The sequence below is a fragment of the Halichoerus grypus genome, chromosome 7 (genome assembly GCF_964656455.1).
Source record: "Halichoerus grypus chromosome 7, mHalGry1.hap1.1, whole genome shotgun sequence".
Classification (NCBI taxonomy): domain Eukaryota; kingdom Metazoa; phylum Chordata; class Mammalia; order Carnivora; family Phocidae; genus Halichoerus; species Halichoerus grypus.
This window is the reverse complement of record NC_135718.1, coordinates 20,775,912-20,836,859: the sequence shown is the minus strand read 5'-3', so window position 1 is coordinate 20,836,859 and position 60,948 is coordinate 20,775,912. Positions and strand designations below refer to the sequence as shown.

At 36.1% G+C, this 60,948-nt stretch overlaps 1 pseudogene; it reads left to right on the top strand.

Annotated features, from left to right (window-relative positions):
- Window positions 1-11,569: 11,569 nt before the first annotated feature.
- LOC118540193 (calmodulin-1 pseudogene) lies at window positions 11,570-12,864 on the top strand (annotated as a pseudogene).
- Window positions 12,865-60,948: the final 48,084 nt, after the last annotated feature.

The window sequence follows — 60,948 nt, the reverse complement described above, 5'->3', positions numbered from 1 at the left end:
ATGACAAGGAGATTCTGGTATATGATTACAAATTGTCCACTCTCTTCTACATACTGTCACTAAACAACTATTCTCTGCCCTTTTGCTTGTACCCACTTTAAATGACCAGAAAGATCTTTCTCTCCTATTCTCTAGTTCTTCCATTGTCGTCTCCTTGGCCCCTTTAACAAGAGTCACCCCTCTGGCTTTATTTCATCATTTGATTATTCCTCTCTCCTAATTGCTTCCCTCCCCAACAGCTGTCAATTTCTAGCTATAGCAATGCAGGAGAGAAAGCCTTGTTTTAGTGAAAGATTCACTGGCATCTTCATTTAGATTCAAGAAGAAAGAACTTGATTTCTAAATTCATAACACACAATGCCCCCAAATCTGAAACAAAGTTTTGAAAAATTATGAGGTTACAACGGCCAAAGCAGTGATCACAGATAATGAAATACAAAGGTAGTAAAATATGCAGCCTATGGCATATTTTAGAATGCAAACAACAGGATAGATTAAAGTGCAGTAGAAACATAGAAATACTGTACTACTTATCTTCAGAAATATTTGAATAAAAGTTGCTTAGTGAAAAAAAAAATTCTTCATAACAGAAACATTGAGAATGCTACCCAAGTAAGCTGTCTCAACTCTACTGAATTTTCAAAAGTAAATACCAAATAAGCAATAAAATAGAGGAGCAGCCCTGGTATACAGTGTAACATCATGCTCTTTTCAAAAGGTATTTCTTATACTTTCAAGTTACAAATGGCACAGAAATGATCAGCACTATTCTGGGTAGACTGAGCATGAATAAAAACCTAAACCATGGGAAATAAGAGGAGGGGGCCACAGAGTTACAGCCCAATCTGGAGAGCTATTCTTCAGTGTATGATTTATTAAGCTCTTATTAGGTATCAGACACTGGTTGCACATACATATCTCATTGAATCCTCACAACATTGTAAGACATGACATTTTAAACACATTGTGCAGATGAAGAAAATGAGGTGCAGACTTAAATAACAAATCCAAGATCGGTATTCATCCAGGGAATTCTATTCATAACCACAGTGTAATACAATTTCATACCCACTGTAGTGGCTAAAACTTAAAGAAGGACAATTGCAAATATTATTGAGGATGTGGGACAATTAGACTTTTTAAGTTGGGTGGTTTCTTATAAGGTAAAATTATATTTCTACCCTAAACCTTTTATTAGCACTCTTAAATATTTACCTAACAGAAGTGAAACTGTATGTTCACAAAAAATAAATGTGGAAAAATGCTATGATAGCTTTATTTATAGTGTCCAAACCCTGTAAAGAAATTTATATCAATAACATAATTGTTATATAAACTGTAGTACATTTATATCATGAAATATATAGCAGCAAAAAAGAACAAGCAAGCAACAAATTCTATAGTAAGGGTGAGCCTGGGAAAACATTATTCTTGATGAAATATTATGAGCATTGTTATTCCATTTATATGAACTAAGAGAAAGTAATATAAAGTGATAGTAATCAGAACAGTTTGCTTGTGGCGTAGGGAATCACTAGAAGGGCTTGAGGGAATTTTCAGGGTGATGGATATTTTCTGTATCTTGATTGAGTAGAGGTTATATGTAAAAACATTTATCAAAACTCAGTGAATTGTAAAATTCTTTACTGTGCCTTTCACTGCTTGCAATTTTTTTTCTTTATTGAAAAAGTGATATTAAGTTCTGGGGGTGCAATGTACAACATGGTGAGCATAGTTAACAATACTCTATCATGTATTTGAAAGTTGTTAAGACAGTAGATGTTAAAAGTTCTCAAAAAAGAGTTCTAACTATGTGAGGCAATGGGTGTGTTAAATTTATTGTGATAATCATTTCACAGTATATACATATGTACAATCATTATATTGTACACATTAACCTTACAGAAGGTTATATGTCAATTATATCAATAAAGCTGGGGGAAAAGAAGAGAAAAAAAAAGTGTTAATGCATTTGAGCAAATTAAGCATCTTGCCTGGCACCTTATGCTCAACAATAGTCAGTTGTTACTATTCTCATCTAACACTTGGTATGTGGGTAGGGTGTGAGTATATGTTAAAGATGTTTAGGTAATTCCTCAAGTGAGCCAAGGATAAAACCAGAAAGGGAAACCAATTTTCCACCAAAATTTCTTGCACCCATTAAGTAATAGGTGGACCATACCCATATACATTTATTCTCCTAAGTCCATTAAAACAAATATTTTATTATTCTTTTCATTGGCAGATGAGGTGTTTCTTTAAATCTGACACTTTTATTCAACAAAAATAAACAAAGTATTTTGAAAATTAATACAAATATTTATATCTTATTTTACTTATTAAGCAATTCTTGTTTCCTGAGAAGCATGATTACGCTCATACCATTCCTATATTAAAAATATGATAAATACCACTAAATCAGAGAACATTATCAGTCAAGGATATCAATATAAAATTCATTTATAAAAGAAGTTTTGAGCTCTATTATTCTCTACATAGTATGTTTGCTACAACTTTAGAAATTGTCACACAACCCCTATGTTTAATAACTGTAAGACATAAATGTTAAAAAAGGAGGGAAGAAAGGAAAGAAGGAAATGAAAACTTTGTGGTTCTACTTAACCTATGCAAAATTACAAGTTAAAAATTAAGAAACCAATAAATGAGGGGAAAGATATCCTGACCAGAAAAAGACCAGATGGAGTATTCAATCAAACACTTTAAAAAGTTGAGGAAGCACATCACATATAAATTTCTATATTGTTTTATACCACTTTACTATGTGTACAAATAATTATTTATTGTAAATATTTCAAGGAATATAAAAAATTTAAAGACAAATGTAAACATATCTATATCTATATCTATCTATCTATCTATCTATCTATCTATCTATCTCATCTCTATTCTTGAGGATGAGATCCCCGTGGGGCACAAGAAAGGTGTTAGATGGAAAAAGTCATCAAGGAAACTAACATTTTGAGGGCTATAATACATATTGGGATCAAGCTAAGACCTGGAGTTTAGTGATCCAATTTAAGTATGTGTGAAAAAGTCCAGCCAAGAATTCCCATATACTGAAAATTCTTCTTGATCATTTAAAAGCCAGAGATGATATATGACCACACATAATGCATGCCACATACCCTAATATAGTTCATATTATTGAAATGTTTGTTAACAGTGTACAATTTCCTTATGAATCGGGCCCCAAGGCTTGACTCAGTTGTAATGGGCAAGGTGGAAAGGACAGGCATCTCACAGAGTCAGCCAGCACCAGCACATGGCCAAGAAGCCAGCCAGCCAAGGTTCAAAGCCATCAGCTCTGACTATGATACAGTCATGCATTAAGCGTCAGCACACAGAGAGACCTCATACTTAAGAATCTGCTCTTGAGGAAAGCTCTATGGATTCCCCAGTAAAGTTTATGTCTTTGGATTTGCCCAAATTGACCAAAGTGACATGACAACGTTCAAACTCACACTTTATTATTTAGCATTTCAGGCACTGGATGTGCAGAAAAATCATCAGAAGGGTTTAGCATTATGACTACCTTCCTGACACACTAAACTTACAACCATGATGTTGTGTGGCTACCTTCCTTTTGACCCTAATATCACAGTCAGACAATCTCAAGGAACATGTGAAGAATGATCATAAGAAGCACTACTAAGTTTCAAGAAGAGGCATGGAGTCAGATCTCAGGGATGGGCAAGATGTTGTGAGAAAACTTCCAGGGTCAAGCCAAAGGAAGGCCTGCTATCAAGGGAATAGGGACCAGACTGGGCATACATCAACTGAGTCTCTGGACAATAAGCTGCTCTGTGCCCAACTGATGATGGAATAGGCTACAGTTGTGAAAATCCAGCAGGCTCATGTGGAATAGTTGCTTCAGAATCAGTCAGCCTCAAACCCTGGCACTCTGTGAACAATCCTCTAATAAAGAGGAAGTTAAGTTCCCTATGCCAAAGGACAGTGTTTCAATCCACAATTGTGAGAATGGAGTCAAGGATTCAAGTTTTGCCATGGAAAAATCTCTGAAATGTGATGTTCATTTTATTCTCCCACTGACTGGGGGAAAAAAAATGGTGAGAAGTTGATTGATGTCACAAAGGAGCTTTGGAAGTGTAATGAGAATGCAAATTTTTAAAAGATACTCCATGAAGCTTCAGCTGGAATGGTGAGAATTGATGCATAAAATAGATTGACTGAAACTGGCAGAAATTGTGGAGCAAGTGATAGAAAAGCAAACCATGTGCCTTGAATTTCAAATATGTTAGCTTGAAGCAACAGAGATTTTTCAATTTGAATTATCACTCTTTAGTCGTATAAAATAATTATACTTTTTTTAAATTTTATTTTATTATGTTATGTTAGTCACCATACATTACATCATTAGTTTTTGATGTAGTGTTCCACGATTCATCGTTTGCGTATAACACCCAGTGCTCCATTCAATACACGCCCTCTTTAATACCCATCACCAGGCTAACCCATGCCCCCAACCCCTTCCCCTCTAAAACCCTGTTTGTTTCTTAGAGTCCATAGTCCCTCATGGTTCATCTTAATACACTGTAATTCCATTTTTATACAGTTTAACTATGCTGTATAGATATAAATACAGAAATCACTGGTAGCACAGTATTTTTACAGAAAACCTCAGTTCCTAGAAATTTTCCATTACTTTAAGACGGTTTCTTCTAATGTTTGTAAGACAAGAGATGGTATTGGCGAGGAAGATGTTTTCATTTGTAAATAATATAAATAAACCATCCCTCAGCAGTAGGCGAATAACCAAGTATAGTTGACCCTTGAACGGCATGGAGTTTAGAGGAACCAACCCCTGTGCAGTCAAAAATCTGTATATAACTTTTGAGTCTCCCAAAACGTAACTACTAAGGCCTACTGTTGACTGGAAGCCTTATCACTAACAAAATAACACATATTTTGTATATGTATTATAGATTGTATTCTTATATTAAACTAAGCTAAAGAAAAAAGTTATTAAGAAAATCATAGAGAAGAGACAATACATTTACAGTACTATAGTGTATTTATAAAATAAAATCCAACACCATTTACTGAAGAAAACATCCTTTCCCAATGTATATTCTTGGCTCCTTTTCATGAATTAATAGACAAATATATGCATTGGTTTATTTCTGGGTTCTCTATTCTATTGATCTATGTGTCCATTTTTGTGCCAACATCATACTGTTTTGATTACTATAGCTTTGTGATACAGTTTGAAATCAGGAAGTATAATGCTTCCATCTTTGTTCTTCTTTCTCAAGATTGCTTTGGCTATTTGGGGCCATTTGTAGGCCCATTTAAATTTTAGTAATATTTTTATTATGTCTGTGAAAATGCCATTGGAATTTTGATAGTATTTGTATTGAATCTGTAGATATCTTTGGGTAGTATGGACATTTTAACAATAATAATTCTTCCAATTCACAAACATGGCATGCTTTTTCATTTATTTGTGCCTTCAATTTTTTGAAATTTTTTTTGATGTAGTGTTCCACGATTCATTGTTTGCATATAACACCCAGTGCTCCATTTGATACGTGCCCTCTTTAATACCCATCACCAGGCTAACTCAGCCCCCCACCCACCTCCCCTCTAGAACCCTCAGTTTGTTTCTCAGAGTCCATAGTTTGAGTATAGTTGACAATGTCAATGTTACATTAGTTTCAGATGTATAACAATGACTCAACAAGTTTATATATTATGCTATGCTTACCATCAAGGGTAGCTATCATCTGTCACTATACATTATTACAATATCATGGACTATATTCCCCATGCTGTACTTTTTATTCCCATGACTTGTTCATTCTGTAACTGGCAGCCTGTATCTCCCATTCCCCTTCACCCATTTTGCCCATCCCTCCACCCCTGGCAACCACCAGTTTATTCTCTGTATTTATAGGTTTGGTCTGCTTTTTATTTGTTTATTCATTTGTTTTATTTTTTTAAGGTTTCACATATAAGTGAAATCATATAGTATCTGTCTTTCTCTGTCTGACTTATTCCTATTAGCCTAATACCCATTAGGTCTATCCATCTTGTTGCAAATGATAAGATCTCATGTTACTTCATGGCTGAATAATATCTTCAAACTATTACAAAATAAAAATAGAGGATGAAAAGCTTCCAAATGCATTCTATAAGGCCAGCAGTACCCTGATACCAAAACCAGATAGACACCACACATGTATGCATACACACACACACAAACACACACACACACACACACACACACAAAACTATAGCCCAATATCCCTGATGAAGGTAGATGCTAAATTCTTTATAAAATATTACAAATCACAGTCAACAATACATGAAAAGGATAACTAATCATGATCAAATGGGATTTATGCCAGGGTTGCAAGGATGATTTGACATTTATAAATCAATCAATGTGATACACCACATCAACAAAAGATAAAAATCATATAATCATCTCAATAGGTGGAGAAAAACCATTTGATAAAATTCCATATTCATTCATGATAAAAACTCTCAACAAAGTGGGTTTAGAGGAAACAACTTCAACATTATAAAGTCCATATATGAAAAACCCACAGCTCACATATTCAGTGGTGAACAACAGAGCTTTTCTTTTAATATCAGGAACTAGATAAGTATGTCTAGTACTGCCACTTTTATTCAACCCAGTACTGGAAGTTCTAGCCACAGCAATCAGACAAGAAAAAGAAACAAAATCGTCCGTGTTAGTAAGGAAGAAATTAAGCTGTCAATATTTGCCAATGACACGATACTATAGGTGGGTGGGGGGATGGGGTAACTGGGTGATGAGCATTAAGGAGGGTACTTGATGTAATAAGCCCTGGGTGTTATATGCAACTGATGAATCACTAAACTCTACCTCTGAATAATACATACATATAATAATACACTATATGTTAATTGATTTGAAATTTAAAAAAAGGAAACCCTAAAGACCCCACCAAAAATCTATTAGAATAATGAATTCAGTAAAGTTGCAGGGTATAAAATTAATACCCATATATTGGTTGTGTTTCCATATACTAATAACAAAAGAGCAGAAAGAGAAATTAGGAAAACAATTCCATTTACAATTGTGCTAAAAAGAATAAAATGTCTAGAAATAAATTTAACCAAGGAGATAAAAAAATGTGTACTCTAAAAACTATAAGACATTGATGAAAGAAATCAAAGATGACACAATTGGAAAAATATACCATGCTCATGGATTAGAATAATTAATATTGTTAAAATGTCCATACTACCCAAAGCAATCTATAGATTCAATGTAATCCCTATTCAAATACCAACATTTTTCACAAAAATAAAATTTGTGTGGAATCACAAAAGACCCTGAATAGCCAAAGCAATCTGAAGAAGAACAAAACTAGAGGTATCACAATCCCAGATTTCAAGATATACTACAAAGCTCTAGTAACCTAAACAGTATGGAACTGTCACAAAAATAGACAGATAGATCAATAGAAAGATAGGAGAGCCCAGAAATAAACCCACACTTACATGGTCAATTAATCTATGACAAAGGAGACAAGACAGTTTCTTAAATAAATGGTTCTGGGAAAACTAGACAGCTACATGCAAAAGAACAAAACTAGACCACTTTTCTTACACACAAAATAAACTCAAAATTGATTAAAGACCTAAATGTGAGACCCAAAACCATAAAACTCCAAGAAAAGAACATGGGTAGTAATTTCTTTGACATTGGAGATAGCAACATTTTTCTAGGTAATTCTTTCATCAATTTTCTAGTGTTCAGTGTATATATCTTTCACTTCTTAGATTAAATATGTCCCTAAGTATTTCATAAGGTATTATAAGAGGGATTATTTTCTTAATTTTTTGTAGATAGTTCATTGTTAGTGTATGGAAACTCAGTATCCTACTATGTTGCCAACTTGGTGTCATCCTTAAAATTATTTCTTCAGAAGTCAACTTTCTTTAACAAATCTCCTACTTAGGACAAATTACATTATTTTTGTTATTTTCTGGTAGTGTGAACTACAAATGAGTGAAATATTCATCTGCATTCCCTTGGAATAAAAATTAATCAGCTTTTGGGCGCCTGGGTGGCTCAGTTGGTTAAGCAACTGCCTTCGGCTCAGGTCATGATCCTGGAGTCCCAGGATCGAGTCCGCACTGGGCTCCCTGCTCAGCAGGGAGTCTGCTTCTCCCTCTGACCCTCCCCCCTCTCATGTGCTCTCTCTCTCTCTCTCTCTCATTCTCTCTCTCAAATAAATAAATAAAATCTTTAAAAAAAAATGAATCAGCTTTTGTCAAGGAGCAAAATCTTGTGCTTGAAATTCACTGGACTATGTATCAGTAACTTAAAGACTAGAACTAGCTTTGGTTTCCTTCACTGCCTTTTTTGTCTCAGTATGCATGTTAGAAAATAAAAGAATGAGAGAGGTGTCCCTGGACCCTTCAAAGCTTTAAAGTTCAACTAAACAAATGAAAGCATTCTAATGCAGTGATGATAAATTAAAAACCAGTCATATTTGGTTTCATTATGTATTTTGAAGGTAATTATAATTTTGTTTTTTATCCATTGCTTTACTCAACAATTTATATTTTGTTTAGGCTACTATCAATTCTGCTTGCATTATTAGATACATATAAAATTAATAGGAGGATCCAGACAAATGCTGGAGGTTAACCTGGAATTAACAATGAATGTGGGCATCTCAGAGGTGATAGCACATTGCATTAAAAATTAGGGCTTTCTTCCAAGACTTTCAAAGCAAATATTACATACCTTTAAAGTCAAAAATCTATACCTCTGAGCCAAAACATGACTATCTACTGAATGTATGACCTAGCATAAATTAGACTCTCATAGCCTAAGTATGGTCATTTAAATCATGGGGAAATTTATAAGTTATATTTTGTAAGTTAATTACAAGCAAAAATTTTAGCATATACCTCTAAATCATAAACTACTTCTAAATGTAGGTATTTGTCAGGTTCTCAGTAACATGATAGTTTTTTTTAAATAATAAAAACATGAACCTTCTATTTTTATCATAAATAATGCAGTAAGGGCATTAAACCTCCTATAGACCTTTTACAGGTAGATAAAATCTGAAAAGGGATTTGGATGATGACCTCATTTATTCTCATAGCATCCTGATGAAATACAATTGGTGGGGATTATTCTTTCCTCCGTTTTCCAGATGAGAAAACTAAGGGACATTGGGGAGGATATGTATTATAATAAGCACTGGGTATTATATAAGATTGATGAATCACAGACCTGTACCCCTGGAAACAAATAATACATTATATGTTAATTAACTGAATTTAAATTTTAAAAAAGTAAAAGAATAAGGTTTTCATGTTAAAAAAAAAAATAAAAGAAAGAAAGAAAACCAAGGAATAAGTGTAAGGAAACTTGGCCAAGATGTATAACAAGTGAATGTCAAAGCCTTCAGTTGAAACCAACTTTCCAGTCCCTGCTCCAGGACATTATCTGCCAGTATCACGCATCAGAGGAATTTTAATATCAGTGATATTTAGTTGCTCTAGTAAAGGGACAGATTATTATAGCCTCAAATATCATTTTATCTTACAAAATTTCCAAACTGTTTATTTTTTAATATTAGCATCTAGTCTTGGCTATGAGGCATGAGAATAGGCCTTTGGTAATATATATCAAAAGCCTAAAAACTTATGCCATTTATCCTAATATTTTGACAAATAGGAATTTATCCTGAAAAAACATTACAAATATAATATTTATGAACATGAAATGCTTATAACAGAGAAAAAAAAAACCTAAGATGCTACTGGAAAAATAAATTACAGTACATGGGACTGATGACTACAGCCCTTAAAAATCAAGATCTAGAGTAATATTAAATAACACAAAAAATTGTGTTAAGTGGGAGTGTTAAGTGGGAAACCAGTTTATGAAAGAGTAGACAGTATGGAACACCAATTTTATAAAATATGGCTCTAGATAAAAAACATACACATATACATAGAAAAAAACAATGGAAACGTCTACAGAAAAAAGAAACATTATTGGGGATTTGTTCAGTTACATATATATGTATCATATTTTCTACATTTTTCTTCTGTATTTTCCATATTTTCATAATATATCCTCTATCCTTCTTATAATCAGAAAAATTGTTGAGAATATATTCCAAATCTTCCTTTCATGAGTGGGGATAATTATTGGTGTCCTAAATCTATTTTTTGAACTAAATTACAGCACAGTTAGATGCTGTATATCAGCATCTAAATTCAAAGATTTTTTTTAAACACAAAGTAGCCCTAAAAATAGTCAGTCACCTGTATTGGTCCCTTTTCTAGCCACAGATCCTCCCATTAAAACAGTTGCTCCCTCATGAATTTCCTTCCATGCAGCAATGGCATCAGGCTGAAATACTGTTTTATGCACTAAAGTTGGCAGGGGTTTCAACAGATCTTCAACACTCTAGAAGGTCCCTAGCCCATGTGCTCAGTACAGCTCTTTTCTTCATAATCCAAAATTTTCCCCTTCTGATTTCATCTTCACATACTGATTAAACATACCCACTTTCCTCCCTGAACTTTAACCAAAAGTGAAGCTAGCTGGTCTTCAGGTTGTGAAGCTAGATGGTCTTCAGGTTGTGTAATTACGGTTTGTCATTTCTTATAATTTTATTTTATTTTTAAAGATTTTATTTATCTGACAGAGAGAGACACAGTGAGAGAGGGAACACAAGCAGGAGGAGTGGGAGAGGGAGAAGCCCACTTCCCGCGGAGCAGAGAGCCCGATGTGGGGCTCGATCCCAGGACCCTGGGACCATGACCTGAGCCGAAGGTAGACGCTTAATGACTGAGCCACCCAGGCGCCCCAATTTTAATCTTTATATCATCATCAGGGACAGGAGGCCACTTAGAGAGGTAGAAGGGGGCACAGACAGTTCAATGTGAGCTTGTTTCTCAGTTATATGTGGTTGGACTCCTGCTCAGCTCTTGTGGCCCTAAGAAAGCAATTATCCTACAATATTATTGCATCTGGTTCCCCATAAAAGTTTAATGAACTATATAATTTTTCCTAAATACAATATCTCAATTTATTGTTATTAACTAACCATGAAATTTGTCCCTTCTCATTACAATAAATGCCGTTACTGATTAAAATCTTGTATTTAATAATTTTATTTGAGAAAGAACAGTTTCCACTCTCCCTACACTCATTCTATATCTGTCACAATTTTACCATTTCCTTCTATTGTACAAAACAGAACTAAGAACATGCTGAAATATGAATCCCTTAACAATCATTCCCCCAAGTGGTTCCCCTAAATAAGTTTTATCCCTCCCCACCATAAATACCACAACTACTTCTTGGCTATTAGAACATTTGATAATAGTTATGGTTTGAGGCATCTTGAAGAATTTTAAGTTTAGTGAAAACTGAAAATGACCAGCCTGATGAGAAATCTGGACACTTTTCATGTGGTAATGGATTACAGGATCAATGTAATTTTTTAGTTAAAAATAAATCTAGCAGAGGGCAGTGGTGGTGGGAGCCTCGCGGGCAGCGGGACAGCGCCGAGCGCACGTGGCGCCTTAGCAGTAGCAGCGGCAGCAGCAGCGGAGGCGCCCCGCCGTCACGGCCCCTGCGCTGGTGCAGCCACCCTCGCTCCCTCTGCTCTTCTTCCCTTCGCTCGCACCATGGCTGATCAGCTGACCGAAGAACAGATTGCTGAGTTCAGGGAAGCTTTCTCCCTATTTGACAAAGATGGCGATGGAACCATCACAACAAAGGAACTTGGAAGTGTCATGAGGTCACTGGGTCAGAACCCAACAGAAGCCGAGTTGCAGGATATGATCAACGAGGTGGATGCTGACGGAAATGGCACCACCGACTTCCCAGAATTTTTGACTATGATGGCTAGAAAAATGAAAGATACAGACAGTGAAGAAGAAATTCGCGAGGCATTCCGAGTCTTTGACAAGGATGGCAACGGTTACATCAGCGCGGCGGAGCTACGTCATGTCATGACCAACTTAGGAGAAGAACTAACAGATGAAGAAGTAGATGAAATGATCAGAGAAGCAGATATTGATGGAGATGGGCAAGTCAACCATGAGGAATTCGTACAGATGATGACTGCAAAATGAAGGCCTATTTTCAACTCCTTTCCCCCCTTCTAGAAGAATCAAATTGAATCTTTTACTTAGCTCTTGCAAAAAAAAAAAAAAGTTCATTTACTCATTCTGTTTCTATATAGCAAAACTGAATGTCAAAAGTACCTTCTGTCCACACACACAAAATCTGCATGTATTGGTTGGTGGTCCTGTCCCCTAAAGATCAAGCTACACATCAGTTTTACGATATAAATACTTGTACTACCTTAATGATAAGGAAGCACCTAATGGACTCCTTGCAGTTCCATTTGCTCATGATTAATACACTGTTTGGGCTGGCCAGTTTTTCATGCATGCAGCTTGACAATTGAGCACAGTCAGGCATTTGTATTAAAAACAAAAAAATGAAAAAAAAAAAACGAATTTAAAACTTCTTCAAATGGGTTCTAGTTCAATTTGTTAGTATAAATTGTCATAGCTGGTTTACTGAAAACAAAACATTTAAAATTGGTTTACCTCAGGATGCTGTGCAGAAAAATGGGTGAAGGATAAACTGTCTAGACGCAGCCCCACTTAGCAGGACGGCCCTCTCGTACTTCCGGGCGCCCCCACCCATGGTGACCATGACACTCATCCTGGTGGCATGCCGTGTGTGTTGGTTTAGCGTTGTCCCGTGTTGTCTTAGAGCGAAATGGGTGTCAGGCTATCACCATTCACACACATTTTTTTTTTTTTTTAAAACCTTTACCAAGGGAGCATCTTGGGACTCTCTGTTTTTAAAACCTCCTGAACCATGACTTGGAGCCAGCAGAGTAGGTTGTGGCTGTGGACTTCAGCACAAGCATCAACATTACTGATCAAATTACAATTTACGTCCATTCCAAGTTGTAAATGCTAGTCTTTTTTTTTTTATTCCAATAAAAAAAGACCATTAACTTAAAAAAAAAATAAATCTAGCAGAGATAAGATGGCAGTATCAATAGCTGAAGTTTCACTGAGTCAACGTGAAATATTAGACCAATTAAATAAACTATTCTGCAACAGACAAACAGATCTGCTCATGCACATGACAAACTTGAGACTCATTACAAGTGGAGGGAAACAGATACTGACTCCGTTTAACACAATGTCTTAAACTCAGAAATTGCAAAAATGAAAATATATCACCTCATTTTTTAGAAACTTTGTGTCAAAATCAGAAAATGCATTTTCCAGGAAGGGTGGAGAGAATATTTTTAGCTGGGATGGGTTGTTGAATTTCATGGCCTTTATGGTCCCTCTCAAATTCTAAAATTAAGAATTTTCCAGTGAAAACTATCCTTGCTTCCTTTCATGAAAACAAAGTGTGTTGGAGCCAAATACAAAAAGAATTTAAAAAATTAAAAAAAAATCATATGAGACCAATCTTTTGAATTCTTACAGGCTTGGGTGTTGGAAATGATACTCTAAAGAAGTGGAACATTTTTAATCTGCAACTATATCAGAGATCCTGTGTCCAGAATACTCTGTGGTACCAGAATAATATATAGAAGATCAGATTGGGAGTCAGAAGGCTGAATTCATTGTCCATTGAAGAGCTGAATGACATTATAATAAATCATTTTACTTTTCCAAACTTCATCTTCCTTAACATGATTCTCAGGGTAATGGTACCTGTCAGACTTTCTTCCCAGAATGATAGTCAATTTCAAAACCATGAGATAGTATAAAAATGCAAGAGAATTTAATTATATGAATCTTCTGAAAATGAAATTAAAAGAACATTTGATCTGTGGCTATTACTAAATTTATTTCCAAAGACCTTCCTCACCTCTCAAAAAGCAAAATGATCCAGTTTTATCCCAAAAAATTGACATGCAGTTTATACATGCACAATATGCTTGACTCTAGTCGCCATACCTGTAGTTGATACAGATTTGTTTTTATATATTGAATACTCAATGAAAAAGCCACTTTTATTACCTTCTTTGGTGTTTTGTTGGCTTGCATCCTGAAGTTTTCTTTACAACACCTGTAAAAATAATATACCAATTATGAAGCTATCTGGAAGAGAGTGAAGAGAATATACTGTTTTTTTTAAAACCTCTCTCCTGAATAACTGACACTCTAATAAATGGCATGTTAGCACAATAATATTAACAAAACCATTTTTGATAAGAAAAGACAGATTTTCCTAGAAATTATTATTAAAATAATAAATCATTAACATAATAAAAATTATTATTATCAGACACACTGGGTCAAATATTGATCCACAGCTGAAACAGGCTGAGCATCCATTTCCATACATATTTGAGACATAAGGTGGGGCCCAGTTAAGCCTACAGAACACCATGCTCTTCAATAAAAATATGGATTTTCAACTACTGACCCATGCCACAGAACCATAGATTTGTTGGAGAAATTCAAGAAAATATTGGTCTCATGGATTTTACCCAATCATCCACTTATTTTGTGAAAATGAGTAAAAATTGAAACCCACCACCCAGAATCTGTTACTGATAATCCCAGAGTATACTATAGTTATTTACCTTATTTTGTATGAATAGGAAGACAAGAAATAATGGTGGTTAAGGATAAAAGCACCCTATTTTGAATGTCAAATGTGAAAATTACTGTATGATATTGATCTTTCTAGCTCCTTGACTTTTCTAAAACTCAGTTATTCACTTGAAAATTATTATAGTAAATTATTTCAAGATTATATAAGAATTAAATTAATTCACACTACTGTTGTGCCTATTTTAAGCTGAAGTACTCAATGCATACTAGCCACATTATTATTTGCCTATTCTTCAATTATTCATTCATTTCATGAATTTCATGGATTATTTCATTATTTCATTATTTCATTATGGATAATACTTCATATTTTGGGTTATAATCCATACAACTTTGTTTTATTGTTCAAATTCTTCCAACTTTGGACTCTAGAAGCTTGTTCACATTTGGCTCTGTGTTCTTTTGACATATTCCCATCCATTGTTTTTCTTTTTGAATAATATATTTTCTTCTGGCACTGTAAGATGTGCCAGCCTTATCTTGGATATATCCTGACACAATCCTAGACTCAGACATTTCTGTAAAGAAACCTGGTTCTTTCTTCATGAAATTGTCTTTGCCTTTTTGTCAAAGATCAGTGGACTCTATCTGTGGCTCTATTTTGGAGTTTTCTTTTCTGTCCCATTGATTGTGTGTCTATTTTGCACCTAATACGCTTTTTTTTTTTTCATTTCTATCACTTTAAAATTAATCATGAAATTGGGTAGTGTCCTCAAACTTTTTATTTTCTAGTATTGTGTTGGCTATTATAAGTCTTTTGTCTTTCCTATAAACATTAGAATCAGTTTGCTTTTATCTACAAAATAGAATGCTGGAATTTTTATTGCCATTATGTAAACTCTGTAGATTAAATTTGGAATAATTACCATCTTAACAATATTGAACATAGATATCTTTCCATTTATTTAGATCAACTTTATCAGAATTTTATAGTTTCTGCATGAAGATTCTGTTAGATATAAATCTAATAAAATTCTATATATAAGTACTACTTTATTTTTAGTATTGTTTTAAATGTTATTTCAAATTCCAAATGTTCATTACTCTTATGTAGGGAAGTAGTTGCCTTTTTGTATTAATATAGTGTCCTGTGATTTTGATATACTAAATTGTCCACCATAAGAATGAATTAAAGTAATCAGAAATAGTTATATTTGACAAAATATAAAGACATTTTATACAAGTGATCCAAAGTTCCATTCTAGCTCATCATTTCTCTCATTATATTTCTCTCATTGTACAAAGAAAGGGAAGCAAGTCATCCAAACATCAATGAATGAGAACCTCCCACATACAGGATGTTGTCCTGAAAGTTTTTAAAAAATAAAAACAAAAAAAGTGTATCACCTTTATCAATAATTTTATAGTTATCTTTTTAGCTAACATCAACTGCATGCCTACCATGTGTCAGGCATTATGGATAGCACTTTACATGGTACTTCATTCAATTTCCACCACAACTTCACAACATAATGCTTTAGTCAGGATCCTTCAAGTGAAAACAAAAACTGAATTCAACTAAATTATGTGAAATAAAATCATAACAAATTAAGAGATTTTATCATTTCAAGGCACTGGAAAGAGTGGGTGAAAATGGATCAGGCATTATATACATAACACCTACTCTTTTTCTTTAACCACTTCTCTATGTTTTGACCAGTTCTCTCATGCTAAGAATGGATTCCTCCATATGGCAGAGAAAGTGGATATTTATAATTATCAAGGAGAATCACCCTTGCATTTTCAAGCAAGTTTCAAGATAGTGTCTTGATTGACATTGATTGGATCATGTATCTATCTATTAACCAATTACCATAGCCAAGAGAATAAAGCTCCCTTATTGGCCAGTCCAAGTCATATATTTAACCTTAAGGCCATAAAGTGGAGTCCCATGATTGGCAGCCTCACCAGAAATGAGTAATGGATGGGGAATTTTAAAAATCAAATGCCAGTTATAGGTAGGTATTATTTTATAGGAACATGAAGTTTAGTGTTTATGTAAGTTATTGAAAGTCATCCATGTAAAGTGTCAGAATGCGATTTGATTCTAAATCTGATTGAATTATGTGTCCAAGCTCTAAATACGTAAGTTACATTGCCTCCCTCATTCCTGCTTTAGTAGTGCTCACAACCTACAGGAAAGAAAGAAGGAAGAAGAAAGAACAGGAAAAGACAAAACTAGATAATCAATACAGGAAAATAAGGTGACCCAGAATCTCCTCATCATTTACGGGAGATGTAATGACAAAATAAGGAAATTTATAAAGAACTTCTTGGAGAAATGAGATTTCAATTTTAAGAAGGATAAAGGATGATGAATGAAAAAAATATGATGCTGTTTTTCTAGCTTCATCTAGAGCTTTATTTCTTGTAAAATAGCATAAAGATTAGAAATTAAAAAAAAAAAAGTCATTCTAGTCCAGGGTTAGCTGCGGATTCACCATGGACAATCTATTCATTCTGTGAAGCTGTTTTTACTCATCTACTATATGGACACTTGTATCTGCCTATTTCATGAAGTTGTCATGAAATTCAAATTGGGTGACAAATATCAAAGCATATTGAAAATAAAAACTAGTCAAGAAAGAGCATTATTTTCATATTATATGCTTCCTCTTGTGCATAACATTGTAATTTTCTATCAACATTCTTTATAAAATCCTAGAGAAATGAAATCCTTATTACAAAAGCAGTTTTTTAACAGGTAGCTGAAGGGACAGATTTACACCAGCTAATTTATCCCTTAATTAATATATCTTAAATTATTCTTTTAATCTGATGGAGCTGTTTTTGCTAACCATTCCTCTTGTGAATTAAATTCTGTGCCTCAGTATTTTTTTTTTTTTTACTTCACCCAGGTGAAATATTTATTTATTTATTTATTTTGTAATCTTCAGTAAACAGGGATATCTTACTTTCTCCACACTGATCATTAAATTCCCCTGAATCTTTTCTTGCATAACTTAAGCCATGCTTTCATTTCTCCTTGTGAGAAATGTCTTTTTTCCCCAAAAAAATAATTCTAATCCTCTTGAGGGACCCTCTTCCTATGCAATTCCAGGTGAGAATGAGGCATTGATTTATGCTATCTTTATCCACAGCCCTACAGCAAAAAGTGAAATGCCTCATTTTGTGAATAATTGGTTTGTAAAACAAACCCAGAGGCAACAGGAAAGATAATGAAATTTGTGTTTCATTTCATTTATTATGACAGTTGCAAAAGTTCAAGTCCAATTATGCATGTTAATATTGTTAAGTAAAGGTACATAAAGGAAAAAAAATTAAGTCAAAGAAGACTCAAACTCACTAGAGCTCAAAAACCATTAAACTGTGACTAAATAGGGCAGCACGTTTCTCATAATTTGGGGATATATTTTGTCAAAATGTTCTGTGGTTTTTTTTTTCCTTTTTTTCCCTGACAATAGGATAAACAACCAAATGAAAGCATTCTCTCAGGGACCCAAAGTTACTGAGAGCAGCAGGCTGCCCTTTGGCCTCAGAGCAGTGCTGTTCCTGGACAGGATACCTGGAAATTAGAAATGAAAGAAAATATCTATTTCTTCAGACTCAGTTTCTTTATGTTTGATATAGAGAGAAAAGGGACATTTTGAAAAAGGGATATGGGGAAAATTATAGAATATAATTAGAATGAATGAATAAAGTGAATTAATCAAGACAGATTTAGAAAAATATTACTGAAACACCATGAAATAAACATACAAAAATAAAAGAAAATTATTAAAATTGGTTATATCCGGGGTAAGAGATTAATGAGATTATATCTGGGGTTCAGTGGAGTGGGAACTTTTCATTGTGGAGCTTTTGGTAATATTGGATTTGTTTTTAACATACACATATTACTTTAGTGATGATATTAACAATGATACCAATAATAAAAAAGCTACAGAGAAGAATTAAAGTTAAGAAGGAATGGCACTCAAATCTACAAAATAATGAAATCATCTTTCACAATTATTAGTCTAGTGAAACATAATAATAACTTTGAATTATTTGAATAAACATCAGGTTTATTATCTCATTATTCAGATAAAGAACTTGAGGTTCAAAAACATATGGATCTCTCCCAAAGTTATATGGCAAGATGGGAATAAAGAAACAGAGATCTTGTCTCCTGAGTTACACTCTAGTGCTCTTTCCTGCTTACCAGATTGAAAAAGATACTCTCAAGATGCCAGTCACAAGACCAAGAGAGATTTAGTACAGAGGGAAGGAGTGAAAATACAACTTCAGCTAGAGAAATATCAATCTGAGAGGTGACAGAGTCAAAATTGTTAGCTGATTCAATCAAGTTTTAAATACTAAATGTGAGGGGCACTTGGGTGGCTCAGTAAGTTAAACATCTAACTCTTGGTTTTAGCTCAAGTCATGAACTCAGGGTCATGAGACCGAGCCCCACATCAGTCTCCACGCTGTGTAAAGATTCTCTCAAGAGAATGCCTAAGATTCTCTCTTTCCCTCTCCCTCTGCCCTTCCCTCCCCAATAAATAAATTGATAAATAGATAAATAATAGAGAGCAATTGTTCCATACAGATTATGAGAAATTACACATAACTGGGCAGAGCCCTGATATTTTAAAAATGTTTTCTCATAAATCAACCCTGACCAAACAAAAACACAAGAACACACAAACACAGAAATGAGTGAAACATAGTCTGACATAACAGGGCAGTGCTTTGATTCTAGATTTAGAGACCATCAAAAACAAATACTACATTTCTTCCACTAAAGTAAGATCAGTATAAATGTGTAACCAATTACTGACTAGAACATAACATCTACAAATAGCTGTAGTAGACCCTTAGCAACTCACATCATCCCCCTCCCCCAACCCATTGCTCTTCCAGCCTGCCATGCAGAAGAAGAGTCCTACTTCCATCTTTTCTATTGTTCTAATTGTGGTAAATATTTGAAAGCATGTCCAGCAATAGGAAAATATTGCAACCTAAAGAATTTGGGTGGGGGATATTCAAGCAGAAGAAAGTGGGATGAACATGAATGAAAACCCTGAAATAGGAAGCACAGAGCTCATTGCAGAACAAGAGATGTTCAAGCTGAGTTGGAGCTTGAGGAGACAGAGGAAGGGTGTGGGACTTCAGAGGGTGCCAGGGCCAGCTCCTATAGGACACTCTATGCCATGTTGATAAATTTCACTCTCTATATGTCCCCATGGTTTACTCCCTTACTTCATTCATATTCAACAAGTCAGGTGCACAGAAAGGCTTTCCTTGACCACTCTACACCCTCTCTTTATCCTGTTACTCTTTCCACAGCCCTTTATTATATTTATCTTGTTTTATTGAAACGCTATTTTTCTTCCCCACAAGGGTATAGACTCTGAGAAGACAGAGACTGTTTCTGTTTTGTCCACTACTATATCCCCAGTACCTAAAATAATAGCATATAATAAGTGCTCTATAAATGTCTGGGAAATGAATTAATGAATGAACTTACTTTTGCTATTCTAGCTGGGGGAACTGATTAATTCATTCAGCATGTCCATATTCACATATGCATGCCCCACTGGGCTGTTGGGCAATAAAAGGACATGTATGTTAAGTATTTACTCCAGGGCCTGATGCATATTAACTTCTCTAAAAACAATAGATTACAGAATCAGAGAGACATTTAAAAAAAAAAAAAAAAGGGCGAAGAGTCAACCAACCTATGCATCCAATCTATTTTTCAGAAACAGCAACTCCATTGCTTTAAATCTGTATCCAAATGGCACAAAAAAATCTCTATCTTCATCAAGAAAAAAAAATAACACAAAGAAATAAAAGAAAAAAAAAGACAAAGCAAAGAAAGAAAAGCAAAAGTTTAGTGAGGAATATCATCAGACATTATTTTACAGAACCAAGCATGATAGTTCTGCCACAATTTTTGCTTTCCCACAATAGTACATCAGATTCTACATAGGAAGAGTGTGTTTTTTATATGATGCTGTGTATGTAAACACATAGCAACAAAAAACACATAGTCAATGTGAAAATGGAGACTTTTCCCTCAGCTTCAGTATAATACTAGCTAGAATCATCATCAAAAAAAAAAAAAAAAAGAGCAACTCTCACTTTTTGGTTTGCAAAAGGATTTTACTCCTGACTCTGAAGGGTTCGAGTTGAATTTATGGACACTTTTGCTGTATGTTTCTTATCCAAAGCAAAAAAAAAAAAAAAAAAGTCAATAATGTAGCACTGATTAACAATGTTCAAGCAGGATGCCCACAGATCAGAGAATCAGAAGCCTGAGGCTTCTAAAATATATTTGGTTTTGAGGTTTATCTATTTTGTTTATAAGAAATGGCCTATTTGCCAAAAAGATTCAAAGTGGTTTTAGGAATACTTGCTTTTGTATCAAGGCTGAGTTTTCTACTATCCCAGGTCTTGCGGGAGAAGCCAGAGCTAACCCTGTTCATCTTATCCAAGTGCACTTGTGGAAGTGAGGGGGGCTGGGAATGGAGATTATCTAATTACTATTTCTAAAGTAAAAATTCATGACAGGTAGCAGCTGAAATATCACATATTTGTATTATCTTCAAATGTACCACAGTGATAGATAAATCTTAGGCCATTGATTCTCAAATTTCTATGTTCTACAGGATCACTCTCAGAGCTTATCAAAAAAATAAAATAAAAGTTGGTTTTCAAGTCTAGCCACCCTCAGCCCACCCCAGGTTCTGATTCAGGGTGCCTTGAGTGAGAACAAGGAATCTCAATGTTTAACAATCACCCGAGGTGTGCATCTTATGGTCTGGGGGCCATACTTTCAGTAGTACTAACATAATGATTACTCTCCCCATTGGTTGCTATCTTGTATAGGACTTGTTCATTGACATGATTTTTTTTTTCATTAATCCCCTGTCCCACACTCCAACTCCCTAAATTTGCTCTTAGCCTCTTGTGTGAGGCTGTACTCGTCCCACCGTAAAGGTCACTTCACAAGACTACAAACACCTATAGCTGGCCCTCCCTGGAAATAAGTAATAGTGTCAAGAAAAGCAGCAGATATGGCAGAGATACAGGAAGACCATCATGCCATTTAATGACTACAGGATTTTTGTGAACATTGGCATTATAGCCATTTTTTTAGTGGTTGAAGAAACTGATCTTCAGAAAAGTCAAGTTATTGGTCAAGTTCACAAGAATAGGGTAGGAAAAGCAGGAAAAGCAAAAATGAGGATGCCAGATTATTATGAACTGGAGGTTGGAGTTTAATTCTCAGTTTGAGGGGGGCACATTATGGATATTAATTATTCCCTGAGGGATTAATGTAGCCCAATAAACTGGCTGTGCTAAATAATATGATAAACTTCCACTTGACTTGAAAAACTTAAAATCAACCTTCTCCTTACGATCATGAAAATAAATGAAAGAAAAATGTAATGCCAGTTTGTAATTTAATCCTGTGAGGTCTGCATGAAGATAGGAATCATGTGTTCTCAGATGAAGAAACGTAGGCCCCTTTGTCCAGGGATCTCATCCATAAAACATGATTGGAATTTAGCCCATTAGCATGAACAGAAAATAGCCTTTCATAAATTTCAGCTTTCATTGCTATGTAAATTTAATGCACTTAAATAATAATTTATGAATATTTATGTTTATATTTATCTATTTTTTTATTTTAAATTATTTAGAAGCACATTATTGCATTTTATAATTTTTTTTTAAGATTTTATTTATTTATTTGTCAGAGAGAGACAGAGCACAAGCAGGGAGAGAGGCAGGCAGAGGAAGAAGCAGGCTCCCCGCTGAGCAAGGAGCCTGATGTGGGACTCGATCCCAGCACCCTGGGATCATGACCTGAGCCGAAGGCAGACGCTTAACCGACTGAGCCACCCAGGCGTCCCCGCATTTTATTAAACCCAGTAATTGACTGTATGTGGAGCTACAAAATAGAGATCCATCTCTTTTTCAAAGAAGAACTACACTAACAACAAAGTCTCAGAAGGAGAAATTAAAAAAAAAAAAAAAAAACAAAAACCTATGAATAAACTTAAAGAGGTGAAAGACCTGTACTCTGAAAACTATACAACACTGATGAAAGAAATTGAAGACAAATAGAAAGCTATTCCATGCTCATGGATTGGAAGAATTAATATTGTCAAAATGTCCGTACTCCCCAAAGCAATCTACATATTCAATGTAATCCCTATCAAAATACCAACGTTATTTTTCACAAAACTAGAACAAATAAGCTTAAAATCTGTATGGAACACAGAAGACCCTGAATAACCAAAGCAATCCTGAGAAAGAAGAATGAAGCTGGAGGTATCACAATTCCAGATTTCAAGATATATTACAAAGTTGTAGTAATCAAAACAGTATGGTACTGGTGCAAAAATGGCACCAAAATAAACCCACAATTATATGGTCAATTAATCTATGACAAAGGAAGCAAGAATATACAATGGGGAAAAGACAGTTTTTTCAGTAAATGTTGCTAGGAAAACTGGACAACTACATGTAAAAGAATGAAACTGGACCACTTCTTTACACCCTACACACAAATAAACTTAACATGGATTAAAGAACTTAATGTGAGATGTGAAACCATAAAAATCCTAGAAGAAAACACAGGTAATAATTTCTATGACATTGGCTATACCAACATTTTTCTAGATATACCTCCTGAGGCAAGCTAAACAAAAGCTTTTGTACAGCAAAGGAAACAATCAAAAAAACAAAAAGATGACCTACTGAATGGGAGAAGATATTTGGGCATGATATATCCAATAAGGAGTTAATATCTAAAATATAAAGAACTTATACAGCTCAACATCTCCCCAAAAAAATACTCCAATTTAGAAAAATTGGCAGAGGATCTGAATAGATGTTTATCCAAAGGAGATATACATATGGGCAACAGACACATGAAAAGATGCGCATCATCACTCACTGTATGTTAACTATACTAGAATTAAAATAAAAATCTAATTTAAAAAAAAAAAAACAGAAAAAAGATACTCAACATCACTAATTATCAAGGAAATACAAATTAAAACTATAATGATGTATGACCTCATACCTGTTGGAATGACTAAAAATCAAAAAGACAAGAAACAACAAGTGTTGGTGAAAATGTGGAGAAAAAGGAACCCTCATGCACTGTTAGTAGGAAAGTAAATTGGTACAGCCACTGTGGAAAACAGTATAGAATTTCCTCAAAAAATTAAAAATACAAATACCCATATGATCCAATAATTCCACTATTGGGTATTTACCAAGAGAAAATGAAAACATTAACTCAAAAAGATATATGTACCCCTATGTTTATTGTAGCACTATTCACAATAGCCAAGACATGAAAGCAACCTAAGTGTCCATCAATAGATAAATGCATAAGAGAAATGTGGTACACACACACTACAGAATATTACACAGCCATAGAGAAGGATGAAATCATGCCATTTGAGACAACATGGATGGATCTAGAGAGTATTATGCTAAGTGAAATAAGTCAGACTGAGATAAGAGAAATACCATGATTCCACTCAAAAATGGAATCCTTAAGAAAATGAATAAACAAGAAGTAGAATCAGAACTATAAATACAGAGAACAAATGGAGAGTTGCCAGAGGGGAAGGGACCTGGGGATTGGGCAAAATGGGTGAAGGGGAGTGGGGGATACAGGCCTCCAGTTATGGAATGAGTAAATAATGGGAATAAAAAGTAGAGCATAAGAAATACTGTCAATAATCTTGTAATAGTGATGTAATGGGACAGATGCTGGCTACACTTGTGGTGAACATAGCATAATGTATAAACTTGTCAAATCACTAAGTTGTACACCTGAAACTAATGTAACATTGTACATCAACTATACTCAAATTAAAAAAAAAAAAAAGCAAATGAAAGTTAAGAAAAAGTAACTACTAAAACCCTTCTAAAACAAAACAAAACAAAAGGAATGATACCAAGCATAAAGTCACCAATATTCAGAAGTACCAAGGAATATTCAAATGACTCCACAAAATGCACATTTAAAAATGACTACATATTTGAGCCATATGAAATATAAAACCAACAACTGAAATGTTAACATTTATTCATAATTAGGTTATACTCTAAGCACCAAAAAATTGATAGTTTTATTCTTTTTATCCTCAGTTTAGCACAATCCTCAACATACAGTATATGAACTATAGGTCCATGTTCATGATGACAGAGACATTTCATCCCACATCTTCTGAAGCTATAGACTGTCTCTGGAGAACCCTGGCTAATACACAACCCAATAGGATATCTATCTATCTATCATCTATCTATCATCTATATACATTTACATACATATACATATATTGTGAGACCTTACTACTCTGAAATTTACAGGCCAGGCCAGCAGATTGGAAATTCTGGCAGGAATTCTGTGTTACAGTCCTGAGGCAGAATTCCTTCTCCAGAAAATCTGTTTTGCTCTTCAGGCCTTCAGCTGTTTGGGTAAAGCCCATCCAGATTATCAAAGGTCATCTTACCTAAAGCAAACTGATTGTAGATGTTAATGACATCTATAAAATATCTGCATAGCAGTATCTAGAATGTTTGACCAAACAACTGGGCATAATAAATAGTCCAGCCAAGTTGACACATAAAGTTTAACCATTACAGATTTAGAGGTAGAAAAAGCATCCTGTTCAAAGTTGAGGGTAACAATTTTTTTTTTAATATGCCTCATTATTTTTACAATTTAATGAAATAGAAACTTAATTTTTAACCTTCTAGAGCCTAATGTGGTATTTCAGATTGGTAAACATTCTTCCTGAACATGGTTGTTCAAAGACTCCGGTTCCTTCCATCTTTTGCCTCCAGTATCCCTTAGAGCTTCATCATCCTCTACATCCAGTCATCAGGGCACGAAATATAATATTGGATATGAATAGCTACTTCTTCACAACTCTGTCCTAGAAGTTCTATTTCTTCCACTCATATTTCAATGGCAAAAACTAGACCTATGGCCATACTTAGAAGCAAAGGACCTTGGGCAGCCAATTGTCAGCAAAAATTACTTACTCTAAAAAGGGAAAACACATTTTTTTTTTTTTAAGCCATCAAGACACCTATAATGTGAAAGGAATCTCAAGAGGTCATCTAAATAAAGTACTTTAATTGTTTACAAATGAGGTTCTGGGTCAGCATATCACTAAGTACGTATGTAGGAAGTTTATTTTCAAATACATGTTCCTGTGGCTCTTGATTCATATGCCACAACTTAAAAGGCCTGATAGTATCCAGAAATGGGTATTTAAAAAAAAAAATTCTCTCAGATCACACCTCTGTGGGATCTAACCAGAACTACCTAATTCAAATCCATTATTTATCTCCAAGTAATGTCACAGTCAATACAGTTGATAAATGGATACCTACCATGGAACTCAATGATTCCCAAACTTAGTAAGCATGTAAATCCTAGCTCCATTTTAACAATCCCCCCCACCCAGCTAATAATGTTAGCTAAACTTTATTGGGCATTTAAGATGTGCTGAGCACTGTTTTGGGAGTATTGCATGAATTACCTAATTTTCCCTGCCCAGAAACATCAAAAGTTAACTATAATATCCAATTTTTACAGATGAGGAACCTGAGACATAGAAAGACTAAATTCTGGAAGTTACACCAGGAGATGAGAGAGATGGGAATTAAACCTCAGCAATGTGACTCTCAATCTTGCATCTTTCTTAGTGCACTATTATCCAGGTGATTCTGATACACATGGTCTAAAACACATCGAGTTGAGGATAAACATAGGCCTTTGATTGAAATTGAGTAAAGTTTTGTGGAGAATCACTGCAATAAATAGTACTTTTCCTCTCTCACTTAAATCTCCATCTAAATAACTTCCCTGAATTCCAAGTCTGTACATCTAATACTTATTCCAGATGTCTCAAAGGCAATCATAATATTATATCATAAAACAAACTGACCATCTTTTTCTAAAAATTTGGTTCCTTCCTAGTGTTACCAATCTCAACAAATGTTGACATCTCCCTCTCCTCACCCCCGTAGTGCAAATTCCTTCCTAGTGTTACCAATCTCAACAAATGTTGACATCTCCCTCCCCTCACCCCCGTATTCCTATACCTGGGAATCATGCTCAACACATTCTTCATCAGCATTCCCCACCATCTCCATACAGCCATAAATCAGTTTTATCATTTTATTTCTAAAATCTCTCTCAAAATCATCTATTCTCCACTTTACCAACTCCCAAGTTCATACCACCATCATGTTGCTTTGGCAACTTCAAGAGCCTTCCAAATGGGCTCCAGCCTTTGCACCTTCTAATCTATATATTTTACAGTGGCAAGATTGATCTTTCCAATGTGCAATTGTTGAAGCTCCAAATACTTAACATTTCCTGGAAAACTCTCCACATATCAGTCCTATCTATCTCACAGTCCTCTACTCAGACCACTCTTCCCATCCTTCCAACTTTCAACCCCTCCTTTTTAGGGTAAGATTTTGCACATATGGGCCTGAAGTTCTCCCTTTAATCCATATTGGATGTTCATTTAACCACTTTAAACCTTGTCACCTCATCTATAAAATGGGGACCAAAATCCCACCACTTGTAAGTGACAAGAGATGAAACAAACTTCCAAACTTTTCAATAAACTTTTTTCCCCTCAATAGTTCTAACTTATAAAATTTTTTTAAATTTTATTTTATTATGTTATGTTAATCACCATACATTACATCATTAGTTTTTGATATAGTGTTCCATTATTCATTGTTTGCATATAACACCCAGTGCTGCATTCAATACGTGCCCTCCTTAATACCCACCACCAGGCTAACACATCCCCCCACTCCCCTCCTCTCTAAAACCCTCAGTTTGTTTCTCAGAGTCCATAGTCTCTCATGGTTCATCTCCTCCTCCGATTCCCCCCCCTTCACTTTTCCCTTCCTACTATCTTCTTTTCTTTTTTTTTTTTTTTTTTAATATATAAAGACACTGGGGAGGATATGTGCTATGGTGAGCGCTGTGAATTGTGTAAGACTGTTGAATCACAGACCTGTACCTCTGAGACAAATAACTTATAAAATTTTATCCAACATACTAAGATCTATCCATTTTTCTTGTTCCTAAAATTGTGATTGTATTGAATCTCTAGGTTGGAAGAACCTTTAAAAGATTTATTTATCTCAATTCATAAATTTATTAAAATCATACTGCATCTTTATCTGAAGGTAGCTACAGACATTTAAAATTACTTTCAAGTTAAAATACCTCTAGCACGTTGCATCTTTGCCAAAGTTTGAACTGCCATAATTTTCAACACTACTGCTTTGTTTCATAATCATTAATGAAATACACATGCCTTCATAGGCTCTGACATGAAAAAAAGGACAATTTCAAATAAACGAGCAAGAAAAAATATTAACTGGTATCTAATTTGAAAGAGCAGAGTGTGACACTGAATAATTTGAAAATGAATTAAACTTTTATATTGGTGTAAAGCTGGAAGCATGGCCAAGTTCTCATTGAGATAAAATTAATGTTAAGTTAATAAACATATTAAGAAAACTGGTTTAACAAATTATATAAGATCTATATCAGTGCACATCCAACTTGGTACAGCAAAAAATTAGAGCATTTGAAGGATATTATAGAACTGTAAAAGTGGAAATGCAGGGAGATTATGGAGATAATAAAACAGCAGCAAAGACAACAATAGTATTATTTATGTTAAGTTTAAATTATTAGAAAAATACATGAGGATGTCAGCTGATGTGTAGATAAAATAAACATAACAATTGAAAGAATTGTTGGTATGTTTTTTTACACCTTTAAGAAATTAAAATTATTTAAACTCAGTATTCAATAGCTTATTAAACTCCCTTGGAAGAATCTTGGTAATTCTCAATTTTACTTACTGGAAAGAGTTTTAGGCAGAGTTATAATTTTATGAAGCAATCATTTACATAGATGATAGAGACAAAGACCTAATTATCAATCATCCTTGTACAGTATCATGGCTGAAGGGCTAAGCTTTACACTCAGACACAGGTTTAATCCCTTGCAGACTGTGCAAATTTGACCAATTACACAAACTTTCTTAGCCTCAGTTTCTGCATCTGGAAAATAGGAATAATATTCCCTAGTCATTGGTTTATGTTTTGGGGGGGCAGGATCAAATAAAGTAATTATGTAAAGTGGCAGAACTGGGATTCCAACCCAAGCATTCTAACTCCAGAACCCCAACTCTAAAGGACAATGTTATGCCCATCTTTGCACTCTTCCTACAGGATTTGGATGGCCTCAAGTGTACCCAAATCATCGTAAATGCTCAGTAGAGGTAGAAATTATAAATGCAGGATAACAGTTTATTTCCTGTTTTTTGGACATTTAACCCAAATTGATCAGAAAATTAACCATCAGACTTTGGCCTACATCACAAACAAATGTCAGCCACTCAAACAAGCACTTGTATAGGGAATCAATGCAGTTTAGCTCAGACAAATTGATCCTTGCCCTATAATGAAGGCTGAGCTTTCAACTCATTTAGTTCTCGGGAGAAATCTGTGGTTTACAAGCCAGTCTCCCTTTTTTTTACTAATTGAAAAAAAAAATTGTTCTGCCCCTAAATTAAGTTTGAGTTTTTGAAAAAAAAAAAAAGTATTTCAAATACCCTAGAGATTACTATTTTAAAAGTTCCTCAGATAAAACATTTTTTAAGGCAACAAAGTTTTATTTAAAAGTACATAATGTTGGAGCACCTGGGTGGTTCAGTCAATTGAGCAGCTTATTCCTGGTTTTGGCTCAGGTCATGATATCAGGGTCTTGGGATTAAGCCCCACATTGGGCTCTGCACTCAGCGGGGAGTCTGCTTGAGGATTCTCTCTCTCCCTCTCCCTCTGCTCCTCCCCACACTCTCTAAAATAAATAAATGAAATATTTAAAATAAAAGTACATAATGGACCACAGGACTTGGCACACAAAGGGCCTGGCCTCTTGGCCTGCACTTTAAAAATGAATTTCGGAGAGAGAGGAAGGTGGCAGAGTAGGAGGATCCTGAGCTCACCTCCCACAGACACAGAAGCAGCATCTACATGTAACACAACTCACTCTGAACATGACCTGAGACTGACAGACCAGATCTTCCACATGAAAGGCAAAAAGACCACATTGAGAAGGGCAGGAGGGGGAAGAGACATGGCAGGGAACCAAACCCCCAGTGCAGCAGCACCCACAAGCAAGAGGGATATCACAGGCATGAAGGTGCTTCCTGAGAAGAAAGGGGATCAAGCCCCAAATTATGTGACTATGGCCCTGGGGAACTGCACCAGGAATATAGGTCCCCATAATGTCTGGCTTTGAAAACTGGCAGGGTTTGGGATGCCTGGGTGGCTCAGTTGGTTGAGCAGTGGACTCTTGATTTTGGATCAGGTCACAATCTCAAGGTTTTGAGATAGAGCCCCACGTTGGGCTCCAGGCTCAGTGCAGAGTCTGCTTAAGATTCTCTTTCCTTCTCCCGTCTGCCCCTCTTGTCTCTCTCTTTCAAAAATAAATAAACCTTTTTTAAAAAAATGAAAATTGGCAGGGTTTAGCTCCAGTTTTGGAAACCAGTGGGGCTTAACTCTGAGAGAGCCAGAAGGCTAAAGGAAATGTAGTCTCTGTTCTTAAAGGGCCAGTGTGCTTTATCACTCAGCCTCAGACCAAAAGCAGCAGTTTTAACAACACCTGGGGTATACATGAAGATTTATTGACCAATTTCAGGAAGTCTGCTGGAGGGACAGAGATCTGTAGGAGTTTTCTCTGGGAATAGAGGTATAATCAGGTGCCATTTTTCTTGCTCTCTTTTAGTCTAGCTAGTAAGACACTGGTGGGAGCCAGTTCTGACACCATCTACGTAGCACTGCATGCCCCACCCTGGGGTTCCTTTGTGGACTTGCCCTGGCAGGCACACCTCCAAAATGGCTCCTGCCTCACCACACCCGTGGGCAGCATCAGTCATGACTGGCATGCCCCCAGAATAACTACTACCTCACCACACCTAGCAAGTAGCCACAGCCAGTACTGGTGCCCCTACAGAATAACTCCTGCCCTGAGAATTAGGGGAGCTAGCTCCACCCACCTATATACCTGCAGCAGTTACAGCTAGCCCTCTTAGTCAGTCATACCAGGGGCAAGCCTGTCCACCAGTGCACCAGCAGTCACAGAGAGTCACTGAAGACTGCTCAGCTAAGGAGCAGCCTCACCCATCAGAATGCTCACATTCTGATGTGGCACAGGAGGGCACACACAGCTCACACAGAGAATGCCACTGGAAAACCTGCTTCTTGTAACCGGAAAGGATTGCACCACCAGGTGCCACAGGAAACCTTCTACATAAGGTCAAGATCAGAGACATAGCTGACCCACCTAATACAGAGTACAAACACAGACAGTGAGACAAAATGAGACAGAGGCACATGTTCCAAAACAAAAACAAGGCAACACCCCAGAAAAAGAGCTAAATGAAACAGAGGTAAACAATCTATCTGATAAAGAGTTCAAAGTAATGGTCATAAAGATGTTCAACAGACTTGAAAGAAAAGTGAATGAACTCAGTGAGAACTGTAACAAAGCGATAGAAAATATAAAGAACCAGTCATAGCTGAAGAATACAACAACTGAAATGAAAATACACTAAAGAGAACTAATAGATTAGAGGATGCAGGAGGACAGATCAGCCATCTTGAAGACAAAGTAATGGAAATCATAAAAGCAAAAATTTTTTTTTAAATAATTTTAAAAGTGAGAATAGGTTAAGAGACTTCTGGGAAACATCAAGTGTATTAACATTCACACTATATGGGTCCCAGAGGGAGAAGAGAGCAAGCAAGGGTCAGAAATTTATTTGAAGAAATAATAGCTGAAAACTTGCCTAACCTTGGAAAGAAAACAGATATACAGGTCCAGGAAGCACAGAGAGCCCAAACAAGATGAACTCAAGGAGGTCCACACCAGGTGGACACATAATAATTAAGATGGGGAAAATAAAAATAAAAAGAGAATCTTAAAAGTAACAAGAGAAAAGCAAATAGTTATATACAAGCGAGATCCCCATAAGGCTATTAGTTGATTTCAGCAGGAATTTTGCAGGCCTGAAGACAGTAGCATGATATATTCAATTTCCTGAAAGGGGAAAAAACCTGCAACCAAGAATTCTCTACCTGGCAAGATTATCATTAAGAATTGAAGGAGAGATAAAGAGTTTCTCAGACAAACAAAGGAGTTCATCATCACTAAACTAACCTTACAAGAAATGTTAAAGGAGCTTCTTCAAGTGAAAATGAAAGTCAGTAACTTAACATAAGAAAATTATGAAAGAAAAAAAAAAAACTTTACTGGGAAAAGCAAACATACAGTAGAGGAAGTAGATCAATCACAAAAGTGGCATGAAAGATAAAAGACAAAAGCAGTAAAAATCAATTATATCTATAAAAATTAGTCAAAGAATATATAAAATAAAAAGATGTAAAATATGATATCATATACATAAAACAAGATGGGAAAGTAAAAATGTAGTGCTTTTAGGGGCGCCTGGGTGGCTCAGTTGGTTAAGTGACTGCCTTTGGCTCGGGTCATGATCCTGGAGTCCCAGGATCGAGTCCCGCATCGGGTTCCCTGTTGTCAGCAGGGTGTCTGCTTCTCCCTCCGACCCTCCCCCCTCATGCTCTATCTCATTCTCTCTCTCAAATAAATAAATAAAATCTTTAAAAAAAAAAAAATGTAGTGCTTTTAAATGTTTGAACTTAAGTGACTATCAACCTACCACAGGCTGCTCTCTCTCTATATATAGGATGCTATATGTGAACCTTATACGAACTATAAACCAAGGACCTATAATAGATACACAAAAAATAAAGAGAAAGAAATCTAAGTGTAATACTAAAATAAGTAGTCAAATCATAAGGGTCTTAAGAGAACAAGAGAAGAAAAAAAAAAGACAACTACAAAAACAACCAGAAAACAATTATCAAAATGGTAGTAAGTACACACTTATCAATAATTACTTTTTAATTTTTTTTTATTTTTCCAATAATTACCTTAAATATAAAGGGACTAAACATTCTAAACAAAAGACCTTGGGTGACTAAATAGATTTTTTAAAAATCATCTATCTGCTGCCTACAAGAGACTCACTTCAGACCTAGAGAAACAGATTTTTAGTGAAGGAAAGGAAAAAGATATTCCAAACAAATGGAAGAAAAAAAGGGGGGGAGGTAGCAATACTTCTACATACAAAATAGCATATAAAATAGATTTTAAAACAGACTACAAAACAGAAAAAGGGGGAATTACATAATAATGTAATAGTAAAGCGCTGATCCAACATGAGGATATAACAATTGTAAAAATCTATGCACCCAACATAGAAGCATTATATAAAGCAAATATTAACAGGCATAAAGGAGAAATGAACAGTAATACAATAGCAGGGGATTTTAATATACCACTTACATCAATGGATATTTCACCCCACAGAATGTTATTAAGAAAACAGTGGCTTTGAATAGCACATTAAACCAGATAAACAGATATGTACAGAACATTCCATTCAAGAATAGAATATATATTCTTTTCAAGTGCACATGAAAACATTTTCCAAGGCAGATCACATGTGAGGCCACAAAAAAGTCATTAACTTTGAGATGACTGAAATCATATCAAGCATCTTTTCTGAGCACAACACCATAAAACTGGGAACCAATTACAAGAAAAAAATAGAAAAAAAAAATACAAACAAGTGAAAGCTATATAACATGTGACTAAACACCAATGGTCAATAAGGAAATCAAAAAGAAAAAAACAAAAAACAAAACAAAACAAAAAGCCTTGAAAGAGATGTAATTGGAAACACAATGGTTCAAAATATTTGGGACACAGCAAAAGCAATTCTATGAAACAAATGTACAACAATACAGTTCTACATCAAGAAACAGTAAAAATCTTAACAATCTAACCTTATACCTGAAGGAACTAAAAAAACAAAAACAAAGCCCAAAGTTAGAAAAAAGAAAATAAAGATTAAAGCAAAAATAAATGAAATGGAGACTAACAATAGAAAAAAAAAATCAAAACTAAAAATTGATTCTTTAAAGAACATTGATAAACCTTTAGGCAGACTTATTACTGAAAAAAGTACCTGAATTCAGAAATTAAAGAAGAAATAACTGACACCACAGAAATATAAAGAATTATTACAAAATTATCTTCTCACAAATTGGACAACCTAGAAGAAATGCATAAATTCATAGAAACACACAATCTTCCAAAACTAAATGAAGAAATAGAAAATCTCAACAGACAGGTTACTAGTAAGGAAAGTCAATCAGTAATTAAAACACTACCAACAAACAAAAGTCCAGGCGGCTTCATAGGCTAATTTTATCCAACATTTAAAGAGAAGTTAATACCTATCCTTCTTTAACTATTCCAAAAAAATAGAAGAGGACGGAATGCTTCCAAATTTTATTCTGTAAGGCCAGGTATTACCCTGATGCCAAAATCAAAGTCACTACAAAAAAGGAAATTATAAGCCCATATCCCTGATGAACATAGATGAGATAGCCCTCAACAAAATATTAGAAAACCAAATTCAATGATTCATTAAAAGGATTATTCACTATGATATAGTGGGATGCAAGGATGATCCATTATTTGCAAATCAATGTCATACCTTAGGGTTAATAAAATGAATGAAAATCATGTGATCATCTCAATATACACAGAAAAAAAACTGGCAAAATTCAATATCCATTCATGATAAAAACTCCCAACAAAGTGGGTATAAAGGGAATACATGTCAACATAATAAAGGCCATATATGACAAACCCACAGCTAACATTATACTCAATGGTAAAAAGTTGAAAGCTTTTCCTCTAAACCAAGGATGGCCACTTTCATCACTTCTATTCAACATAGTAGGGAAAATACTAGCCACAGTCATTAGACGAGAAAAAGAAATAAAAGTCATCCAAATTCTTAAGGAAAATTTAAAACTGTCCCTATTTTCAGATGACATATATAAGAAAACACTAAAGACTCCACCAAAAAACTATTAGTACCAAAAAATTCAGTAAAGGTACAGAATACAAAAAAAATCAATATACAGATATCTGCTGCATTTCTGTACATCAATAGTGAACTAACAGAAAGAGAAGAAAATAATCCCATTTATGATTGTATCAAAGGAATAACATACCAAGGAATAAGCTTAACTAAGGCGGTAAAAGACCTGTACTCTGAAAACCATAGACATTGATGAAATAAATTGAAGATGATACAAATACATGGAACTGGATACCTTGCTCATGGATTGGAAGAATATTGTTAAATATCCATACTATCCAAAGTAATCTACAAATACAATACAATCCTTATCAAAATACCAATAGTATTTTTCACAGAACTAAAACAAATAATCACAGAATTTGTATGGAACTACAGAGACCCTAGATAGCCAAACAATCTTGCGAGAAAAAGAACTAATCTGGAAGTATCATATTCCCAGATTTTAAGATATATTACACACCTATAGCAATCTAAACAGTATGGTACTGGCACAAAAATAGACACTGATCAACAGAACAAAATAGAGAGCCCAGAAATAAACCCATGCTTATATGGTTAATTAATCTACAACAGAGGAGGCAAGAACATGCAATGGAGGAAAACAGTCTCTTCAATAAATGGTGTTGGGAAAACTGAATAGCTACATGCAAAAGAATGAACTACCAAATACACAAAGTAAATTCAAAATGGATTAAAGACCTAAAATAGAAGACCTGAAATGATAAAACTCCAAGAAGAAAACATAGGCAGTAATCTTTTGGGCTTCAGCCTTATTTTTTTCTGAATATCTCCCCAGGCAAGGGCAACAAAAGCAAAAATAAACTATTGTGACTACATCAAGCTAAAAAGCATTTTGCCTAAAAAGGCAACTTACCGAATGAGAGGTTATTTGCAAATGATATATCCGATAAAAGGTTGATACTCAAAATATATAGAGAACTCCTAAAATTTGACATCAAAAAAACATTTTAACCTTATTAAAAATGGGCAGAGACCTGAATAGACATTTTTCCAAAGATGACATACAGATGGCCAACGGACACATGAAAAGATGCTCAGCATCATTACTCATCAGGGAAATACAAGTCAAAACCACAGTGAAATATCTCACATCAGTCAGAATGGCTAGCATCAAAAAGATAAGAAATAAGTGTTGGTGAGGATGTGGAGAAAAGAGAAACTTCATGCATGGTTGGTTGAACTGTAAACTGGTGTAGCCACTGTAGAAAAGAGATGGAAGTGCCTCATAAAATTAAAAAAAAAAAAGAAATACCATATGATCCAGTAATTCCACTTCTGTGTATTTATTTACACAAAGAAAACAAAAGCACTAATTCAAAAAGATATATGCACACCTGTATTTATTGCAGAATTGTTTACAATAGCCAAAATATGGAAGCAACCTAAATGTCCACTGATAGATGGATAATGAAGATGTGGTATACATATATACAATATTACTCAGCCATAAAGAAGCATGAAATCTTGCTGTTTGTGACAACACAGATGGACTTAGGTATTACGCTAGTGAAATAAGTCAGAGAAAGATAAATATCCCATGATTTCATTTATATGTAGAATCTAAAAAACAAAGGAACAAAGATACGATAAACAAAAAGACTCATAAATATGGAGTAAAAAATTGGTGATTGCCAGAAGGGAGGGAGATGGAGGATTGGCAAAATAGATAAAGGAATTAAGAGGTACAAACTTCCAGTTATAAAAGAAGTAAGTCACGGAGATGAAAAGTACAGCATAGCAAATATAGTCACTAATATTGTAATAATTTTATATGGCAGAAAGTAAGTGCACTTATTGTAGTGAGCATTTGGTAATGCGTATGTCAGATCAGCATGTTATAACCTGAAACTAGTATGTCAACAATACTTCAATATATATATAAAAAATAGTTAATAGGTTTTTGTACATTTTGTTACTGCTGTATTCTTACCTATACTATTTGTCATATAGGAGACATGCCAAGAATATTTGTAGAATGAGTGGATGTAGAATGAATATATCTGCAAAATGGTGATCTTAATAGTGTCTCCCTCACATACTTGTAATAAGATTATTTACCTAAAGCATTTATTAAGTGCCTAGATTATAGTAAGTGTTCTATACATTAGTTATTATTAATAAATGCTTTCAGTAAGAGATCCCAATATACGGTTATAGAAGATTAACAGAAGATCTAACAAATAGTTAGATCAAGAAAATATGGCAAGTCACACTCAAGAGTTTATATTTTATTTCATTGGCAGTGGGAGGGTTTTGAGGGGAGTGACACAGTCTATAGTACATCAAAATTATTTGGGCACCAGAATGCAAAATGATTTCCTGAAATTAGAGCTGAAAAGAATGGCAACTCATTTAATTCCTATGATCCTCAATTTCCCTCATCTGTGAAATGGAGATTATAATGTACCACCTATTTCATGATATTGCATGGAAGAAAAATAAAATGGTGCAATTACTTGTGAAGACAAATGTAATGTGGCAGCAGAAAAATGTACAATATAGTCATCTGTGTGGCCGTGTTCATAGCAGTTGTGACTCAAGGAAATATAGTCTCATTGGTAAGTTAGCACGCTTTCCTGCTCTGGACCTCATTTCTAGGAGCCTCCTGGGCAAATAAGGAGAGGGCTAACACTAATATGGCTATAGACAAATGACCATTTTCCTGAAGAGAAACAAGAAGGAGGGGGAGGAGGGTAAAAGATGACTGAAGCTTACATAAGAAAGAAAACTTGCCCCTCAAAGAGAGACTATTTGAAAATGCCCTGCTGGCTTCTAATCACTGACTTCTATACCTGTCCTATCTTCCTAACAAGTTTCTTTGAGCCCATGGGCATTTCAACTTAAAATAATAAATAAATAAATAAATAAATAAATAATAAATAAATAAATAAAGTCTGAAATGACACCCTGAGGTAGCCTAAACAGAGGAGAAAATTTAATCTCCATCCTTATTCAATTAAACTAATGGAAAACTGCACCTTTGCCAAACCTATTAGCACTTGCTAATAAAGTTGTTAACAGAGGTTCAATGGCTCCTTTTTTTTTTTTTTTTTAAGGAAAACAACTTGCTGACCTTTTGCTTTTAGGTTGAGTGCTTATTAGCCTTTCACCTAAACTTCGACCTTTCAAAACTGTGTTTAAAACTATCTAAAAAGGAGAAGAGTTGGGTACAGATCATCACCGGAAGGAAGGCTAGGTCAATTTATAGATGGATGTGTGAGACTAGAGTGGGTTGAGCAAAGCCAAACCAGCAAGAAAATAAAGCGACTGGGCAAGCAACATCTCAGGAGGAGACTGGCACAACAAAAACAAATGAAAAACAGGCCAGTTATGATAGGAGTCAAATTTATGCAAGCAATCCAAGCAGGTAACATCTGAAGGACAGTGAGTCCTGTGCTCTCTCAAGGCCAAGAGACAGAACATGAGTACTCATCCCAAGGCACACATTACTCACCATGCCTTCCACAGATACACTGAGTAAGTGTGAGTGAACAAAGCCAAACCATATGTATAAAGTAAGTGCTATTAACTAAGGCAGATGTGATTCCAGTTTTTCCTATAGGAAGCAAGCATGGCATTGAGAGGAAAGTTATAGCTGGGAAATAAGAGAACTGGGCTTAAATTTCAATTGAAAGACTTAATAATTTGAACCCTGTGAAAGTTCCTTAGTATCTCTGAGTGCCTTTATTTTATTTTCATTTCTTTCCTGAATAAGAATACAAAGTCTTTTGTAGAAAATGTGGAAATACAGAAAGTTAATATAGATTTTAAATAGCCATAATGTGACACCCTAGAAATACAAAGAAGAGGGCTGAAATGCACTTCCTTGAGAGAGGTGCATCACGGACCAGAACCCAGACCTCCGAAGAGAGACTGCTTGCCACTCAGTTCTGGAGTCACTCAACTTGAAAGAGTGATGACAAGGACCTGGGACCTAGACTTTTCAAACACGTTGTCAGGCAGCTGGATGCTGGTACCTGGGGGCTCATGGGGGGGGGGGTGGTCAGTGTGAGAGGATGGTATGGAAGGCATGGGGGAGCTGTGTGCTGGAAAAACTAAACAGGATTCAGCTGCTGCCACAAGAAGGCCCTGCTGCAGAGGGAAAGCAGCACTTTTGGGATGATGCTTTTAAGGAAGTACGAACAGACAAAATGCAATCCAGAGAAGCACTTCCCCTTTTGACAAACCCCGACATACAGGCATCCCTGGGACTAACTCTACCTCTAATTCTATGGTGTGTTTCCCTAAATTAACAAATTTCACCATTGTGTGCTTACTCTTAGTCCAACTCAACTTCTGTCACATGTAATTGGGAGAGTTCTAACACAGAGAAGATCCAGCACTAACACTTAAACTAGGAGAGGTCAGATAGATAGCATTTGGAAGAGGTGGGATCTAAAAGGCATGGAGGCTCCCACAGGTGGACACTGGAGGAGATACGTTTTGGAAAGAGGAAATAGCCTAAGCCAAAGCACAGCAATCAGGAAGAATAGAATGTGTTTTGGGCAAAGAGGCCAGTTAGGCCAGAGTATAAGAAAGAAAACAGAGACATCAATCTCCTATCTCACGGATATTTGCATGGCTGAGACTTTCTTATCTCTCAGAATTCAGCTCAGATATCATCTTGGCAAAGGGGTCTTCTCTGACCACCCTACCTTGTTTTCCTGAATGCATAGCATTTATGCCATATGCCATCATCTTCCTTGTGGGCTCAATGTTTGTCATCTGTATCCCCCACTGGAATGAAAACACTCTGAGGAAAGTGTCCTTGTCCTTCTTCCTCTCAAGACCCCAGTGCTCACAAAGAAGGCTGCACAACACAGACTCTCAGCAAGCATCTGTGAAGTGAGCAGCTGGTAAGCCTCACAAGAGAAGCTGGAGCCAGATATTGGAGGATGCAGAATTGGAACCTTAGAGGACAGAGCTGGCCATAAATTTTCAAAAACGTGCTGTTAGGAGATTCATCTGGTATGAAGGAGGCAGATACTGCAGGCAGGAACAAAGGGCCGAGAGAGCAGTTTAGAAACCCACTGAAAATATTGAAGCAATAGGTAACATTTATTTGATTGAGTGAATGAGCTCAATGAGTGAGTTTCTAAACCTTCCCCTCAGGTGAAAGAAGAATGAAAAATGGTTTGTAACTCTTCCTTTCCTTTTTCTTTCAGAGCTGACTGCTCTGCAGACTTTCATCTTCCTTCAGATAATGTTTTGTAACCATACATGAATAGTGTCTTACACATCAATCTATAAGAGCTATTTTCCCCCAGGTAACAGCTTTGAAAAGAGGACAGTGGCTGCTTGATCAGATAATGAAAGCAGAGGGATTCTCGAAGGTCCAGCAGTAGAGCCTGTATTTCATATGCTGTCCCAATCCAGGCACCTCCAAGTTTGAGCCAGATCAGAACAGTTATACCTTCCGCCACACAACCTATTTCTAGTCCAAAATATTCCCTCCTCCCTAGAATGTTCATTTAGTCTTTTATTGGTTTGTTTGTGTTTTGCATGTTTTCATATTTGACATAAAGGATACCATGTTATATGTGCTGTTTGGAAGTTACTGCTTTTATAAAATTTTGTTAAGTTGAAATATGTAGTACTAGCCTATTCATTTTCACTATAGTAGTTTTCCCTTGAGTGTGTATACCACCAATTATTTAGCTATTTCTTGCTGAGGAACACTCTTTTGGGTTTTACATGCAATGCTACATTGGACATTCTTCCAAATGGTTCCTTGCACAAATATGAAATAATTTCCCTAGGATAAATGGACACACACAAACACAAAATTGTTTCAAAGGTATATAATGAATACTCAACTTTACAAAACACTGCCAACTTGCAAAGGATTTTACCAATTCACATTCCTACTAGCAGTCTGTAAGTTACTAATTTCCCCCATGATTGCCAACTGCTTAAAATTTTGCAAATACATTACAGAATGACATTTCACTGTTAATTTATGTAACCCTGAGAGTTTTAAAAGTGAGCATGCTTTCCTATCTTTACTATTTGTTTCCTCTTTTTTGAATGGCATTTTCATTAAATTGTGCTCCTTTTGTTGACTTGCCTTTTGCACTTTATAGAAATTCTTTGTAAATTCTTTATATAATTATTTGCTAGTGTCATTCGTAGTAAGTCATTATTCCAAGTCTGATTTCTATTTTGATCAAAATATTTTTTTAATTTTCAAAAAGGTCAAACATGATTTTTTATGGATTGTGATTTTTCTGTCTAGTGTAAAAAAAAAAAAATGTCTTTTCAAGTCCTGATATCATAAAGATGGTCTCCTCCACTGCCTTCGTCAAGTTTTAGGGGTTGATTTTCATGTGTAGAACTTTAATCCCTCTATAATTTATTTTGCATTTGATTTTTTTCTGCTGTTTCTCAGGAACACTGCTCTAAAGTACCCTGCATGTATCCCTTTCCTTGTCTACATCCTGATTTTTTATAAGACAACTTAGTTCCCACTTCCTTTGTGAGGCTTCCTCTGACTATTCCAGCCCTCACTGACCTTCTCCTCCCTAGATTCCTAAGGCATCAATCATCAGGTTTGGATTTAATTATTGCTTAATTAGAGATAATAAACCTATAAACCTACAGCACCAGAAAGGTAACCCAAATGGGTGAATGAAACTGAATTAAGACAATAGAAAGCAAAGAGACTGGAACAGTTCCTAACAGTCTTGGCCATGTGGAAATGTAGGCCCAGAGTTTCTAATCATTTGAAATGATACAAATATAAATATTGTTTGGAATCTGTATTTCTATTTTAATAATATTTTTACATGTTGGAAAGTGATTCATTTTAAAGCAATTTGTTTAAAGCCAAGCAATTTTTCTACACTGAATTCACCTCATTGGCCTTTGGTCTGTCTTTATTTTTGTCCCATCATTTTGTAATTTCTAATCACTACTTGTCTACTAAATAAGAACTGAAACCATTCGAGTAAAGAGATTCCCATTAGTGTCTAGGACAGATCCAATCTCAGCAAAAAGCACGTAAATGATCAGTAAATCCATGCTGGTTGGTGGGAGATCTTATAGCCACACCTTTGAACACATAGATAGCTATCTCCACAGCCCAAATAGAGGAGAGGTTTAAAAGATAATTTCACATGTCAATATGATCAAATACCTTCCCACCCAGTTTTATTTCCATCCAGACACGTTTATAGAAAACAACAAATGGACAGAAACCTCCCCCCAAAGCCCTGATTATCTCAACACCCAACAGGCCAGGATGCAGTGTGTTCTGACTCTATCATAATGGATTCAAACTCTGTGTTAAAAAGAACAGTTACACATATCTCAGATATATACCCCCATTGCTTTTTAGGGGGTGAGCACTCGATGCTAAGTCTATCTGAGACATACATACTGCTATTTTATTTCCAGAGCTGGGTCTTTAGTATCTAAGTTATATTTCTCCTTTTACACCTGGTCAAAACATATACAGCTCATTGTCAAGGTGAAATTGACCTGAACTAGGATTTGGGCTTGTCCTGGAATATCCTCAACTAGGGTAATCTCTCTGAACCTCTTTTTCAGAGAGAAAGAATAATCATAATGTCAATTCCAATCTCACAGTATAATATGAAAGTAATAAAATCTACCCATCCAGCTGATCACTCAGAGGATCAAATGAGATTAAGATCAAACCTGTAAAGCTATCTATAAATGTGGGTATAATAAAATTAGTTTGAAGGTATCAGAATATATGAGAAATGTGTGATGCCACTCAAATATTATATATTATTTTTAGGGCTCGTTTTGTCTGCTATTCATGTGTCTATCAGCACTCCACACTCAGAGAGAAAACTTTCAAAGGAATTTCCTTTTTCAATGACAGCTTGAGTGGTCTTCTCCTTCGAGACTACAGTTGCCATCTTACCTTGCACAATAGCCATATAAGTGAGGGATCTGGGGACACTGAGCTGGGCCAAATTATATCCATAGAGAGGCAGCAGATAATCCCCAGTGATGTTCCAAGCAAAGAGGTAAAAATTTCCAAGGTCAATTTTTTAATGTCTCTTTCTCTTCATGTCTATTTATGGCTCCCTCTCTTGTTCTTCTGGATCTCTCTATGGATGATTCTGTGTGTGAATCCTTGACTGTTTTTATTGTGGGCAAGTCTGTGTGCTTAGAACTGTGTCTACACAAGTAAGTGTTATTTGTGTCTGTTTTTACATTAGTCTTTGTGGGTTGTGTATCTTTTTTTTAAAAAAAGATTTTATTTGAGAGAGAGAGAGAGAACACGAGGGAGGGAGGGGCAGAGGGAGAAGCAGACTTCCCACTGAGCAAGGAGCCCAATGCCAGGCTCCATCCTAGGACCCTGAGATCGTGATCTGAGCCAAAGGCAGACACTTAACCAACTGAGCCACCCAGGCACCCACCCTTTGTGTGTTGTGTAGATAGCTGTATCTGTATGTTTGTGTGTTAGTCTGTGCACCTATACTGTGAATGTGTGTGTAAATGCTATATGCTTGTGCCAGTGAACATTCTAGAATATGACTGTGTGTCATATACTTCAGAAATACCTGGGGATATTTGTGTGTGTCTACAAGCATGTTTGTGTGTCTGCCAATGAAACTATCTTTGAACTACATGTACATGCTGGAGTTTTTGTGTAACCAAGAAGGATTGAGAAATTTCTCCTTGGTACAGCAATGCTCCTAAACTGTCGCTTGTTGTTATCAAACATATTCCTCAGAAAGCAATTTGTTCAGTATTTGCCTGCAAAACAGAATCACCTGGAAGCTTTTAAAAGATCCTGATGATAAGACCCTATTTCTATCAATTTTTAATTATTTTTTTCTTTTCTGGGATGAGGGCCAAACATCAGAGATGTTTTAAGCTCCTCTCTTGATTCTAATATAAAAGCCAGATTTGAGAACCACCATACCGAAGAAAAGACTACAATTCTTTATGGAAAACTTCAATGTGCTTCAATGGTAGGTGTTTTTACTTAGGTCACAGTTGGGTAGGAAAGAGTATTTAAATCCCATGTAGAAAAGGATTGATCCCCTCTTTTCCTGCTGAGGCAGTGGAAGCTCAACCAGACTGGAGCCCATGAGACAACCACCCTCGGTTGAGCAATGGAAATAACTGAAGAAAACCCCCTTCCCAGCCTATCATCCAGCACTTGTTTGCTCCTATAGATAGTTCTTTGTAATTAAAATGAGAGAGTGTTTTCTTAATTTACATATAAATTCTTCACATCCGCTATGGGCCTTTGGCAAACAAAAAGATTTATTAGTATAATAAAATAAGTACTACATAAAAATTCAAATGCATGTTTTGGAGCATTCTTTACATAGTAATGAAAAGAGGAAGGACAGTAAATGGAACAAAATTGATAGCCTTCAAGGATGGGGATCTAAGGATACGAGGGAGATAGGATCTAAAAGTTGGGAAGAAAAGAAATAAAACCACAGATGTTTAACCCAGAAAGGCAAGGCTCTTTTCATCCTTAAATACTTTTGCACATATTAAAAGCCTGCTTTCCTCCAGGATTCAGCCATGGTTACATTTTCAGCTTACACCTTTTTTTTCAGTGAACATCCCAGAAGCCCTATTGCAGAGGGAGCCTGCCTGTCTGGTGTCCACATAGCCCTCCTCTCCCTTCCAACTCTTCACACTTAGAGAAGTTCTGCAGGGCAGCAAGTGTTTAGACACTGCCACCCATAAACATGAAGTCAGATGAACAAACTCTTGAATAAAGAAATGTACTACTGTTTAACAACTTAACAATGAATAAGGGACAGGTGGGGCTAGGTAGGGAGAGATAGGTAGTGGGCTATGGGATCAGGCTCACAGAAATCCCAAAAATGTGGAGGTGTGAGGAAATAAGAGATAAGGGAACACACCAGACCACCCTGCCCTAGGTGTGTGTGTGTGGGGTGGGGGGTGGGGGGCTTTTTTTTTATGACAGTCACCTGTGACCAACAAAGAATAACCAGACCCTGAAAAGAAGTCAGCCATTAAAGATGTTATCACCAGAGCACCTGGGTGGCTCAGTCAGTTTGGCATCTGACTTTGGCTCAGGTCATGATCCCAGGGTCCTGGGATCCAGCCCTGCATCAGGTTCCTGGCTCAGCAGGGAGCCTGCTTCTCCCTCAACCCCTCCCCCTGCTCATGATATCTCTCTCTCTCTCTCTCTCTCGCTCTCTCAAGTAAATATTAAAAAAAAAAAAAAAAGATGTTATTACAAGTCCTTGCTGAAACCAAGATATCACAAGAATGTTGAGACCACAAGCTCCCTAGTTGGTTCTAAATAAAAGACTGTCAGTAGAGGCTTATGTTGGCAACCCTACCAGGACCCCTCTCATTCCTGAGAGCTTTTTCTGTATCCTCACTTAATAAAACTCTATCACTTTACCCACTCTCCTTTGTCTGCAAGATTCATTCTTCAACTCTGTGAGACAAGAACCTTGCTCTCCCGCTTCAGTAAGAACTGAAAGAGCAACTCATAAGACTCTTCCAATGGAAGCCAACACAGAGCATCAAAGGAAAGAAAGATTTGTAACATGAGCACAGTTATCACCATAGGGATAGGTCTTAGAAACAAAGTATCCATAGAAAAGCAGGAGGAAGATGTTCTTTCTATGGAGTGTCTCAACTGATGTCTCAACTTCTTGATGAGGTAGGTCCTAAGCCCAAGAAGTTAAATAAGATAACCAAGGTCTGACAATAAATACATAAGTGGGGAATCCTGAAATCCAGTTCAGACCATAAGACTCTAAAGCCTGTGTGCTTAGTCAATATACCACTTGCTTTCCATACACCAGGGACAAGATAATGGAGCAACCAATGAAGATGCATAGATTGAGGCCCACTTCCAATTCTCCCTTATTATGATGCAACTCCCTTTTATCTCATATCCTAAGCTACTTGGGTATACACAAGATGCTAATTGACTCCACATGTTGAGGGATGCCTTTATCAGGGAGATATGCAATTGCCTTGCTTGGGATTTTGACAATAAGAAAGATGAGCACTTCATAGAATGATGATCTGGAAAAGACTCAAGACTGTCTAGTCTGGATCTCTAATATTGAGGAAACTGGTTTTCAATGATGAAAAGTGATTTGTCTGATCACAGAGCTGGTCAATGATGGAACGAGAACCAGTACCCAGGATTACTTTTTCCCTTATCTGTTACTCTTTTTAGTATATCATGGTGTCTCTGTCTAGGATATCTCTTTTTATTATTATTATGTTCAGTTAGCCAACATATAGTACATCATTAATTTTTGATGTAGTGTTCAATGATTCATTAGTTGCCTGTAACACCCAGTGCTGTCTAGGAGATATATATATAATTTTTTTTTTTTTTTTTTAAGATTTTATGAGGGAGCGCAAGAGGCAGGGGAGAGGCAGAGGGACAAGCAGACACCCTGCTGAGCAGGGAGCCCTATGTGGGGCTTGATTCCAGGACCCCAAGATCATGACCTGAGCCAAAGGTAGAAGCTAAACCAACTGAGCGACCCAGGCACCCCTGTCTAGGATATCTTAAAGCAGATTTAGCAACATAAATATAGGACTTACTGACCTCATGAACCTTTTGCTAAACAATTTGGCCCCAAGAAATTCTATTTACCAGATTTACAAGAAATTCATTGATAAAAAAGTTCAAAATAATTTCCTTCCCCCTGTGGGAAACAAGGACTCTTCCTTTTCTCTCCCTAGTTTGTAACCTGTCAATGTTTACAGGTATTGTTATGCAAATCAAGTCACTTAAAAGAAATTGCATTTAGCCTGAAGAACTACTTCAGCTTTTAACTTAGAATGACGGATCTGCATGGTGGTGAGAGCTAATAAATGTCACAGGTGCGTATCCTATGATGAAGTCAAACCTCTGCTAAGAGGAAGAAAATGAAACATACACATAAAAATAAATAAGCTTCTTAAAAATAAACCCAAAGTTTTGAAGTTCATACAATATTTAATCGTTTTAAGTCACCATTGGAATGACAAACTGCTAAACCGATTCTGCTTTTGTATTCAACAGCTTTTTATCTGACCCACAGTTTCGCTCATTTCTTACAATCCACATACTCCCCCCATTACCACCATATATATGTTTCTACATGTAGCTATCTGCAAGAAAAAAAAACAAAAAAACAAAACAGACTGCGACTTACTATTGGAAAATCAGCTCTGAGAAGCAACAGTGAAGGATTTCCAGAGATGGAAATGAAGGCAAGCAAGTGCCAGGTTTTGCCATCAGAGACTCCTCACCCCCAACTCCGTCCTTGGAATTATGCTCTGCTCACCATTCCCACAGTGAGAGCCATTTTCAAGAATGCAAGCTTGAGACAGCAGTGTGTTATATGGGACTGAACCCAGTTCAGGTCTCTAAATAAATTTTTTTTAAATTCTGGCCATCAGGTATGGAAATCTACTCATTTTGTGGCTGCCCAGGATAAGCCTTGTATGTAAGTTCCCTTGCTCATTAAAACTGCCCTCTACCAAGTGGAATGGCTTCTTCCTTTGGTCTCTGCCTGCCCTCCCTGTACGGGGACCTGTTTCAGATTTCACCTGGGAAGTTCCTGAATTTGTGAATCAACATCTTGGCAATGATTTAAAAGGTCCTAATTGCTGGAGTGGAGGGGGATGGGAGGGATAGGGTGGCTGGGTGATGGACATTGGGGAGGGTATGTGCTATGGTGAGCGCTGTGAATTGTGTAAGACTGATGAATCACAGACCTGTACCCCTGAAACAAATAATGCACTATATGTTAATAAAAATAAATAAATAAAAGGTCCTAATAAGAAAAATAACCACTCACACTGGCAAAAGTACTCAAATGAGCAACATTTGTATGCTTTGACTACTCACCCCTAGAACTAGACATTTATTCTAAATAGATGAATCAAATCCCAATGTTTGCTATTAGTCATTTTCTATAAATATTTGCAGAAAGAGAGAAATTACATGAATTATCAAAAATAAACTTACAATGAATTTTCTGGTAAGGACATTTTACTGGAGACTTTTTAACTGCAGACACATTTGAAAGCCATTAGAATGAATCTCAAAGAGCCAAAAATGTGCAATTTTTTGTTTCTAATTTGGGATTTTTATTAATCTATGACAAACTTATCCTTAGGTTTATGAATTTTCCTAATTATTTACATATTTGCTTCATGTACAAGGAACTTTTTGAAATTAAAACTTTCTTAGATTAAATATGAGAAAATGTAGCCAAATCCTCGATTATAGACTACTGAACAAGAATAAGCAAAGAAAATTATTATGTATTGACAAATTTATAGAAGCCAAAGCTAGGAAAAATAAACTATAATGTTATTACTCAATGTTAATACACATCCATTTGTAGATGGGAGTTTTAAAAAAAAAAAAGTAAAAAGATAATGGGTGTTGTATGGAAGTGTTGAATCACCATATTGTACACCTGAAACTAATATTACACTGTATGTTAACTGGAATTTAAATAAAAACTTAAATAAAATACATTAATGTGATAGAAAAGTATTAATTTATTCATTTTTCCCTTTTTCCTATCTGTACTGTGTTTTTTTTTTCTGTTATGGTGATACATGTAAAGTTCAATAAAAGAAAACTCTCTGCCTTATATTTTGGTCATTACTTTCATTGCTCATTTTATGCAATGATAATGAAGTAATTGTCATGTAGAAGAGAGGGCTGCTAAAAAAATGATGCATTCAGATGTCAAACACTAGGTAGACCATCGGGTACTAGGTAGATTGGCAGTCAAAGCGGTACTAGGTAGATTGGCAGAAACCCATGGCTCTGGGTTCTACTTCTATTTTCCCAGCTTCTCAAACTCTCACAGAGAAGATATGATTATTCCAAGTTCCTCCCAGGCATACTGAGTGGGGAAAAATTTAACCTATGCCAGCTTGAGGGAATAAGAGTATTACTTAATTTAGTAAGAGGCAGCAAGGAATGCATTAGCCTCTATGCACAAAATAGCCATAAATTAAAAGATCCTAAGTAGCTTGTGATTGCTTTTCAGCATATTTGTTTGCATTCCCTGAATTCTAATTATACATCATTAATGTAGGACTCCCTGAGGACCTAGGCAAACTGCAACCCAGTTACTGACAACCCTCTTGCCAACACGCTGCCCAGCTGTTAGGAAAGACAGCATAACAGCAAGGAGAATAAAAGACAAACCTCAGTCAACTCAGGGGATATGTCCCTCAAAAGCTCTGGGCAAGCTTAGTCTTTGCTACTAAAATTCTATTTGAAATGCAAAAGGATGCTTACAACTTAACCCAGCAGTGATTACAATGGTAAAGGGAATACTGGATCTAGTTAATTAGCTATACATGCATAGTGTCTGCCATCATTTTTTTTTTTTTTTCTTTTGCCGGTTTCTTGTTAGAGGGTAGAACAAAGACTTACTTCAAGCATCTTGAGGGATATAGGGTGGGAGGGAGTTACTTTTAGAAAAAAAAAACCTCACTAGCTTGACCAGCCTATGAAAAGAGAAACCAAGTCAAAACATATTAAACTTGGGCACTTAAGAAAATATTCAAAGAAAGACCCTTGCCTCCTTGAAGCACTTTAAATCTGAGAACCTGGAGAAATAAATTAGAAGTGGCAAAAGTTAAGAAAAAAAGGAACTAAATTATCTATCAGTCAGGGTGTTTTCAGCTGCAAGTCACAGAAAAGTTCAAACACGGCTATTTAAACCTAAGGATATTCATCATTTATATACAGTCATTTGGAAGAAAGTAGTTCCAAAGTGAGTGCAGTACCTCAATGATGCAATCCTCACCCACAATCTTCTACCTTCTTGTTGGTTTCTTCCTTCCTTCCCAAGATGGCACTTCACACAATGCCAAAGATATTCAAAGCAAAAAGGAGGGGAAAGAACATCTAAGAGTTCTTCCTTCATATTTGTCTTCTATCAGAAATTACAGAATTTCCCAGAACCCTCCTAACAGAGGTCTCTTCATTTCTCTTGCCTGGAATTGGGTCACTTGGACATTTCTAAATACAAGGGAAGATTTCAAAGTTGGTATCTGGTAGAATATAACAGAATTATAACTATATCCCCTTTAAAAAGCCATAGTTGGTTAGCAAGTAAATTGGGAAAAGAGCAAAGAATGACTATTGGTTAACAAATTATCCATGATTCATTTCAAGAGTCTTTCTGGTGGCATCGCTATGATGATTAGGTCCCCAGTTCACTCGTAAATTTGAATGTAACAACAACAAAAAAGCCATCTAAACAAGCTATTTCCAATGGGTTTTAGAGAACAGTCGTCAGCCTGCAAGATGGCCCAGAAAGAAAGAGTATTTTTGATTCACATTACCATATTAAAGGTTTTGTTAATCCTGTAGTTGTAACACAAACTCTTAATCTAATATTTTTCCAATGTATTTATTTATAATTTGTTTACAGAATACATTGTTTTGTGTAACACCCATGGAATGCATTCTGGGCTACATTCCTCTTCCACTTATAGCTCAGTTTTTGGTTGAGTACTTGGTATTTTCCTAGCAGAGATTGTATAATATTATTAATTATACCCACTTACTGCTCACCATGTTGCCCATTAATATTGTCTGAGATATTTTCTTTCTCTCTGAACAAAGCATAAATCAGGAATGAGTAAGCTATCATAAAACTCACATTTAATAAAGATCTAACAGAAACATGAATATAACCATGCAAACACAAAACAATATAAGGCTACTGGCATCTACAATTATAATGTAGAACTAGTAAATATTGTTTAATGGAAAATACTGTTTTCTGAGACTTGGAGATTACAAAAAGTGGAGACAGCCAATTTATCTGTTAATTTCAGTAAATAGTTTCATGTGACTTTACTCTTGCCTCAAATATCTACTCTGCAAATAGTTTAAAACAAAGAAAAAAACGTCACAGAAATAGGGAAGTTGTGGAATTGCAATCTCTCTCTTCTTATACTTTTCCCAACCTTCACTGTTCACTATTCTAGACTTGTCAATCCCTAGGTAAACCAGAGTCTGGAAGGTATGGACGGAAGTCTCATGTTCTCCTAGGTTTCAGTAATACCAATCCCAGCCTTCATGACCTGCAGGCTTATAGCCAACACAAAGTAAATTCTCACCTGAATATACAAATTTCATTTTCCAAAAAAGATTTCACGCTACTATCATTTGCTGGCTTAGGGGAGAGCAAGATCAAAATTTGCAAACCAGTCATATCTTTACAAAACTTTCAAGGTTCCAATAAAACCCATGTAGAGAGCCTCACTACTAATCCAATGTCTCTGGAGAGGACAATCTAGGTATTGTTTAAACTAACCATTTGATAAGTCAAACAGAGAAAGACATGTATCATATGACCTCACTGATATGAGGAATTCTTAATCTCAGGAAACAAACTGAGGGTTGTTGGAGTGGGGGGTGGGGTGGGAGGGATGGGGTGACTGGGTGATGGACACTGGGGAGGGTATGTGCTCTGGTAAGCGCTGTGAATTGTGCAAGACTGTTGAATCTCAGATCTGTACCTCTGAAACAAATAATGCAATATATGTTAAGAAAGAAAAAAAGAAGAAGAATGTAGCAGGAGGGGAAGAATGAAGGGGGGGAAATCGGAGGGGGAGAAGAACCATGAGAGAAGATGGACTCTGAAAAACAAACTGAGGGTTCTAGAGGGGAGGGGGGTGGGAGGATGGGTTAGCCTGGTGATGGGTATTGAGGAGGGCACGTTCTGCATGGAGCACTGGGTGTTATGCACAAACAATGAATCATGGAACACTATATCTAAAACTAATGATGTAATGTATGGGGATTAACATAACAATAAAAAAATTTAAAAAAACAAAAAACAAAAAACTAACCATTTGAAGCACATTCCAGCACACTCTGGGACCAGAGTTCTTCGTGACTCAATTTTTTTTTTTCCTGCAAATACACAAATCCAATTCTCCTTCTTTAGCTGTCAAGAAGACCTAGCAACATTTTACTACATTCATTACAGCAATTAGGATGGAAGGTAAGACTTTAGGGTTTTCATGCTATGAATATAAACACACAGACACACACACACGCACACACACACACCTGGTTCCTCTAGAAACTTCTTCATTCCAGAAGTCCCTCAACTAGGGATTAATTCTGATTAATCTAGAAATTAGCAGAAATCCTCTCTCCTTTATCTTCCATAGTTGTCTTCCTCAGCTTTGTATTGGGCTATGTGGGCCCACTGGAGAACACTCACATGGCTAGAGCCCTAGAGCTAATATACACTTGTCAGAAAGGAAAATAAAGGTGAGGATTAGAGAAACCAGTTCTCAATGCCCACTGGATGAAACTTCCTGATTAACACTGCCTTCCCCAGAGATTCCACCAGTCAGATCCATTGGTCCATAGGTCACCAAACACAGCAGTTGACTATTCCCCTGACTTAGAGTTCCTCCTGTATTCCCTTCTCACAAAGTGCTGCCTAAACCCAAGTAAAGCCTATTAGGACCCTACAGCCCTGGGCTTTAAGATGAGTGGCTCCAAAGATCATATATACTCTTAAATGCTTCAGAGAAAAATAAGACTTGGCATTGGCCTTAGTAAGAGGCAGAATTGGGATTCTAACCCAGGCAGTCTGAGCTCAATGTCCACACCCTTAGCTACCTCACCACCATAGCTTTCAGAGAGCACACTGGCTAGTATAAATCAAACCCACTCACACAATTTCCCCTTTTCAGATTTGTCCCTGAGAGGTTGGTAAGGGGAAGGCAGGGGCACTAAGATGGCAGGGCTGGGGTGTGGTATGGAATTGATACAATCTGGCTGCCTCACGTTAGTGTTTCCACCAAAGAGAAGTCTTAACTGGCAGTTAAAAACCCCTATTTGGGGCATGCCTTAGGAAGGGAATTACTATAAAGTTAAATTCAAAGTCCAGTAAAATGTAACTTAAAAGTTTCACCACAGTAAAAAGTCATAGTTTTGTCTTCACTGCGCTATGTTCACAGGACAAACACATCAAGCAAAAAGCTCTTCTTGCTTTTGACCCTGAAGAACTACAGATTCTACATAACACCAGTTATTTTCTGGAAATCAGAAATAGCTCCTGATAAAAAAAAATAGCCTCTTCCTCATGAAGGTACTGGAAAATAACTCAGGATCAGAACATATTTTAGTCATATCTGTGGTGTCCACTTTCATCTGTTCATAGTTTCTAGTGATATGAATTTCCATGTCTCTGATTAAAAACAGCTATAGGTAAGATTTTAAAAGTTTCCTCAAAATGTCACCAGGGCTTTGGTACTGCCATTGTTAATTTAACCGTATCATAGGTCATTGACCTGGCAGTGAATTCTTTAAAAATTTTGTAATTCCTCCTTATCTCTTGGCGTCACTTCATTTTATCTTCACAAACCTCTTAACATATCTAATAATTAGGGTTTTTTTCTTAGTAAATAAAATGCTCCAAATTTATTTAATGACAATTAAATTATTTAAAAACAATTAAATTTATTAATGACAATATTTTGGATAAAATAGATCCCTCAAGGCATTATATAAAGACTCTTTAGGCTTAGTTTCACCATTTTCTTGTACATTTTTTTATTGTTCAAATTCATACCAACTATGAAAGAACTTCAGTTCTCCCTCACTGCTGGAGACTTTCATAGCATATTATATATTCTTTTCTTATTTATAACTTGCCTCACTGTAGTTTTATTTTTTTTTAATTTTATCTTCTCTACTAGAGAAAACGCACCCTTTTTGAACATAAAATTTGACAAGTATTTATCTTCTTAGTTTCCACCATGTTTAGAGCAGAGTCTGACAAATAGAACTAATGTATCTATTCTGGCTCAAGCAGACTTTGTAAATGCAATAATTTAATAGTCAATATCATGGGGGTTAGTGATCAATCACCATCTAAACAACTTCAAACCATAGAAAAGTAATGTAGCTTAGTAATTAAAATTTAAATTCTACTGGTAGCCTGAGGTTTGGGTTTCTGCCTACTTACAGTGAGAGCTTAGCTGGGTGGTTTAACCACACCATGTCTTAGTATCTTCTATAAAATGAGACTAGGAACAGGACCTGATAAATTTTTCCCCCCATGATTCACAATGAAAAAGAGATGGTCATAAACTGCATATTGTCTAAGAGAAAATATATTATTGTTCTTTTCAATGGGAAGGAAAGTAAATAAAGCCAGTGCTTTCTATATAATCAGGAAAGTAAAACTAGACCTGGGTTTTGCTCAAGTGTTTGCCCCAAGGCTGAAGAGGTTCTATACTTGGCTGTGGGTTAGCATAGAAGAGCAGAAGAAACAAGAACAGTGACAATGATATAACCCAGAAACCAAGACCTTTCTACTTTTCAACTCTTCTGAATTTCTAGAGATGCTGCGGGGGGATGAGGAGGGCGGGCATGGGAGAGAGAATGAGAGAATAAAATAAGGAGGAAGGGAGAAAAAAGTAAGCCTCTGAAAGAAGTAGGGGATAATGAATAATTATTTCAAATAATAGAAAATTGGGAATAAAACAGCTTTAAACTAAAACCCAAAATGAACTGTAATTTATTTTAGGGTCTGCCACTGACTTACCTGAGCAATTTTCCCTAAGACACACCTTGTCCTTTAGATTTCATCAGTTAGATCAGATCTTTTATAGCCTTTTCTAGCTCTAATACCATAGGACTTTGATGCTAATCCTATGAAAATCTAGAAACAATGATGTGTGAATAGAAATAACATGTTTTCCCAGGTCCTCTAATTACAAAATCATGGCCCCAGATTTTTCCCAAAGTCACGTTAAAGTCTGCTATGAAGTACTAAGCTCAGATATGAGACCTCTTAAGAAGGGAGAGGGGGGCAGGTAGAAAGGAGTGGGGGAAAGAAAGAAAGAAGCACAGGAGGGAGAGGGGAAGGGAACAAGGCAAGGAGGAGGGAGGGCAACTGAAAAATTGGGTAGTTAACAGAAGTCATCATGGAATAGGTTCTTTAAAAATAATTATATCCAATTTTCCTTTCTATCCAAGACTGCTGAACTACATGGGGGAAAAGAAGATTCAGACACACATACACACATATATATACATATCCATATATAGGTATATAGATACTATACATAATATATTATATATAGTCACTCTTTAGTATTTCTGGAAAGTGAGCATTAGAAAAACCTATTATGTAGGCAAGAACTAGGATTCCAAGTTATTCACTACAACTACCACCCACCACCTCCAGGTTTCTCCCATCTTTGGGAGATACTGAGGATAAAATAAGCAAACCTAATTTGATTAAAAAAAAAAAATCATACACTACACACACACACACACACACACACACACACATGTCCTGATTTTCAAGAAGAGGAAAAATAAGTCCATTCCAATTGCTGAGTCTGATGAAATTCAAACAAAACATAAGGTTTGTTTGGACAAACATCAGTGACAAGACAAGGGCTCTTATCTGGATAGATTCGCACTTGATTAAAACTCTTATCAATGTGACAATCTTTAAAGGTGTTTCTACACTTCGCTTCAAGTTTCCTTACTTAACCATGTCTGGTAGAATACATTTTCAGCAACTTAAAAATACAAAAGGAGCTTTTTATCATAATGAGATATAAAATCTAAATAGTCATTATGTCAGGAAAAGAAAGATTCAAAACAGAATACTCAGACAATAATTCAGCAAGAAGCACCCAAAATAAAGTTCTACAAAAATATGCACACCTTTTGATCAGTGATTCAAATTAATGATTTTATCCTAAGAAAAATATTAGGTAAGAGTCAATGATATAACACTAAAATTTCTCATTACAGCTTAACTTCAAACAGTAAATTATAGAACCTACAAACCCAAGAGTATAATATTAGTTTTGGTGTATTAATTTTTTTTTTCAAAATTGCATAAAATGGGATTTAGTGATACTATAAAATGGCTATGGTATTTTGGTAAGTTGGGGGTTGGGAAGAAGATATAAAATAGTATGGTATTATGGCTTTTTTTGTTAAAATATGCATTGATTGATTAATTAGGCACAATCACAAAGCTCATGGGCTCTTTTAAGTTGTATCTGATTAATTTAGCTGTGGGGATTTTCTCTGTACTCAAGTAGGGATGGTGTTTTGTTGACCAAAATCCGTAACGTTCACACAATGGAGTAGCATCTGCAGCAATAGGAACTACAGCTGGAAGGAAATAAAGTGAGCAAAAGTCTGGGGGGCAGGTGGGGAACACATGTAACAAAGGTCTGTGCAGCCCAGTGAAAAATACCAGAAGAATCAGGAACATAGGAGATGGAAGAACAAATAGGACTCTGCCACCAAGATGGGAGCACCACTTGGAACAGAACCTGGGAGGGGCAGCCTTCTCTCTTCCTCCTTTCTGCATTCTCACTTGCTTATTATGTGCCCCTCTCTGTCATTTACTGTGGAGGACACAGCAGGACAATGAGACACTAGTGTGCCTGCAACGGTGTTTTAAAATAATGTGTGGAGGTGGTATATGGGGTGGGGAGCGTCAAGGAATATTCATTTGAAACAAGAGAAATAATTAAATGCAGATCTAAGGAATGATGTCTATGTTTACATGACACTTTTGATCTAAATTTATCAAATGGCATTTTATCCTACATTCATCTGGTGGGTTATGTGGAACAGACATCATCATGCCCATTTTACAGATGAAGAAATGCCACTTGTTATCCCCAATGATTAAAAAAACATACTGGTCATCTTGCACAGCACAGGGAGAAACACCTTCCTGTGAGGTGGCCATAATTAGGAAAGTCCAGATAGATAAAACCATACAGCTAGAATATAAATTCTATGAGGTTAAGGACTGTAACCATCTTGTGAGTTACTGAATCATCGGCACTGAAACAATAAACATTCTATGAATTCAGAATGAAGGAATAAATTGAAGAAAGAATAGGTAAACAAAATGCAGGTGCCTGTGGGTATCAACTAGGTGTGGACTCCTACAGATTGTGGTCTGTCCTGTACTCTGACTAGGATGTCCATGAGCAGCTTTAGGCCATGTGGTTTGGGGTCTGCCCACAGAGAGGAGAAGTGGGAGGAGTATTCATTCCCCACCCCACCCTCCGCCATAAGCAAGTAATTTACCTAACACTCACTGTAGGGTAAGTACTGCCTGAATGCTTGGTCTTCTGGCCTGGCTCTGGCCCTCTCAAGATTTCCCAGAACAATGGCGAGGGCTTTGTTGCCCCCAACAACCTCCTTTCCATTTAGGCCTCCAGTCAGGAAATGAGAAGTGAATAAGGCTACTCTCCAAACCTCAAGAGTACATATGCAGTTTTGTTTTGTTTTGTTTTTCATTAAAAATATTAGAAAAGTTTCTGGAGCTTTGTGACAGTTTAAAAATACTTGCAGATGAATCATGTAACCTAGAAATATCAAAACAATTAAGAAAAAGTTGGTATGCTATGAATGCATAAAATATATGTAGACAATAATCTTAACGTTTACTATCCTAAAATACAAATTATAAAAAGTTAAAATTTATCAAAAGTTACTCATACATAAATCATACATGGCACCATTCACAATCAAGATAAATATAAACAAATGTAAAGATGCAGTAATAAATTACAACTGCATAAGAATAACTGTAGTACATACTGTACTATACAATAAATTTGTAGCCACCTCCTGTTGGTATTGCAGTGAGCTCAAGTGTTGTGAGCAACCACTTAAAACACCATGTGATACTAATCATCTCCACGTGAGCAATTTGTTTCTCTAGTAAATTGCTTATAGCAGTAAATAGTGATCTCTCACAGTTCTTGCATATTCTTCATCATGTTTAGTGCAATACCATAAGCCCTGAACAACACCGTGAGACCCATACAAAGTTCCATTAGAGATTCTGGAAGTGCTCCCAAGAAGCAGAGGAAAGTCATGACATTACAAGAAAAAGTTGAATTGCTTGATATGTACCAGTGATTGACGTCTGCCGCTGAAGCTGCCTGTCATTGCAAGATAAGTGAATCCAGCATAAAGACCACTGGGGCGAAAAAAAGGAGGAAGAAAAGGAAATCTGTGACAATATCACTACAGCTCTATCAGCAGGCATGAAAATATTGCACTTTTTGTGAACCATCTTTTCATCTCCTCTTGAAAATGCAGCTTTTATGTAGGTGCAGGGTTGCTATAAGAAAGGCCTACCTATAGACTAATATAATTAGAGAAAAACAGTCATTATATGACAACTTTAAGCAAAAGTAAGGTGAAGGCTCTAAAGCTGGAGCAGTTAATGCCAGCAAAATATGGTTTGATAATTCTACAAGGGGGTCGGACTTAAAAAAAAAAAAATCAAAATACTGGATGCAGCTCCTGCTGACCGAGCGGTAGAAGACAAGTTCCCAGATGCCATTAAGAAAACCATCATGAGAAAGGATGTCTGCCCGAACAGGTTTTTAATGCAGACAAACATGTCCTATTCTGGAAAAAAAAAATCCACAAAGAATAATTATAAGTAAGGAAGACAAATAAGCACCAGGATTTAAGCTGAGAAGGGCTAGGCTAACTCTACTAACTCTACTGTTTTGTGCAAAGACAGTCAGGTTTATGATCAGGACTGTCCTCTTTATTTATTTTTTTTAATTTTATTATGTTATGTTAGTCACCATACAATACATCATTAGTTTTTGATGTAGTGTTCCACGATCCATTGTTTTCATATAACACCCAGTGCTCCATGCAGTACGTGCCCTCCTTAATACCCATCACTGGGCTAACCAATCCCCCTCCCCCCTCCCCTCTAAAACCCTGTTTGTTTCTCAGAGTCCATAGTCTCTCATGGTTCATCTCTCCCTCCAATTCCCCCCCCCCATTTTTCCCTTCCTTCTCCTAGTGTCCTCCATGCTATTCCTTATGTTCCACAAATAAGTGAAACCGTATGATAATTGACTTTCTCTGCTTGACTTATTTCACTTAGCATAATCTCCTCTAGTCCCATCCATGTTGATGTAAAAGTTGGGTATTCATCCTTTCTGATGGCTGAGTAATATTCCATTGTATATATGGACCACATCTTCTTTATCCATTCATCTGTTGAAGGGCATTTCAGCTCTTTCCACAGTTTGGCTACTGTGGACATTGCTGCTATGAACATTGGGGTGCATATGGCCCTTCTTTTCACTACATCTGTGTCTTTGGGGTAAATACCCAGTAGTGTAATTGCTGGGTCATAGGGTAGCTCTATTTTTAAATTTTTGAGGAACCTCCACACTGTTTTCCAAAGTGGCTGTACCAACTTGCATTCCCACCCACAGTGGAAGAGGGTTCTCCTTTCTCCACATTCCAAAATCCTCAACAAAATCCTAGCTAATAGGATCCAACAATACATTAAAAGGATCATCCACCACGACCAAGTGGGATTTATCCCCGGGATACAAGGGTGGTTCAACATTCGCAAATCAATCAATGTGATAGAGCACATTAATAAGAGGAGGGAGAAGAACCATATGGTCCTCTCAATTGATGCAGAAAAAGCATTTGACAAAATACAAATCCTTTCCTGATTAAAACTCTTCAGAGTATAGGGATAGAGGGAACATTCATCAAGTTCATAAAATCCATCTATGAAAAACCCACAGCGAATATCATCCTCAATGGGGAAAAGCTGAGAACCTTTCCCTTAAGATCAGGAACACGTCAAGGATGCCCACTCTCGCCACTATTGTTCAACATAGTACTAGAAGTCCTAGCCACAGCAATCAGACAACAAAAAGAAATAAAAGGTATTCAAATTGGCAAAGAAGAAGTCAAACTCTCTCTTTTCGCAGACGACATGATACTTTATGTGGAAAACCCAAAAGACTCCACCCCCAAAATACTAGAACTCATACAGCAATTCAGTAATGTGGCAGGATACAAAATCAATGCACAGAAATCAGTTGCTTTCTTATACACTAACAACACAACTGTAGAAAGAGAAATTAGAGAAATGATTCCATTTACAATAGCACCAAAAACCATAAGATACCTAGGACTGTCCTCTTTAAAAACTGCTGAGCTTTGAAGGGAAATAAGAAAATACCAACTCCAAGCTTTTGGTGTAAGAAAGCCTGGACAACAAGAACTTTTTTCTGGATTGGCTCCATCAAGGCTTTGTCCCTGAAGTCAGAAAGTACCTTACCAATAGAGGACTGCCTTTTAAAGTTCTTTTGATATTGGACAATATCCCTGGCCACCCCATGAGTTCAACACTAAAGTAGACTATTTGCCCCCAAACACATCTCTAATTCAGCCTCAACTTCAGGTGGTCATATTGACCTTTAAGGCTCATTAAACAGAGTACTCTATGGAAAGGACTGTTAATGCTATAGAACAGAACACTGATAGAACATCATGAAAGTCTAGAAGGATTACACCATTGAAAATGCCATCATTGAAAAACCATGAATGCCATCAAGCCTGAAACAATAAATTTGCACTGTGTCCAAATGTTGTACTTGACTTCACAGGATTGAGGACAGAGCCACTCAAGGAGATCATGAAATACTGTGGATATGACAAAGAAAAGGTGGGGAGTAGAGAGTTTCAAGATATGGGTCTTAGAGAAATTCAAGAGCTAACAGACACCACACCCGAGGGATTAATAGAAGATACCTTGGAGATGAGTGCTTCTGAAAAGTGCCAGACCATCAGGAAGAAGACAAAGAAGCAGTACCAGAAAACAAACTAGACAATCTGGCAAAAGGATTCCAATTATTCAAGACTGCTTCTGACTTCTTTTATGACATGGACTCTTTCATGTTCTGAGCACTGAAACTATAGAATATGGTGGAGGAAGGATTCATACTAAAAGCCAAAACGTCAGACAGAAATTATGAAATCTTTCTATAAAGTTTCACTGAGAGTACCTGCCTCTCCTTCGACCTTCACCTTATAGCTTTGGTCACCCCTGAGACAAGACCAACCCTCCTCCTCTGCCTCCCCAACACAAAGACAACAAAGACGAAGACTTTTATGATGATCCACGTTCCACTTAATGAACAGTAAATAACCTTCAGTTAATAAATTTATCTGTTCTCTATGTGTGTGAGGGTCTTCATGTGAAAACCCAATAGCTGTACAGCAAGAACTGTTTGTCATGCTGTGTCACTATGATCGTCACCTAAGTATTCATGGTGCAGATCATGTGCAAAAGTTATATAGAAGTGGACAGCCTATACTTAA